This window comes from Pelobates fuscus, chromosome 2 (assembly GCF_036172605.1).
Source record: "Pelobates fuscus isolate aPelFus1 chromosome 2, aPelFus1.pri, whole genome shotgun sequence".
NCBI lineage: Eukaryota > Metazoa > Chordata > Amphibia > Anura > Pelobatidae > Pelobates > Pelobates fuscus.
Genome location: NC_086318.1, coordinates 154,413,719 through 154,485,807, shown reverse-complemented (window position 1 = coordinate 154,485,807; position 72,089 = coordinate 154,413,719). Strand labels below are relative to the sequence as shown.

General features: G+C 43.1%; 1 protein-coding gene across 1 annotated transcript; it reads left to right on the top strand.

Annotated features, from left to right (window-relative positions):
- The first annotated feature begins 18,465 nt into the window (after window positions 1-18,465).
- On the top strand, window positions 18,466-46,914 carry B3GNT7 (UDP-GlcNAc:betaGal beta-1,3-N-acetylglucosaminyltransferase 7). The gene is made up of 2 exons (XM_063441101.1): window positions 18,466-18,763; window positions 44,405-46,914. Exons 1-2 carry the CDS (start codon window positions 18,753-18,755, stop codon window positions 45,591-45,593), a joined length of 1,200 nt encoding a protein of 399 aa, XP_063297171.1. The 5' UTR covers window positions 18,466-18,752; the 3' UTR covers window positions 45,594-46,914.
- Window positions 46,915-72,089: the final 25,175 nt, after the last annotated feature.

The window sequence follows — 72,089 nt, the reverse complement described above, 5'->3', positions numbered from 1 at the left end:
ACACACACACATACAGACAGACACACATACAGACAGACAGACATACACACAGACAGGCAGACAGGCACACACACACACACACACAGACACACATACAGACAGACACATACATACATACATACAGGCACACACACACACATACATACAGGCAGACACACAGACAGACACACACACATACATACACAGACAGACAGACACACATACATACAAACAGGCACACATGCATACAGGCAGACACACACACATACATACAGACAGGCACACAGACAGACACATACACACATACATGCATACAAACAAACACACACACAATATTTAAGTCACCCTCCTGTTTTCTACCTTTTAGGTGCAGGAGGGTGGCTCAGGTGGATGGGAGTCAGAGTTCCCACTCTGACTCCCTGGTCTTCCTTCCGCGCGGGCTTTTTGTATGCTGGGCGGAGTGACGTGCGGTCACTTCCTCCCAGCTTGTGATGTCATCACAGGGGGCCCGGTCGCACTGTTAAAGCGCCCAGCCCTGACCGGGCCCCCTTACAATCCATATCCATGGGGTGGCCCTGACAGCATGGTCCACCCTATGGACCCCTTGGACGGCGGCCCCGGTGGTTTGCCGGTGATGGCGGGTACCCGGTTGCAGGGGTCCGCTGGGTGGCCGGGCCCCCTGGAGTGACGGGCCCGGTCGCAGCTGCGACCCCTGCGACCGCAGTATGTACGCCAGTGCACACATGGTTGCCTAAAAACACTTTATAAATGTTTTTTTTTTACAAGGACTAGTGATTATACGAAGAAGGCACGACTATGATACCTACCACATTATCTAATATATCTGGGGAAAGATTAGAGACTAATGAAATCTAATGGTAAAATATCAATATACCCCCAAATGTAGAGATGACTAAAGTACAAGGCATATTATTGACCCTAACTAAGGTAGAAACTGGGGGATAGGAAGAAAATAGCATAACGCCATTGTAGAAACCATTAAGTGTTAGTTATTAATAATATTGGCACAGACTGTCTCCCGGAGCATTAAATGAACACTATAATGTCAGGAATACAAACATGTATTCTAGACACTATAATGTTTAACCAGTCCGATCCCATGGGAAACAGACACACACAAACTAACACACAACTAACACACTCAGTAACAGACACACACACACACATACTGACACACAAAAACAAACACATACACTAACACTAACACACATACACACACACACTCACTTTTTTTTTGTTGTATTTTATCCCTCAGCCTCCTTACTTGCAGGCGGTGAGGGAGCACTGATCCTCATGTTCAGCTCCCTCACGTGCCACCTACTGATGCCGGAGCCGGAGTGACGTCATATTCCGGTTCGGGCATCACTGCGGTGCGCGCGAGGGAGCTGGGCAAAGAGCGCTCAGGGGAGAATGCTCACTCGTGCGCCTGCCCGGTGACACCACTGCCAGCCTCGAGGCCCCCCAGGAGAAGAGGCTGGCAAACTGGCGTACATACCCGGGTTGCAGGGCGGCCGGGCCCCCTGGTGGGCCGGGCCCAGTCACAGCTGCGACCCCTGCGACCGCCGTATGTACGCCAGTGCTGCGCATGTGCGGAAAAAAACAAACAAGGAGGGAGCCAACAGCGCTACCAGCTCTCTCCTTGTAATAAATATTAATTCAAACCCCCCCACCTCTGCATTAAAACCTATGGGGGTCACAATGACCCCCATGTTAATAAAAGGAAGGTTAAATCCTCCTGTACGCCCCTACTTGTGGTATGCCGCGAGTAGGGGCATGTCGCCTAAACAAATGTAAAAGTACTAGTGTTTTTAACACTAAATATATGTTCACTATGGAGGTCACTATGACCCCCATATTGATAAAAGGGAGGTTAAATCCTCCTGCATGCCCCAACTCGCGGCATGCCGCGAGTAGGGGCATGTCACCTACACAAATTTAAAAGTACAGGTCACCCCGTTCCTCCATGGTGGGGAACACAAATAACTAAAATGGGGGGACATAGTGTGGACCTTAAATAAATAAATAATGTCCCCCCCGGTCCCCACCAATGAGCGGCGGGTGGGGACCCTAATAAATTAAAGGGGGGACCTAATATCCCCACTGGTCCCCACCAATGAGCGGTGGGTGGGGATCCTAATTAAATAAATAATGGGGGGGACCTAATGTCCCACCCAGGTCCCCATCCATGAGCTGCGGGTGGGGACCCTAATTAATTAAATAAATAATGGGGGGGACCTAATGCTCCCCCCCCAGGTTCCCACCCATGAGCAGCAGATGGGGAACCTAATAAATTAAGGGGGGACCATGAGTGGCGGGTGGGGACCCTAATTAAATAAATAATTAAATAAATAAATAAATAATTGGGGGACCTAATGCCCCCCCCCCCCCCAGGTACCCACCCATGAGCGGTGGGGACCCTAATAAATTAAAGGGGGGAGCTAATGTCCTCCCTGCTCCCCACCCATGAGCGGCGGGTAGGAACCCTAATAAATTAAAGGAGGGAACTTTTTTGAAAGCAACCAATCAGAGAGTTATGAGTTATGAGTCAAATTACAGCATGGGAAAATTCCAAAGAACATTCCCACACTGTATAAAATGACACAGATCACTCTTATTGGTTGGATTTCAAGCCAACCAATCAGAGTGCTGTGACAGGTAAATGTAGAGACTTACCTGTCAGTCTCTTCATTTACCTGTCAGAGCACTCTGATTGGTTGGCTTGGAATTAACCAATCAGAGTGTTCTAAGCCGAATTGCAGGGCGTGGGAAGGCTATATATGGGTGAGACATTCAGTCCCCCTTTAATTCATTAGGGTCCCCACCCTCCGCTCATTGGTGGGGACCTGGGGGGACATTAGGTCCCCCCCCATTTATTTATTTAGGGTCACCACCCGCCGCTCATGGGTGGGGACCAGGGGGGGCATTAGGTCCCCCCTTTAATTTATCAGGGTCCCCACCTGCCGCTCATGGGTGGGGACTTGGGGTGGACGTTAGGTCCCCCCATTATTTATTTATTTAGGGTCCCCACACGCCGCTCGTGGGTGGGGACCAGGGGGGACATTAGGTCCCCTCCTTTATATTAATAGCCCCCAGATGCGGGCCACGAGTGGTGGTGCAGGGGAGCACCATGTCCCCCCCCAATTAAGTTTTTGTGTTCCCCACCATGGGGGAAGGGGGCCCCCCTTATTGCACTAGTGATTGGGCATCAATAGCTGTCCAGTCACTAGTAGTTTTAAATGATAGCGAGCAGTGTAGGCATTCGCTGTCATTTAAAACTGGATATAAATGTATCTTATATAGAAGTGTTAGAACTACGGTCGGTAAGAGTACGTGTAAAACGTAGCTATTTACATCTAAATATCTACTTTTTCATATTGCAACATTGTTATAGTTTTTACTATAACTTTTGGTTGCATGTACTCTTACCGTAGCCCTCTATTACTTCTATGTAAGATACTGATTTTTGTATCCAGTTTTAAATGACTAAATGTTTAGGTGACATACCCCTACTACACGGGGGTCCTGCCACAGGTAGGGGCATGCGGGAGGATTTAACCTGTGCCAGTCCCCCCCTTATTGCACTAATGACTGCCCAGGCCCTAGTACCTTTAAATTTGTTTAGACGACATGCCCCTAATCGCACCATCCCATACAAACGCACACATTTTGATGTTAAACACCAATAATATATAAACACACCCCTTTATTCAAAAACCAACACTACACATAAATACATGCTTGCATTCAAACGGCACATACAAACACACCCCTACCCATTCACACAATACATACTCCATACAAAAATATGGTTAACTTCAAACACACCAATACGGCTCAGTGCTAAATACAACCTTGTAAATATGGGAAATTAGTAGAGCCCTAGCTGTCAAAGCATTGTTGGAGTTGCACCACAGATAGGGATCTACGTTCTTGCCACCCTTGCCATTGGGATGGGCAACAAAATTCTTGCACCAGGGCTATTTCTGCTGTTGTCTGTCACTGCACTAGAGTGGAGGTGATTGATTGAATGCCAGGGAGTGGGATGGGGGACCATGCTGCAATCCCTAGTGGTCTTAGTGGTGAGTTAACTCTAGCCTGCGGGGCTAGAGTTCACTCTCACGAGACTGGAGGGTTGCCATGGCTCCTCTGGGTTCTCTCCTTTCTTCCTCCCTCCCCAGCCGGTGGCAGCATTACACTGCATGTGGGCCGGTGAGGGAGATCTTTGATCTCACCACCAGCCTGTCATGGAATACAGCAGGGCCGGTGCTCGGATAGCGCGGGCCCTGCATTGTCACCTCCCCTGCCAGCCTCGGCCGTTGGCCATTTGCCAGGTGTTGCCCGATGGCCAGTCCGGGCCTGGTTACACCTCCTTGACTGTCAATCAGATAACTAGTCCTGTTACTTCCTGGTTTGTTGAGCTAAGTGGAGTTAAAGAGGCACCCAGACCAGTTAGCTCATTGAAGTGGTCTGGGATCAAACTCCCATCACCCTTAACCCTGACTATGCAATTATTGCAGTTTTTATAAACTGTAATAATTACCTGCTAGTATTATCTCCTCATCTAGTGTCTGTCTACCAGACAACCACTAGAGCAGGGGTTCTCAAGGACCCCCTACCAGTCCAGGATTTAGGGATTACGTGGGTGTGTCTAAGGTGTTTATTTTCTTTTTCTAAACACCTAAATCCTGGATTGGTAGGGGGCCCTTGAGGACTGGGTTGAGAACCCCTGCACTAGAGGGACTTTTGGGTGGATAGGCACCTAAACGATTTGTTGCCTAAAGGATACTTGACATCCTCACGCAAAGTCACTGGAATCCCCATAGGAAAGTAATATGGGGAAATCCTAATGCGAGCGCGGCCATTGCCGCACCTGCGCTTTAGGTCTCTCCTGCTGGCTGATGTCGGTGAGGGAGGAACGTGGGCGGAGCTGATAGAAGGGGATATTAACCCCTTCTGCACCACGGGGAGGGGGGGAGAGGAAGGATATTAACCTCTTCTGCACCATGGAAGGAGATATTAACACATTCTGCAGAGGGGGAAGCTATAGTGCTAGGAAAACAAGTTTATTTTCCCAGAACTATAGTTTCCTTTTAAACTCAAGAGACAGCAATTGCTCAGAGTACCTGTCTTGCAAAGACTTCTCATTGACATGCATTTGGAAGTCTGCAGTTGGACAACCGTAGGAAGTCTGCAGTTGGACAACCGTAGAAAGTCTGTGTTGGGGAAAAAGGTGAGGGCTTGCAAAGGCGTCAGACAAGACATTTGCTGCTTTTAATTAAAAGCATGCATGTGTTCATTGGGGTATATCTACTAAACAGTGATTTATTTATTTTTGGCAGTGTAGTACACTTTAACCCCGGAATTATAACATTGCCCTATCTACTAAACACCAATGTTATTCATTGCAGGGTTACAAATAAAGGGATACTGCACCATACATTCTCATTATTCATCAAAGTGGTATAGTTTCAGCTCTGATTTCTTTACAATTGCCAAGAAGATACAAATATATACAGTGTAGCAACAATTGTTTTTCTTCATGATGAACCTGCAGCGTGTGTAGTAGAATAACATTAATTCTTTCTGGCATATTATGTCTGACAACTGGAAGCAGCAATATTATGCAATATATTCAGATTAAAATGATTTATTGTAACATATAAATATTGTAATATCATTGATTTTAGCACCTAAAGTCTCCCTAGCTATGCATATGGAGTTAGGTTTTAGTGAGAGTAAAAATAAGGGTTAATAAGGGTTTCATAAGAAAAGCCATTTATGTTATTGCCTTTGAGCTGAAAGCAGCAAGGTGAACTGAAAGTGTAGGACTCACCCAAGAGGTTTGCCTCAATGGGGAATGTAAGCTGGCACTTGATAGTTTAGCCTCGACTACAGGCTGTGCCTACCATAAATCAAACAACATGGCACAGGTGTAGTGAGTCGATGAGTGTGAACTCAGGTTCAGGAACGAGGAGGTAAGACGACCGCTGTTTTAGACGGTGGGCCCACTAGGGGTATTGGATACCGATTGTGCGGTAGGCCCATAAGGGGTTATTTGGAATCTGCCCCCTCCAGTGGAGGGAAGGAGCGAAGGCGCACCGCTCAATTAAACGCCCTGTAGTCAGCCCGTTTAATTTTGGTTTGGAGTCAGGCGGGGATCTGGTGTAAATAGCCCTAGCCGGACACCGGTGTCTTGTCTAGACTAGCGTTCTAGGGTGTATATTACGTTCGCTAGGTCGAAGGGACCGGGAGACTAAGCGGCGTCTGTGTAAATTCGGTCCGCTAGATCTCAACCTATCTTGGCTAAATGGGAAGGCGTGTAAATTTGGAACCCACTAGATTTTTGATAGAGTATATAGACTAAAAGGGTGCTGTTGTAAATTCCGCCCTCTAGTTCGCTATATGTGGTGTTTGGACAGTGTGGCTAACCAAAACGTATGTAGATAGTTTTAGGTAGTCCATCAAGGTACTGGCCAATAGATTAGTTGGGAATTGTAAATGTGTTAAAGATTGTTGTAGTAGCGTGTATATCTTGCTAGATAGCGTGAGCTCTGCCGTCTAGCGAGAGTGTGAATAGTGTGTAACTGTATTATAGCGCACGGTACCATAATCATGTATAATAACTACTAATAACTGTCGTCTATGTTGTATGTTTAACACCATAACCACTACTAATTGAACTGTGACTTTAAATTGTACTCTAACCAATGCTAACCGTACTATAACTACTGTTTGTAAAGACGATGTTACTGGGGTATGTTATAGACGGGTAATTCAGATATAGGGAATTATAGCGTGGGTGACTGTATAGTTTCGCCAAAGGGCACAGTATTTGTTATTTAGTGACTGGTGTAACAGCTGTGTGTGTACGGGAATTCCCTGAGTGTTTTGTTGTGTGCGTTTCGCTTAGTAACTGTACCACGTGGTGCTGTTGCCGAGGGAACGGGTGTGACCGTTGGAAGTGTGTTTGTTTAGTTTCTGTTGGAGACGACGCTTCATTGTTAGTATGGGTGCGTCAGATTCAACGGTTTTGGATCCCTTAGGATGTATGTTGAAAAACTTTAAAAAGGGATACACTGTATATGATTTTGGGGTAAAGATGTCTCCAACACGCCTGACTACTTTATGTAGTAGGGAATGGCCTACTTTGGTTGCCGCATGGCCACCACGTGGCAGTTTGGATCCTAATCTGGTACAGCGTGTACACGTGGCTGTATCAGGTAGGCCTGAACTTTACACCCAGTTTCCGTATATTGATTGTTGGAAGCAGGCCGTAAATGACTCGCCAAAATGAATCCGGATATGCCACGAGGAACAATGTCACCTCATGGTGGCCAGGACTCGCCTGTCCACTAAGGCCGTAATCACGCCCATTTTGGACACGCCTCCTGAGTCTGAGATCCCCATGCCGCCCCCTTACTCCTCCTCCACCGGAGCTGTTGGTAACGCTCCTCCCCTTGCCCCGTTGTCCCCACCTACCCCCTCCTCTAGCTCAGAGACCAGCCCTCTTGTTTTAAACCCTCCCCTTCCGATACCTACCTCCGTTAACTCCACCTACCCAGATTTGGCGCCATTTCTAGTTTCTGGTCAGGCTCCTCCTAGCCCGGCCCGGAATATTTTACTCACCAACCTCCCCCTTAGTAAAGCGTCCCCATCCCCTTGTCTTACCACCCCTCGACGGAACCCCTAACTGACGTATCTAAACGAAGCCCCATACTAACCCGACAAATGACTGGTACCCTACAACCCCGACATTATAAGATGCCTCTTCGACTGACTCCTGGCCCGACACACATTAACGTGACGGCCAGATACAATATGCTGATCCAGTCTTCGTCTATGTTCCTTTTACAACTACTGATCTATTTAATTGGAAGACCCATAACTCCTCTTACACCGAAAAGCCTCAAGCCATGACGGATTTGTTTACCTCCATAGTCCAGACACATAATCCCACTTGGGCTGATTGCCAGCAACTGCTTATGACATTGTTTAATAATGAGGAAAGGACAAGGATAAATCAAGCGGCAATTAAAGCGCTGGAAGAAGTGGCCCGTACACAAAATCAGGCCAACCCGGCAGCTTGGGCCGCAGCCCATTATCCAAAAACTGATCCGAATTGGAATGTAAATGGCGCAGACATGGTCCATTTAAAAGCTTACAGGGATGCTATTATTGCTGGCATGAAAGCCGGAGGGAAGAAGGCGATTAATATGTCTAAGACGGCTGACGTACTACAGAAATGTGATGAATCGCCCAGTGTCTTTTATGACCGATTATTGGAGGCATACCGTTTGTATACCCCCTTTAATCCAGAGGCTCCTGAGAATTCCCGAATAGTTAACTCTGCCTTTGTCAGCCAAGCCTACGGAGATATAAAGCGCAAGCTACAAAAGTTAGAAGGGTTTGTAGGGATGTCTATAACCCAACTAATGTAAATAGCAAATAAGGTATACATGAATAGGGAAACAGAGACAAAGAAGGAGGAAGAGCGTAAGATGCGTAGGAAAGCAGATATGCTAGCGGTAGCTATCGCAGGCGTAGATAGAAAGGAAAAGGAAGTGTACCGGGGAACGGATAAAGGCGAGAGTAAATGGAATGGGGAACCTTTGAGTAGGAATCAATGCGCGTACTGTAGGGAAGAAGGGCATTGGAGAAGTGAGTGTCCGCGAAGGGAACAGTATGAGAGAGACAGACCTAGGGCAGGATATAGTAATTATAGAGGCAGAGCGAGAGGTAGAGGAGGTCCTGGAGGAAATAGTGGGGATAATAGAGGAAGTGTTAGTGGAGATAGGTACTATCCAGCAGCGCAGAGACCCCGCGATACAGAGGATAGGGACTTTGTGGGGTTGGCTGACACAGTCATGGAGGACTATTGATACCGACCGGGCTCCATCCCCCTTGGCCGAGCGGAGCCTATGGTCGATGTAGCAATAGGGGGAAAAAGGAGTGCTTTCATGATTGACACTGGTGCTGAACATTCAGTGGTGACTGACCTAGTCGCTCCTCCATCTGGAAGAACTATCACCGTAATAGGAGCAACTGGAAGGAGTGCTGCTAAACCGGTTCTTAAAAGTCAACTCTGTACATTGGGAGGCCACGTAGTAAAACATCAGTTCCTTTATATGCCTGAATGTCCAGTCCAACTGCTAGGACGTGATTTGTTGTCAAAATTACAAGCACAGATAACGTTTCTACCTAATGGAACAACATCTTTAAAGTTCAATGGACCTTCAGGTATAATGACAATATCTGTACCAAAGGAAGAAGAGTGGCGACTTTATACAGTGTTGACCAGCCAAAACCTTAAGAGTGATGAATCCTTGTTCAATATACCAGGAGTGTGGGCCGAGAACAACCCACCAGAACTTGCTCGCAATATTCCACCAATTCGAATCGAACTAAAACTTGGGGTTTATCCAGTGAGCTTAAGACAATATCACATCCCACAAAAGGCCAAGAAGAATATACAATCCTATTTGGATAAGTTCATAAGGTATGGTATCCTAAAATTCTGTACTTCCCCCTGGAACACCCCATTGTTGCCTGTTCAAAAGCCCGGTACGGATGAGTATCGCCCTGTGCAGGACTTGAGAGCAGTCAATGATGCGGTCATAGGCGTGCGCAGCCTGTTGCATTAGGGTGTGCACCCTAAAGCACAAACACACACGCCGCGTGTATATGTATTTTTATATACACATACACATACATATACATACATACACACACACACACACACATATATATATACATATATATACATATATATATATATACAAATACAAATATACGTAGGTGCAGTGTGTGTGATTGTGAGCGGTGTAGTGTGTGTGTGATTGTGAGCGGTGCAGCGTGTAAGGGGTGCAGTGTGTGTGATTGCGAGGGGTACAGTGTATGTAATTGTAAGGGGTACAGTTTGTGTAATTGTGAGGGATTCAGTGTGTGTGGGGTACAATGTGTATGATTGTGAGGGGTGCACTGTGTGGGCGACAGGGGTTAGGAGGGTGGAGGGGCAGCGACAGGGGTTGGGGGGTAGAGGGACAGGAGGTAGGGGGGTGAAGGGGCAGTGACAGGAGGTAGCGGGGGTAGACGGTTAGTGACAGGGGTTAGGGGGGTAGAGGGGTAGTGACAGGGGTTAGCGGGTAGTGACAGGGGTTAGGGGGGTAGAGGGGTAGTGACAGGGGTTAGGGGGTAGAGAGGTAGTGACAGGGGTTAGAGGGGTAGTGACAGGGGTTAGGGGGGTAGTGACAGGAGTTAGGGGGGTAGAGGGGCAGTGACAGGGGTGGGGGGGAGTGGAGAGGCAGTGACAGGGGTTGGGGGGTGGAGAGGCAGTGACATGGGTTAGAGGGGGTAGAGGGGCAGTGACAGGGGTTAGGGGGTAGTGACAGGGGTTAGGGGGTAGTGACAGGGTTTAGAGGGGTAGTGACAGGGGTTAGGAAGGTAGAGGGGTAGTGACAGGGGTTGGGGTAGAGGGGCAGTGACAGGGGGTGGGTGAGTGGAGGGGCAGTAACAGGGGTTAAGGGGGGGTGGAGAGGCAGTGACAGGGGTTAGGGGGGTAGTGACAGGGGTTAGGGGGTTAGAGGGGTAATGACAGGGGTTAGGGGGGTAGTGACAGGGGTTAGGGGGTTAGAGGGGTAGTGACAGGGGTTAGGGGGGTAGTGACAGGGGTTAGGGGGTAGTGACAGGGGTTAGAGGGGTAGTGACAGGGGTTAGAGGGGTAGTGGCAGGGGTTAGAGGGGTAGTGACAGGGGTTAGAGGGGTAGTGGCAGGGGTTAGAGGGGTAGTGACAGGGGTTAGAGGGGTAGTGACAGGGGTTAGGGAGGTAGTGACAGGGGTTAGGGGGGTAGTGACAGGGGTTAGGGGGGTAGTGACAGGGGTTAGGGGGGTAGTGACAGGGGTTAGAGGGGTAGTGACAGGGGTTATGGGGGGTAGTGACAGGGGTTAGAGGGCTAGGGACAGGGGTTAGGGGGGATATGGGGGCAGAGGCAGGGTGGGGGGGCAGTGAGTGACAGGGGACAGAGGGGGTTTAAATACCTGCCCTGGTGGTCCAGTGGGCGCCCTCTCTCTTCAGTCTGCAGCTCCGCCGGGAGTGAGCTGCAGACCACACGGTGAGTCTCACGATCTCCAGGCAGAGCGTTGCCGCGGCAACGCTCTGACAGGCTGGAGATCGCGAGACACCTCAGTCTGCAGCTCACTCCCGGCGGAGCTGCAGACTGAGGATCAGGGCAGACGGACAGGAGGGGCCTCGCACCCGGCGGCATTGTGGGCAAGCCGCCGGGCCCCCTCCTGTGTCGGGTCCTCGGTCATAGACCGAGGACCCGACATGTTAGTCTGCCCAGAGGCAGTGCAGCACGGGGGTGTGATTAGGGTGTGCCCAGGCACACCCGGCACACCCCGTGCGCACGCCTATGGATGCGGTCGTAAGTATACACCCAGTTGTGCCCAATCCATATAACCTGCTTGCTTTAATTCCGGGCGGGGCTACCTATTTTACTGTCTTGGATCTCAAAGATGCCTTCTTTTGCCTTCGAATTGCTGCGGAAAGCCAGTGTATCTTTGCATTCCAATGGGAAAATGCTGTAACGGGCTCGAAACGCCAGATGACTTGGACAAGACTGCCCCAAGGGTTTAAAAATTCACCTACCCTATTTGGATCAGCCTTAAGTCAGGACTTACTGGATTTCAAGTCCATCCCAGGAGAGTGTGTACTACTACAATACGTAGATGATTTGTTGATAGCGGCAGTTACAAGAGAAATATGTCAGCAAGCAACACATGATTTACTACACATTCTCTGGAAGGCAGGATACAAGGTGTCCAGGAAGAAAGCTCAATTGTGTCAGCCAACTGTCAAGTATCTGGGATTCCAGATTTCTGAAGGTCAAAGGATAATGGGGCCAGAGAGAAAAGAAGCTGTATGCCAAATACCAATACCCAAGAATAGAAGACAAGTGCGGGAATTTTGGGGGGCAGTAGGCTTCTGTAGGATATGGATTCCCAGTTATGCGATATTGGCGAAACCTCTTTATGCAGCTATAAAAGGTACAGAACACGATCCCTTCCTGTGGACCCCTGAACAGCAAAAGGCATTTGAAGATGTGAAGAAGGCTTTGATGAGTGCCCCAGCATTAGGTCTACCTGATCATACACGCCCATTCTACTTATATGTACACGAGCAAAGAAGAATGGCTGTGGGAGTATTGACACAGTACTTAGGATCATGGCAACGACCTGTTGCATATATGTCCAAACAACTGGATGCAGTGGCCAGTGGTCTTCCACCTTGTCTAAGAGCCGTAGCTGCCGCCGCCCTGCTGGTAGCTGAAGCTGATAAACTCACTCTGGGTCAGGAACTCTATGTGCGAGTCCCGCACGCAGTACAAAGGTTGCTAGACTATAAAGGCAATCATTGGTTTAGTAATAGCCGCATGACTAAGTATCAAGCTATGTTATGTGAAAACCCAAAAGTGCATCTAGAGACTGTTAATACCTTGAATCCAGCTACCCTTTTGCCACAACCTACTGAGAGTCAACATGATTGCCTGGAGGTGATGGATGAAGTGTTCTCAAGTAGACCAGATCTTCGTGACTTTCCCATCCAGAACACTGATGTCCAGTACTATACGGACGGCAGTAGTTATGTGAAAGAAGGGATTCGCTATGCAGGATATGCAGTAACAACCATAGACAAGATGATAGAAGCTCGGCCATTGTCAAAAGGAACATCGGCACAGAAGACAGAACTAATCGCACTCACACGAGCGTTACAATTGGCTGAAGGTTTAAGGGTGAACATCTACACGGACTCCAAGTATGCGTTTTTAACCACTCATGCCCACGGAGCTTTGTATAAAGAAAGAGGACTACTGAACTCAGAGGGTAAAGAAATCAAGTACGCAGCTGAGATATTACAACTACTGGAAGCCGTGTGGGAACCGAAAGAAGTTGGTATCATACATTGTCGGGCGCATCTGAAAGGTGATGGTGATGTAACCAAAGGAAATCGGATGGCAGATAATGCAGCTAAGCGTGCCGCTGAATCAGGAAAACAGGAGTATGTGGAACATATAGCTGCTCTTATACCGACCCCACTGTCTCAATGGACTCCAGTTTATACAGCTCAAGAAGAAGAGTGGTTAAAGACTGAAGCTGGGAAGTACCTGGAGAATAATTGGTATCAGTTAGAAAATGGAAGAATAGTCATTCCAGCATCACTAGCTGTAGAAATTGTCCAGAATTATCATAATGGGACACATTCTGGAAGAGATAGTATGGAAGAATCTCTCAGGAAACATTTCTACATACCAAGATTGTCCAACTTGACTCAAGCCATTGTACGAAGATGTGTGATATGTGCCAAGAATAACGCAAGGCAAGGACCAGTGAAACCACCGGGAGTCCAGTATATGGGGGGACTCCCTATGTCCGATCTTCAAATAGACTATACGGTAATGCCTAAATCCGGCGGACATTGCTACCTACTAGTAGTTGTGTGTACCTACTCAGGTTGGTTAGAAGCATGTCCCACTCGTACAGAGAAAGCAGGAGAAGTTGTGCGATTCCTGTTGCGAGAAATAATACCCCGATATGGACTACCATGCTCTATAGGATCGGATAATGGTCCAGCCTTTGTTCACCAGTGCCTACAACAACTGACTCATATGCTTGGTATTAAGTGGAAGCTTCATACGGTATATAGACCTCAGAGCTCTGGGAAAGTAGAAAGGATGAACAGAACTATTAAGAACCAATTGACAAAGATGTGTCAAAAGACTCAGCTTAAGTGGAATGTTCTTTTGCCCATAGCTCTGTTGCGTATTCGTAGTACACCTACCAGAAGGATGGGTCTCTCACCTTTTGAAATCATGTATGGGCGTCCACCTCCCGTACTTGGTAACTTAAGGGGGGATTTGAGTCAGTTGGGAGAAGGAATTACTTGGCAGCAGGTTGTAGAGTTGGGTAAAACTATGGAGGAGGTACAGAAATGGGTACAAGATAGATTACCTGTGAATATTTATCCACCTGTTCATAGTTATCATCCAGGAGATCAAGTATGGATAAAAGAGTGGAACAGTGTACCGTTGGGGCCTAAGTGGAGGGGTCCTTATGTTGTTCTTTTGTCTACCCCTACAGCTATAAAGGTGGCTGAAGTGACTCTGTGGATTCTTCATTCCAGGGTTAAACCAGCAGCAGTAGATTCTTGGCAAGCTACACCAGATCCAGAGAATCCCTGCAAGATCCGGTTAAAGCGCAAAACTCAGTCGCAGTTACGAGGAGATATTGGGGTTTCAAGTGTAATTGAAGAGATCAGCAAGTGTTTTGACGGCCATAATAAAGCCTGACCACTTACCCACGTGACATAGCCAGAGTGTCTTGAAGGGACCTCTGTGAAGGGAAGAGAGGACCTGAAGAACTCCTTGCAGCCCTTACACCCTGGAAGCTGAGGTGCCATCGCACGGACGAAGAATGAGGATGAAGACGTCAAGAGAAATGCATTTGATAATGTATATATTTGTGTTTTTAATTATTCAGGAAGGTAGAGGTACCGACACACCTGGCTGTGAGGTTTGCATTAAGACTACTAAAACTGGTAATCATATTTCCCAGACCCTTATTTGGCACTCACAATATGAGTGTAAAGGATATGTATCTAGGTGTAGATACTTAGGTATAGATTATAGTGTATGCCATTTAGGAGTAGGAGAACCTAAGTGCTTCAATCCAGAGTATCAACCCCGTACAATTTGGTTGACCCTCCGGAATGGAGATTCACAGGGGACCCTAATAAATAAGACAGTATTAGAAACCGTACATTCTTCGGGTGTTCTGCTATTTGATGCATGTAAGGCGATATCAAGTGGTAGAAAACCGTGGAATGTATGCGGGGATCTTAAATGGGAAAGAGTGCTTGGCTTCCGTCAGTTTCTCCTGTATCACATCCACAGGAGCAAACTACCACCAAGGCTACAACAACTAACGCCTCTCAGTCACTGCCGTCCATGTGACCTACCCCCTCTGAAAGACAAAAAAAAAAAAAAAGGCAGAAAGTGGATGTAGCACCCCAACATTCAAAGACCCATAAATCCCATAGGGAGGGACAACATACAGGAAGGGACAGTTGCAAAACTAAAATGGCTGGAGTGTAACTGTTACCCCAGGCTATACATGCCCCCTGCCCCAAACTCCCCTTACCGTACTCTATCCACCAATTTATACAGCCTTGCTCCCTGCAAACTGTCAAGACCCTCCACCTATTTGTCTCCATGGAAACTGCATTAATGACCATTGGAGTGATACTGAAAACCTCCTGTTATTTACATTTGAATAGAGATAAGTTAGATAAACTATACATGTTGTGGCCAGCTACTAATTAAGATGAGAACCATGCCCAGTATTCAGGAGTGATATTATCTTATATTGTAAGGAATGCTCCAATGTGGCTATACAATGGCTCCATTTCCCTATAAGTGTCTTGTCCAGCTCTTCCTTATTTTTAAGGGTTTAATCCAAATAATCCTTTAATCCATGTTAAAAAGAAACCCAAGCTTGTTAAAAATGTAAAAAATGTGCAGTCTCTCATGCCACTGTTTAACCCCTTAAGGACGGAGGACGGTTCAGGACCGTCATCGGCATTTTTGCGTTGCCGACCGGTGACGGTCCTGAACCGTCCTAACCGTCCAATGTACTTACCCGATCGCCGTCGTTCCCCCGGCGGCGATCGACGGTGCTCCCGGTATGGGGAGACTGCCTGCAGCCCAGACAGTCTCCCCATGGTGGTTTAGGACCCCTGTGGCCATGTGATCGCCCAACAGGGCGACCACATGGTCACAATAGGTGTCCTAGTCTCTGCCTGCAGGGGGACTGCCTGTGCTGACAGGCAGTCTCCCTGCTAGTGTAAAATCAGTGTAAAATAAAAAAAAAATTTAAAGTTATAGTTAATAAAAAAAAAATATTATTATATATGTGTATATATATGATATATAGACATATATTATACCTATATAATATATGTCTATATATCATATATATAATGTCATGCTAAGTGTATTTTTATATTAATATGTACATATATTAATATAAAAATACACTTATAATTAATTTACACACGTATATATATAATATATATAATAACTATATATATTGTATATATATATATTATTATAAAATACGAATAATAAATAATTTAAATTAAATTAAAAAAATTAAAAATAATAATAAAAATTAAAAAAAATTATATATCTATACAAAATTTTATTCTAACTGTATTTTGATATTAATATATATATATTTATATCAAAATACACTTAGAATGAAATTGTATATATATCTATGTATATATAAATAAATAAAAAGAATGCGAACTATTCATATGTCCATATACAAAATTACATAAATAATTATATAAATATACACGTAGACTTCAAATATATAAATATGCATATATATTTAAATTCTACGTGCGTATTTATGTAATATTTTTACATAATTAAGTTATTTTATTGATTGCAATTTAAGGGACCTGCCTGCCAACCCAGGCCGAAAGTACAGAGAATTTAATTTGCTATCACTGTATTTTACCCTGTAACGTTCTAAGACACCCTAAAACCTGTACATGGGGGGTACTGTTTTACTCGGGAGACTTCGCTGAACACAAATATTAGTGATTCAAAACAGTAAAACATATCACAGCGATGATATTGTCAGTGAAAGTGACTTTTTTTGCATTTTTCACACACAAACAGCACTTTTACTGATGATATAATTGTTGTGATACATTTTCCAGTTTTTAAACACTAATATTTGTGTTCAGCAAAGTCTCCTGAGTAGAACAGGACCCCCCATGTACAGGTTTTATAGCGTTTTTGAAAGTTACAGGGTCAAATATATGGGTCAAATATTTTTACTTTGAAAATGGCCAGGTTGGTTACGTTGCCTTTGAGAGCGTATGGTAGCCCAGGAATGAGAATTACCCCCATGATGGCATACCATTTGCAAAAGAAGACAACCCAAGGTATTGCAAATGGGGTATGTCCAGTCTTTTTTAGTAACCACTTAGTCACAAACACTGGCCAAATTTAGCGTTCAATTTAGTTTTTTACTTTTTTCACACACAAACAAATATGAACGCTAACTTTGGCCAGTGTTTGCGACTAAGTGGCTACTAAAAAAGTCTGGACATACCCCATATTGAATACCCTGGGTTGTCTACTTTTAAAAAAATATGTACATGTGGGGTGTTATTTAGCAATTTATGACAGATAATAGTGTTACAATGTCACTATTGATACATTTTAAAAATTTATGTTTTGAAACCGCAATATCCTACTTGTACTTATAGCCCTATAACATGCAAAAAAATAGCAAAAAGCATGTAAACACTGGGTATTTTTGAACTCAGGACAACATTTTGAATCTATTTAGCAGTTTTTTTCATTCGCTTTTGTAGATGAGTAAAAGATTTAAAAACGTGTATTTTTTTCAATTTTTCATCAATTTTTCATTTTTTTAAAAATTAAATTACATGAGATTATATAAATAATGGTATGTAAAGAAAGCCCCTTTTGTCCTGAAAAAAACAATATATAATTTGTATGGGAACAGTAAATGAGAGAGCGGAAAATTACAGCTAAACACAAACACCACAAAAGTGTCAAAAAGATGCCTGGTCGCAAATGTACAACATCGCAAAAAAAGTCCGGTCCTTAAGGGGTTAACCAATGTCTTTCTTGCAATACGCTGTTGTGGCGTCTATTGATTCCTTGTACCCACCTGCACAACAAAAATAAAGAATTAAAAAAAAAAAAAAGAAACTTCAGTTTCGTGTGGAAAAGCGGTTTGGTAACTTTTTTTCTGCTTACATTTTGTACACGTCTGGCACCTAGGGGGAGCACGTGCTCTGATGCAACCCCCCTTCTTGGTCCGCCAGTGTGGTGAATGGTGATGGTAGGTTTGGGTCCCTGGGTTTTTCTTGTCCAACACTCCGCAAATAATAATGACGAGCAGTGTGACAGCGGTTCGACACCTAGAACACACCTAAGACACCCATCCACAGTTCTATTTTTAAAAAAATGTACCCGGTTATATAAAGAGGGTTAAAAGTAAACGACAATAAAAAAAAAAAAAAAAAACCTTTGCAAACAAAATAATTATACCAATGGTAGACATGCAATTGATTCTAACAGAGCAGTTATTATTGCTAAAATGATCATTTATAAAGCGCCAACCATTTGGGGGAATACTGACATACAATGCACAGTTATTGCCTGGGTACGGTGTTTGAACAGCAAGTAAAACAAATGCCGTACGAGGTGTGGAGAATGAAAGGTGAAACGATGAACAGTGTGATAAATTGCCCATTCTTTTTATTTGTGGCTCCTGTAATCCTATCTGGAGACCGTGTGTGCTTTATTTAGAACTCTCTATGCAGTGAGACACGTGAATCCATTTCTATGGGACAATCTCTCATATGTAACAAGCTGGATCATTCTTCCTCTCGGAACTATTAACGAGGCGTGACCACACGGGGATTGATTTGATATCACTGGTAACTAAGAGGTTAAAATACCTGAGCAAAGTTAGCCATCGTTGTGTGGACTACACCTTGGCAACTGCTAAAGGAAAAGTAGGCAGGATCTTCCCCTTTCTGCAACCCCTCCTTCCATCATCCCCTCTGTAATCTCAGTCCCCCTCTCTCACTCCCAGTGGCTGCTCCTTGCCCTGCGACTACACAACAGTACCTCCAGGACATCAGGATGTTTCAGTGGTAAGTGCCTCCACTTCCCCGGGCTGTGGATAAAACTGAGAAACGATCTATTAATGCTTTTCATTTTGATTCTTGCTTTTTTTAATTATTATTTCGTTGTCTGTGTTAATGAATTGGGTTTTGTTTAAAGTACCCAGAAAATGTTTAACTTTTAGTGAAAATCCCAAACTAGTTTAGTCGCCCATCCCTCTGTGCTGCTCACAGGTCGCTCTGTATTCACAGAGAGTGCGTGGCGTGACCGCTGACTGTGCCACCCATTTTGGAGTGGGGTGGGGTGGCAATTAACACTCAGAGCCAGGGGCAGTGGTTGTGATGCCACCCTGATCTGTGTCCCGTTCCCTGCCATGTGCCAGCATGTCCATAGTGTGGCACCATCCTATAGAGATCACTGGGCTGACCCCTAGAGCCCCCTCTCAGGGCAGTGTATGGGACGGGAATGGCACACACTGATAGTTTTCATCCTAGCTCGAGGTCTCCTTAGTTTGAATGACCAATCTCGCAGGGAGAAGCCCCAGTGGATGTAAGATCTTCTGAGATTTACCAGCTGAGAAAAATAGTAGGGGAACTGAAATCACGAGAAAAGTATCAATAACCAGCTAGAGTTCTTGGAACTAACAGAACGTTCTATCCGCGCCATAGAGGTTCTAAAAAAAGCAGCGTACTCTATAAGGGAGTGAGAAAATGTATTTTTGCCCCTTTTACAAGCAGAGCTGGCTGCTGGATAGAGTACGTCACTTTCTCTCCAGAAACTAACCTGGCTACAAGGGTACGTATTACGTAATAGTAGGTGGATTACGTGAACTTAGGTCAGGAGCAGGTGATGGAGCAGTTACGGGTTATCTGTAGAATGTGACATGCCTGATATGAAGACACGGAAATGCCTTAACCCCTTAAGGACCAAACTTCTGGAATAAAAGGGAATCATGACATGTCACACATGTCATGTGTCCTTAAGGGGTTAAGGAGATTATTAATTTGCATTGCTAATTAGTTTATGAAGGGACTCATTTTGCTGGCACCTTGTTACGTTTGAGTATAGTCGACTCTTGTCTCACAGAACTGTATTTACTAAACTGTTAATTTTGGTAAGTTGAATAGCTAATGCGTAAAATTAATTAATTCTCTAATAAACTGAAGGCAAAAAGTCTGAGCTAGAAAAACGGCTGAGTGGTTATGGTGGTTGCTGTAACCTTTTATCGATCTTTTCCTTTTTGAAATTAATATTTTCATGTCCGTGTTTCTAAATCAAATCCAACTAAACAGCAGCTATAACTTGGCTATATTAGCCTCAGTTTTAAAGGTACAGTTTTTGATTCACCATAATCGATTGCCCAGTAAAGAAATGTAATATGATTAACTTTCTTTCAGACAAGGAAGAAACATTCTACCAAATCTGTTAATATTAAACATGACAAGATTGGCGTGCTTCCATTATATTTATCTGCACTCTGACCATTTGACACTTGACTCTTGGGATCTTGGGAGTAGTGTGTGCTTCTATTATTTTTTTTGATCAACATGGAGTATCTTTATATACTCTAAGATTGCCTTAATTGCAAATATCTACCTAATTATTAAATATAATCCATACAGTACTCTCCTGTCTATTCAATACACTACCCACACCAGGGGTAGGCAACCTTCGGCACTCCAGATGTTGTGGACTACATCTCCCATAATGCTCCTACAGCCATAATGATGGCAAATTATCATGTGAGATGTAGTCAACAACATCTGGATTGCCGAAGGTTGCCTACTTCTGACCTACACGATGTAAGCATGTGTTATTTTGTACTCGGAGCCTACCATTTTTAACCTATTAAGGACCAGCTATATCTTATGCCTTCATAAAACAATGTATTCCAAGGATTCTACGCCAAAATGGAGCGACCCACTGAATTAACACAGGCAGGGCTGTATGAAAATACAAAATATAACAAAGGTGGCCATTTTACGCAGCCATGAAGTAATTAGGGACCATGAATATAATATGGTATTTCGTTCTTATTAGCATAAAATAGGACTAGATTATGACCTAGGCTGCTGGTTGTGTTGGACATGCAGTATGTGGCGTGCATGGCATCAGAATAGCTGAATTAAAATGGAAAATCACATAAAAAATGTAACTATCATTATGCAATGGATTAGAAACATTTATCACTCCAGCTCCTTTTATCGGTAGGGAATGTCTGGAGCTCCACAGGATATATCTGTTAGTAAAATAGTTTCATTTTTATGCTAGATGATTTCATCCCACCTAGAGTCATATTTTGCTTTAAGCATATACTAACTTTCAGCAGTCATAGTTTACTACTGCTAATCTAACTCAATAACATTTTAATGATGAGATTCTGGACCGGATTAGTTTATTTCCATGACTATACCTTACAGAAGTAGCATCAAGGGGAAAGTCTACCTGTACCTTCCCTGAATGTTAGACCCCTCTCTACTCTTCTAGCACGCTGTCAGGGTGTGAAGGCCACTCATAACACAGAACAAAAAAAAAACGAATAAAAAAACAGCAACCTTAATGGAGTACGTGACAATGAGGAAATTGTTATTAAATTCCTTATTACCAAGAACACAAAACACCCACATTATTAAAAAAAATAAATAAACCTACACAAATAATCCTGTGGTTTTCAAAGGGAAGTAGTTACATTGTATGTACATTGCTATTCTTTCAACTGCAACATAGCAAAATATACAGTACTACTACCAAGATTTATTTGTAACAATTTCTCAATGTATTATTTGTCTTACAAGTTGAAAGTTATCTGAGAATGTGCAAACTGAATCAATCTACTGCTCCCTCAGTCAAACTGCTATGACTAAATCAGCATTTTGATTAATAAAATGGTGTAAAACTGCAGTCAATTTAAAACTTTCACTGCCAGCACATATATCTGTGAAAGGCAAGAAGCTATCTGAAAGGCTTCAGTTAGATTTTTACCTGTGCTGCCACTAAAACAGTGACAGATATTCTATATAGACTAGAAAATGAACTATACTACAATCCTAAAGGATCTCTATATTATTGAAAAATTAGAACCAAAGAAACCTGTAATAAACCCCCCATGAATAAACTACCAAGGTGCCATAAAAGCAAAAAACCTTGATGTGTGTTGTGGGGCATGACCCACACCATTGTTTGGGATACCACTGCGCGCAGAGCTTGAATCTACAACTATCTCATTGAGGGAGAATAACAGGATAGGTGCATATTACCATTACTTATAGTGGCCGGGCCCAATGCTTCACCTAATGATAGGCGAAATTGCAATGGAATAGTCAGCAAACGAGCCAAAGACACGGATCAGGAATCAGGAAGTGATTTTACAATACAAACCAGCAGGAGCAGCCGTTAATAGAGATTGGCATGGCAGTTTTATATGCTGAAATTGGACTTTGTTTCGGGTTCCAAGGGTTGGTGAGCTGGCCAAGGATTGTATATACCTTCCTTGTTTTTACTATGTTTCTATAATAAAGAATACTTACCTGATATCCTGGCCGCAGGTTTATCCTATGTATCCCACGTACTCTAGGGGCTGATCCTCCCTGAACGCTATAGCCACGAATGGTGCTTTTACCACTCCTATCTTTTTTTTTTTATTTAAATTTTTATTTCTGTTACAGAGAGTCTAGTACAGGCATCAAGCAGTGTAACATTAACATTTGTTAACTTCGGTATGGTAAAGAAATAATAACATTGTGACAATTATAGTACAGTGTTTATACAATGATCTTAAAAGGAGATGAGATTTTGACATTATGCGAAGACATCTGTAAACGCTTGCTTTAACAATGTGCGTGAGTGTTTTTAGTTGTGTCTTACAGTTATAGCAGTTATATCATTCGCCCTCCCTGTTGTTACAGAGGTTTGTTAGTAGCAGGTGTGAGCTTGATCATTGCCCTTCTCTCTATGTCTAGCGTTGTCTGTGGTGGCGGGTCTTTCCTCCTCGGGTTTCTAATTTATGGCTTTTTTAGTGTCAGGTAAGTTCTAGTCTGTGCGAGGCAGGTTTGGTGTCATGGAGGCTGGGTTATTTCTGTTACTCGGCGGTTATGTTGGGTGGTTGTATGGCTCTGCATAAATGTGAGCCATGGCGACCAGCACTCTGTGTATAGGGAATATGAGTGTGATAGTGATAGGTGTATCTCTTCCATTAGTCTGATTGTTTCTACTTTTTGAATCCATTCTCTTATTGACGGGTGGGTTTGCTTTTTCCAATAGAGTGGGATTAGCATGCTGTCACGAGGTGGTTGATTAGTATTCTTTGAGGTTTGGCTAGTGGAAGTGGGTATAAGAGAAAAAGGGAGACTTTTGGTGATAGGGGGAGGTGAACGTCTGTCATCCTTGGATGAGGGTCATGATCCTCTGCCAGTAAATTTGGATGATGGGGCAAAGCCACCATATATGACCAGGGTTGCCTCTGGGCTAGAGGCATCTCCAGCAGGTATCTGGGAGGTTTGGGAATAGGCGGTGTAGGTGTGCTGGCGTGTAATGCAATCTTGCAACAATTTTGTAATTGTGTTCATGAGTGTAGTTGCTAATTGAGGAGTGCAATATGTTGGAGAATATACGTTTGCATTCTGAGTCTGTAGGGAGATGTGTAGTTATTTTTCCCATAAGGAAAGGAAGGAGGGTTTGGGAGTTTGTGTGTCATTTTGGAGTAGAGTATATAGTGTTGATATGTGTTTCGTCTTTAGACCCCTGTTATCACAATGGCTCTCGAATTTGAATAGGTCTCTAGTTGCGTTGCGGAGGGGTGGTGTGACAGATATGAAGTGTGTAAACTGTCTAATATTGAAGAACAGTAGAGGCGAGCCTGCATATCACATCCCTTGGTGCTGCAAGGGGGGCTCCCCTCAGTTTTAGGGCTCTATGAGCTCAGTCTAGGAGTATCTGAGTTTCTGGAGGCCTGTTTAGGAGGAGGTTGAAGAGCTCTGTTAGGGATACCACAAGATCTTCCTGATCTCTTTCGGGTAGGATCTTGCTGACCCTTCAGGGCTCGAGGGCGCTGAGCCTTCTTGAGAGGATTCAGGTGCCATGTTTAGGCCAGAGCGTCTTGCTGGAGGTCCACGTGATTGCAGAAAAATTTGGTTAGAGCGCCATGTTTGCTTGCAGGAGGTTTTCCTGCTTGGTGTTGAGGGGTTTGGGATTGTTTAGGGTGTCCCATCTTGAGTTTTTAGCCCGATGTGGACGGATTTACTGATGGCTTTTTCGGAGAGCTAGCAATGAACGTCCATTCAGCTTGGCCGTTGGCTCCGCCCCTTACCACTCCTATCTTGTGAGTGAGATACTTTGAGAGCTAAATTATTTCACAATATATATTTTAAATTGTGCTGCACTAGGAGTTCTCTCTCTTTTTTGTCTCCCTTTCAGATCCCAGAACTGCTATTTATGCAAGTATGTGCACATATCACTTTGTTGGTCACATATACCACTTTTTGCACTAATAAGTAATATTATTAATAAACCTAGTATGCACCTAGGCTTGTAACACGGATGCTGATTGCTGATTGTATTATATATTGAATAGAGGTTTTGTCGTTTAAAGACACCCATAGTGAGTTTTATATTCATTATTGCGCACCATAACCTCTTTTGTATTATTGTATCCAAGTTTCATTACCAGGATTTGTTTGTTGGTTGCTGCATTTATTAGATCTACTGAATTCTGCGCCACCCTATTTATATATTTTTATACACACATAGACAAATTACATGCAGGTAGCACACATGACACACACATTACATACAGGCAGCTCACACACATACACAAACACAAACATCCAACATTACATACTGTCAACACACAAACAACACACATTACATAAACATTACTAGCACACCACACACATTACATACAGGAAGTTCACACCACACACGCACACATACACAGACACCCAACATTAAATACTGCCAACACATACACACACACACACACACACACACATACAAACACATTACACAGAGCAAGCACACACTACACACAGTGCATACAATTAGCACACTCCACACACATTACACAGCCAGTGTACACCTCAGACATACATTACATACTCACGGCAAACACACACAATACACCCAGTAAACACAAACCACACATACACAAACACAGCCAACACACACACCAGACACTAGCCACTAAATTCTCACTATAGAGGGGACAGAGGACAAGAAACAAAACAAAAATTCACAAATTAAACTCAAATGGCAATATTGCAGCAAAATTAGCCTTTTGTGACTATACATAATTTGGAGAACTTTTGCATATCAGCTACTTTTGCCTCAGTTTTCCTATTCAGATTTAATTTATGAAAACTCAGAGTTTAGTGAATAACACCAGTGTCCAGGTCTAATCAGGGTACAAAAAACCTGATTGGGATTTTTTTGTGTCAGGTCAAGTAGATTGGGCTACCAGTTTAGTCCCTTGCACAAGTAGATTTTTATTAAATGTCCACACCCCTGTAGAAGATTAAATACAATACCCACAAAGTTTAACCAAATGTCAACATTGCATAATTATAATATGATTATTTTAGAAGGATGGTAGTTTCCTAAATTTTAAGACCATTATAGTTCCTATATACATTAATACTTGATCAAAAGAATAATCAGTCATACATGCTTATAATTTTATATATTTTGTTGGTTGATCACTAAAACCAAAATAGTCTAAAAACACTATTTCACAGTTATGCACATACAAGTATATATCTTAAGGAGGAACGTGTGGGTTTTTTCTCAACGCAACTATTACCTAAAACTTAGTGATTAATTGTGCTATGTGTATTAACCCCTTAAAGATAGAGGCAATTGTCCAAGTTCTAAACCAAAATAAAACCAAGAATTTGAGCTCTATGCTTGTTCAACCATAATCTTCCTCTTTCAGATTAAGAAACAGAAAGGAACACATGTGCAAACCCGTATTCATGTATACATAACCCTCCTCCCACACTTTTCTGCGTAAATGATAAAATAAAGATTTTACTAACAGTTTTCCAGCAAAAAATATGACTTTTTGTCCCTTAAACAAACTCTATGCTAAACCATTGATGCTTTAATTTAGGCATATATCTGAACATGCAAATGTTTGAAAATAGATAATTTTAAATTGGAAGCTCAATGGACATAATTAACAGTGCTGCACAGTTTATTTTTTTGTTTGAGTACAGTAGTAGTTTTCATAACATACAGAGGTTTATTCACAAAGAGCCAAGCTGGGAGATGTACTCTTTAACAAAATTAAAGTTCTGAGTTGCACTTTCTCAGAATGCCTCTGGGTCCCTCACTAGTGGACCATGGAGAGTTCAAAGATAAATATGTTAAGGCCTTCTGTTTGTTGCTCTGTTTGGTATCAGCTCAAGAACTTAAATTCAACTCAAATTAGCCTTCTAAGTAAATAATTACTACAGGTAAAAATATAAAAGGTGATATAGCACTTCCTAAAATTTAGGAAAATAGTGATAAAACCTTATACAATATGCAGCACTTTAAAACCCCAAATTCAAGAGTATAAAGTGTGCAAAGTACAATAAAGAAGTTCAGAAATAGATTGTTATGTATTAAATAGAGTGATTAAATTATGACAAAAAAATGTGCTTTCCCTTCAAATTCTTAGATGTATTCTTTATAAGATCAATAAATGATGAGCTCCATAATAGCTACAATTGGATAAAAAACAACAACATTCATAGCGTAACATATTTAATGAATATCACTTAAAAAGCTTCCCGGAAACATTCTCATTATTCATAGAGGTTGCTGCTGCATGAGCTGACAAAAATATCTCCTCAGGCCCTCAGTCATGGACTAACGGTGAGCAACTCTTGGAGGCCTGCTCGCTGTTTTCACAGTCGGGCTGAGAAGTTAAAATAACTCCTCATCCAGCATGCTGCTCTGTTTTTTCCCTCTTCACCCCCATACTATGTAATGTGACTGAGTTGCAGCAGCTTTCCTCTGCACAGCCTCAGGCACCAGTTCCAAATGAAGGCTGTGTACAGGGGGCAGGGACATAATACACATCATATCCCTGCTCTCTGCATCCCACATGGCGCGGCTCTAGTGTTGAGGCTGGGCTTAGCCTCTGCTTATTTAAAACAATCCCACCATTTGGGAAGAGCAGTCAGTTCGCCATTAAGGGTGTACGAGGTTAGCCAACTGGAAGGAAACAGTTGTAAGTCTCATGAAGATGATTGATTGAACATAAAAAAAAAAAAAGAGAACAGAAAAAAATAAGAAACAAAAAAATATGCTTGAGAACGTGTGCAATAAAATAAGCTTAAAACCTATACACAAAACTCTATAGTAGTGACAAGAATTGAATGCATGCTGTATTATTCTACATGATCATAAAAGCACCCAATCTGAAGACGTGACAAGTTTTGACTACACATATTCCATACCTGGGGCCTTTCTTACACCTGAATATACTAGTAACCATATCAGAGTACAAATGAAAAAAAAATGACCAAGGCATTCCGGGCATCAACAATGAACAGGTTATAATGCACAGATCACCTTCTTGCAGACTGGCCTAAGATGAAGATAACCATGTCTTGATCTACCTGCGCTTAGTGAGAATTACACTCCTGAATAGTACCTGTGGTCTTTATTTACTTACCTTATCCCAGCGCCGATGTCCCTCGGCGCTGGGTCAAAGCACCGCCCCGTCCTCTGTCCCGCGACGAACCGCGCATGCATTAGACCTCCCCATAGGAAAGCACTGAATCAATGCTTTCCTATGGGGAAAATATGTTGCTGGAGGTCCTAATGCAGAGCGTGAGGATGTCCAGCGTCAGATAACGGACCAAAAGTCCGTTTGGATTCCGGAAGCCCTCCAGTGGCTGTCTGCTTGGCAGCCACTGAGGGCAGACTTAGTGCTGCAATGTAAATATTGCAGTTCTCTAGAACTGCAGTGTTTTACATTGCAGCACTAGGTGCAAAAGGGACACAGCACCCAGACCACTTCAATGAGCTGTGTCCCTTTAAATGTCTCCAGTACCCCAAGATTGTATCATTCTACATGATATTTATTTCCTAGTTCTGCCTGAGATTAGGGCCTGCAAACTGTGCAGAGCCGATCTGTGCATTATTAACCTTCATTACAGGAAATAATTGCCCAGATGACATCACCATCTGTGCCGTACGGAATTTGAAAAGGTGATCTACCCATTGAAATTATATAGCTATAATTGGGCATTGTTTGCAAGCAGCCTACCTTGGAGCGTTTCAAAGAAAGTGATAATTATGGTTATTTGTAAGCCCTGATTAATAGCTCCTGGACTTAATGTATTACTTCATTTCTGAACGTTGTAGCTAGAAGAAACAGCACTGTAGTGTATCCTGTGCAGTTAATGGATCAAGCTATATGACTTACTGTTCCAATCATAGTTCTGGGTTTCACGCTCCATCTGTTACAATATCTACTGGCCTCTCCCATCATTCTCAGCCATGAAGATGGTGACAATTGTCCAGCTACTGCATAATCTTCCTGTTGTTGTGTTTAACTGGCAATAAATGAAACTGAAAATCAGAACTGTAACAATTCTGGTGATTTAATTTGTTCCTCTTTACAAACTGTTTGCTCATTTTATCCCTATGTCCTTTCAGTGTAAGTCTACTAAAGGCCTTTATATACTACATTATTATTGTTGGACATAATTGTTATTTTGACATCTGCACAAATAACTGGTCTCCAAAGTCTTACCATTTTTTTCTTCTTCAAGCATCGCAGTAATACTTTGCACGTACTTGTTTTCAGAAACCTTATTTCCTTAAAGGAACACTATAGTAACCTAAATTACTTAAAATAGATAGATTAGGCGCTCACCATATGATAAATGATGGTAAATAGGCAGCAGTAACCAATAAAAGGAACCCCAACCTTGTAAAAAAGTAGCGTGAATCGAAAAAAAAGGAGGAAACCGCGCCCTAAATATGAAGAGATATACAAATATACAAATAGTATACGTACACACTGGTAGTAGTAGTGGTCTCTATACAATTTGACCTCAAAAGATAAAACATACAGAATAATAGTGCAGTAAATCAAATACAGTAGGGATGTGAATGAATACTTGAAATAATTTTCACTCACATTTCCCAGAGCTAACAAGGAGCTCAGCCGTTAGTACGCGTGGATGGAACAATCCCCGTCTAAGGATATATGTGAAGCAGTAGATATCTTAGCCGTCTCAGATGAATAATATGTAAAGAGACAGAGAAATCCAGATAGTGCAGTATATACTGATAAAATGAGTAAAATAAAATAATAAAATTCCGTACTCACATTTACTAGAGCAGAACTTGCTCTAGTTTCTATAGCATAGGTGGTATAGTCCCCACCAAGGAGCAAGATGGTAACCAGGAAGTAAAAATTAGAATTTTACTTTTTACTTCCTGGTTACCATCTTGCTCCTTGGTGGGGACTATATCACATATTATCTACTTTTTTGTTTATTCAGACCAAAGCACACCTCCCTGCATGTGACTTATACAGCCTTCCTAAACATGCCTGCAAAGAGTAATCTAATGTTTATACTTCCTTTATTACAAATGCTGTTTAATTTAGAATTTCGTATCTCCTGTTCTGTGAATAGCTTACTAGACCATGCAGAAGCCTTCTGTGTGTGATTAAAGTTCAATTTAGAGGACAGGAGATTAAAAAAAAAAAAAAAAAAAAAAAAACTTTTAAAGTAAATTAGATCTGATTGAAAATGAAACCATTGTATTTCATGCAGTCTGTCTGTCATAGCCAGGGGAGGTGTGGCTAGGGCTGCATAAACAGAAACAAAGGTGATGTAACTCATAAATGGCAGCAAATTGAGCAGTGAGACTTCAGGGGTAACACAAAAATAGCTTCATTAAGCTAAAATGGTTTTGGTGACTTTAGAGTCCCTTTAACTATTAATTGAGCCTTTATCCAAAAAATGGGGGATTATTCACTAAACACCTAATTGTGACTTGAACACCAAAATTCAGAATATTATAGTCAAGCTGTGACTGTGTTGTAGAATTAAAAAGGCAGAAAAGTGAAGAAAATCCCTCAATTACAAAATATATGCGGCCACAACTCCAAAATTAAAAAAGCGGAAACTGGTTTTACTGGTATACGTATGTCAGTTAACAGGTGTAAAAACAGGGTTACCTTCTTGGTGCTGGAATCTCCCCAGTAATCAAATGGTACTTCACACAGGACAAGTTTGTTGATCCGCACACATAGGGAATCCCCAAAAATACATCAGAAAAAAATGCACATTTATTGAAGTCAAAAATGAAAATACATATTGCAAGATACTAGAACAGCAGTCCTCACGTATGCTGTATTGATCCAAGCATGTGAAATTGAAAAAAATGGTTATGAGTGAACAAAGTATAAAAAGTCCAAAACCTGAACATAGGACCACCCGCAGCTGCTGTACAGGGGGGAAAGCACCAAAGAAGCAGACCCTAAAGAAAGATTAGAGAAGCCCTGGCCGCGTTTCGCACCACTCCTGTTGCTTTCTCAACAGGTTTGGAGCTTTGATGTACTTTTGGGGATTCCCTATGAGTGCGGAGCAACAAACTTGTCCTGTATGTGTTGTAGAATTACTCAGAATCAACACTTTATGCCTTTTGTTTTTTTTCTAACTTGTTTTTTAGTAAATAAATAAAGTGTGGTAGTCAACCAATTTGAAATCGTAAGCCAAAAAAATGCAGGTTTAGAATTTGCCCAGCATTGTTATAGTATATTAAAACTTGGTTGTCATGTGAATTCTTTGTTCTCAGCTGCTGTGTTATTAGCATCTAGTAATGCACAATTATTTCAATTATATATTTTCAAAGTAATGTACCTGGTGATTAGACAAAACATTATTTGCCTTGTCTGTGCATTATTGTGATGCCAATTGCCAAATCTTTGGTATACATTTTAAAAGAAAATGGAGCAGAAGGCTAACACAAGTTATAGGTGATTTTCAATATTTAATTAATGATCGTGACAGTAATAATAAAGCTGTTAACAGGGTAAATCACAACTACAAAATCTTAAAGAGACACTCCAAACCTCTAAAGTAGTTTAGCTTTCTGAAATGTGTAAAAGACAGGGTTCTTTGGATTTTCATTTTGCAAAAAGTGCAGCACAGTGAAGCTAAACTCTAGATGGAGACAACTGAGCACCTGCCTTGCAAAGAATTCTAATTGAACAGCATTGGATGTCTGTGATTGGACAGCCACAGAAAGACTGGGCTGGGGAAGGATGGGAAGGCTTGCAAAAGCTGCAGTCAAGAGATCTGTGTCTTTTGTAACGTGTTTTAGGTATAATCCCAATAAAGATTGGGGTATCTATTAAACAGTGATTTTAAAAAAAATATATGTATTTGGCAGTGGAGTGTCCTTTTAAGCAGCAAAATCCAACAAATATATGCTGTAACAGATCAGTTTTAGAACAACACTTGTGTAGAATATCAAACAATACCACCCAAAGGTGCTTGTAAATATGACACTCCAAAAAAAGGCTAAAGAAAAATGTAACATATCATATTAACCCTTTAGAAACAAGCAAGTATGGGTGCATAAGTAACCCGTGTTAGTGAAATTCTTTGTCACTTTGCAGGTGTATGAAGGGTGTGGCCATACCAACCATGTATAGAATTCCATAATCAATGTAACACGTTAGCTGCTACTGTGCTTAGTCACTAAACATTAGTTATAATCCTAATGGAATGCTGCAAAGTATATTGCCTCTCTTCCACTTGTCACAAATATTTTTACTAGCTTTCGACTGCTAGTAAAAGCAGACAAACTGGTTTTATTTTGCAAAGTAGATATTGATATAACTGGATTCCGAATTTATTTCACTGTATCCTGAAGGAAATCAGGCCGTCGAGGTCTCTGAACGCTTTATCTGTGGGGAATGTAACAGGAATGTGCTGGGGGAACAGAGGAAATGAGCACAGATGTACAGGGTATTGTGACGATGGAAAATTAGGGAAATCTTCCTGTCCTCGTGTGCTCCAACTTAATCTGGATCAAGACTACTGACTTTTAACTTTTCGTGTCTGTGGATGCAGTTTGATGTAAAGAGCATGTAATATAATTTACATGTAATGGCATGTAAATTAACAGTCTGTATATATCCCTACTTTTTAAAAGTATACTTTGCAGTTAATAATGTCTCTTGGACAATTGCATTTAGGAAAGGCTCCAAATAGATCACGAAAAACCTTAGAAATGGATTATAAATATTCATAAATAAATAATTCATAATACTAGGTAATTTCTAAAAACAGATATTTTAATTGAAGTGCATTATAACTATACTACAATACTTTTCCAAAATGCAAGGTCCTAATGAATGAATGTTAATTTATGTTAATTTTCAATTTTGGCTGTTATGAGCTATCTATCCTGTTATTGCTATATCCTGGAAATGCACCTTATACCCTTTTCCTTCCACATTTTCCATTCTTTCTTTTTTTTTTTTTATTCTTTTTTTTTTTTTTTCAGTGCATAAAGTTAAGTCATAACATATCCGTAATGCCATTCAACATAGTAACATATAATCAAATAGTCAAACGGGTGCAATACATGCATGGCTTAGAGAAAGTGTGCACTTGTTGTGGTCTAGGCAGTCATTGGGATCTGTCTGGCTCCATGTGCTTTTAATTTTCAAATGGGCTCAGCCTGGTTGGGCGGGGGCGTTAATGGTATAGACAAGTCGCGGGTAAGGTACCGCCTGTGAGGGCGACCATTGATAGTTTAGGACGTCTTATATCCAGAGGACTATTGGTTAGTCCTCTCGACTTTCAGGCACTATGTTAAGCCATGTCTATGGGTCGATTAGGGAATTCGATAGTCTTGGCTAGGTCGAGTGTAATGGTAGTGGTCTGTTCTGTACTGGCTAGGGTTGTAGGAGAGCGAGAGCAGTGATCCATTTCAGGTAATGACTATAGGGTACCTGTCAGCACGGGGTACATTTGTAGTGTTGCATGGTCGCTCCTGTGCTGACTTTCCTTAATTCCTAAAGGGCGTTGGAGGGTGGGGGAAGGGGTGTTGCACAACCCAGAGCTAACTTGTTTTACCCAGCCAGTGTAGGCTTGAGTGAGACTACCGTTGGGTGGGCAGTGCTTCGGCATCAGTGGGGGGAGTACTGTGCGTACTGAGATATTTTAAATGTAGATTATAAGTGTAAGGAGAAAAGAAAAACATGAACAGCAATAACAATAACCATAACAGAAGAGTACTTGTGTGGTCAGCGTAGGCTTCAGGTCATGGTCCCAGGTTGCGTAGTAGGTAGCCCTGTGGTACTGTAGGGCAGTCCCAGCATAGCAAGTAAGGCAGGACCCTCTCCCGGGTCAGATACTTTGAAGGATTTATTGTCCTTGGTTACCCAGAGCGATCTAGGGGTTGCCCACCTGTATGTGACTCTGTTTGTAGGGTGGGGGTTATGGGCTTGTGCCATGCAAGTGTGCCTCTGCTCGGGTCTTGGAAGAAGGCTATTTGGTGGGTCTCAAAGTTGTAGGGCACTTTTCCTGTAATAGCAGCCATCAGGGCTATTTTATTTGTAAGAGTTTGGCATCGTAAGATAAGGTTGCGGGGTGCCACCTTTGGCGCTTGCAGTGATTTGGCAATGCGATACACGCCATCAAATGCGAAGTGTTTCGCTTGCCTGGTGGGTAGGAGCCAGACCACTAAGCACCTTATAAAATGGGGAACTCCTCCAGCGGTACCCCTGATCTTAACATGCTTCCTCCTTCCCCTGTCATCACTTGCCTGGTGATAGTGGTCTGCGTGGCTTGCATCTGGGTAACTATATCTTTCAATGCATTTAGGTCTTGTCGCAGGACTCTCACCTCCCCTTCTGCGGCTTGAGTGCGGGCTGTCACCACCTGTACCTCTGCTGCTAGCCCCTTCAGGTCTGCCTGCCACATTTGCTGTAAGTTGCGTTGGAGTCCAGCCAGCATGTTTTGAATATCCTGCTGATTCTCCTGTGATCTGTGGATTTTCTCCATCTGTGTTGGCTGTGGCCATGCTGTGCACTGAGTTCTCATATTCAGACCTCTTAGGTGAGGCTTCCATGGCGACTTGGGTCCGTGTGGGTGCAGGGGATTGTAGCATGATGCCTATGTCCCGTTGTGGCTTTGGTGCACATTGGGTCGGTTTTTGGGACCTTCTTCCCATTTCTTCTGGAGTGTAGAAATCCTACTCTGAACGCTGTGAGCCCATCTCGAGCCAAGCTGCTAACTCTCCAACCAGGTCCTGTGGACGGGTGCTTGGGCGGTAGGCCGCAGAGCCTTTGATGCAGCGTTTTCTGCCCAGGGTTTGGAAGAAAGGCATCTGCAGATTCAGCAGAGTACCTTGAGTTGATGTCTGTAGCCGGTTTCAGCAGATGGGCTTTGGTTTTGCCGATAGCGCTTGGATTCTGCCTTAGGATATCGGAGCTGTTGGAAATGGTGGCTGCTCCATTGCGCTGCAGGCTCCATCCCTCCCTCCCCCCCATTTACCATTCTTAATCTGTTCTTTCTCTTTGTCTCCTTTACCCCTTTAATACAATCCTGGAGTATAAAGATGTTTACTTTATTTTATTTTGCAGAATGAAATATTGTCCATAAAGCCTCACTCACCCTCATTTACACTCTAGTAATGACTACCAGCCTGTAGATTAACGAATATCTCTGCGGGAAGCTACCAGTCCCTGATATAATAATTGGAAAGTTCATAAATGTTAACTTACCCATTACTGTCAAATAGTGCAGAAAGTTTCACTGGGTGATAGCATTCTTACAGTCAGAGAGGGGGGTAGTGAATGGACTCTAGCATTTCACTGTCAGCATTACATTAGCACCACAGAGACTAAAAAAGTGCTATAGCCATTTTAAGTACCTTTATTTTAGAAATGTGTGATTTAACATTATGCATTATGTTCAAATTCAGACATTCTTTGTATAATATTTTTATAGTAAAGTGCACTACTAGTAATGGCTGCAGGGTCCTTACAAATACACATAGGCAAAGCTTTTGACTATTTTTTATTTATATATTTTGTCACACCTGAGAAAAATTGCATTTTTGCTTTTATATTAATATTTCAGACTCTGTGTGAAATACTGCAAGAAAAAGGGCACTGTATATAGTCTAAAGCTTTGAATTCCCAAAATATGTTTATAAAGGATAAACAAATAAGTAAAAAATGTAAAATGTGTAAAGTTATATGTTTTTTAGTTTGTCTGCACAACAATCTACAGACATGGGAAAAAAAGAACACACTCTTTGAATTCAATGGCTTTACATTTCAGGGCATAATAACAAACTCTTCCTTAGCAGGTCTTACAATTATGTAAATACAACCTCAGATGAACAACACATTACATAAAACACATTTATTTAACAAAGATAAAGCCAAAATGGAGAAGCCATGTGTGAAAAACTAAGTACTCCCTTGCTTCTTCTTCTATAGGAATTAAGAGGCTAAATAGCAGACAGGTCATGCTAATAAAATACCTTTGATTAATTGATCATCAGCAAGTGTGGCCACCTCTATAAAAGTTTACTGATCTGGAGAATTCAGGTGTGTGTTAAAACAATGCTAATGAGGAAAGACACCAGCAATGATCTTAAAGAAGCAACTGTTGCTGCCCATCAAACTGGGGAGGGTTATAAGGCTATTTCCAAGTAATGTAAAGTCCATCATTGTACAGTGAGAAAGATTATTCAAAAATGGAAAGCATTCGGGGGGGGCGTGGCCGACTGCCGAGAGAAACAGACGTGAATGTGTGGAGCTCCGTACCGGCATAAACTAAAGTAAGCACTTACCCGACAACCGGCTCCCGAAATCGGCCACACACACACGCCACCCGCACAGAGACACAAATGGGGCGAAAAAATAAAAAAAGTCGCCAGCCAGAGACACCCAAAATGTCCGATATTAGGCTATCATTTTCAAGGCCTACTCCACAGGCAGCCGCCAAGATGGCGGCCGCAGTCAGCAGCGAGGAGGAGGATTCCCAAGATGAAAGGGAAAGCCTTACTTCACCCACAGCAGAGTCTGAACCCCCATGCCCTGACACAGAATCAGAGGCAGAATCATCCCCTGTCACAAAAAGAGACATTAGGGACCTCTTACAAGAAATGAGAGAGGTGTGGAAGGCTGATATACTAAGCACACAGAAAGAGGTGGGGGACATCCAGCAAAGGCTCACAGCACTGGAAACTAGAGAAAGAGCAAGGGACCAGCAGACACAAAACTCCCAAGACACAATGCTGACCCTCTCCTCACAGGTCCAGAAACTCACTCGGACTATCACCACAATGGAAGCTCGACACAGAAGGCGGAATATACGCCTCAGGGGGATACCGGACAATATAGAAGGAGAGCAATTACTACCCTACATCCACCGCCTATTGACTACAATGGGCCTTAAAGGAGGCACTGATCCCACAGCCATAGTATCAGCATTTCGTATCCGGAAGGCTGCAACGGCTCCCGAAAACGCAACCAGAGACACTATAGTGGTCACAAAGGACATGGTGACCCGCTCCGCAATTATGTCCCGTTCAAGAGACCTGGGCACTGTGCAAATGGAAGGCAGCACGGTGGCCCTCTATGGGGACTTACCATTCGCAGTACTCGCGGAACGGAGGCAGCTAGCACCAGCGGCCAAACAACTACGAGACGCAGGAGTAAGATACAGGTGGGGAGCAGATGGATCCCTGGAGGTAACACGGGGAAACCAGACGCTCACCCTGACATCTAAAGACGACCAAAAGGAATTCCTTTGCCAGCTGCACCTCCCAGATCCTGACGGGCCAGACTCCGAAGAAAGAGACACAGTGTCGCAGCGTACTCCCAATAGTAATCTGGGTCCGGTGAAACATATGTACATATCGAAACTGACCAAGAGACGTTCTCAAACCTCACCACACAGTAGCTGCACGCATGCCCTCGGACCCCGCATGGATGACCAGCTGGGGCGTAAATAGCGCAAGAGCCGACACCGCCTGAACACTCACCTAATCTCCACTTAAACTTTTTCAAATGCATCCCCAACAGATGTTTGTTATTATTATTATAATCTGACGTAAAATGTAGACTTAGTCATGTCGACACCCGTCATTCTATAGCACAGAAAATTTTAAGTTGTTGTTGTAATTTTACTGATGCTTAAATCGTACTATCACCTGTATATTATGGCAAAGCTATACCATGAATATCCAAACACTAATAAAAACATAAATTGAAAAAAAAAAAATGGAAAGCATTCCAGACAGTTGCCAATCTTTCCAGGAGTGGACATCCCAGCAAATTCACCCCAAGGTCAGAACGTGCAATCTTAGACTATACAGGCCTCGGTTAGCATGTTAAATGTTAAGATTCCTAACAGTACAATAAAAAAAAGACAGAACTAGCATGGTTTGTTTGGAAGGTTTGCCAGGAGAAAGCCTCTTCTCTCTAAAAAGAACATGGCAGCATGGTTTAGGTTTGCAAAGTTGCATCTGAACAAAGCACAAGACTTCTGGAACATTGTCCATTGGACACACAAGACTAAAGTGGATATGTTTGGCCATAATACACAGCGCCACGTTTGGCAATAACCAAGCAGAGAATATCCGCACAAACACTTCATACCAACTGTCAAGCACGTTGGTGGAGGGGTGATGTTTTGGGCTTGTTTTGCAGCCACAAGACCTGGGAACCTTGCAGTCATTGAGTGAACCATGAACTCCTCTGTATACCAAAGTATGCTAGAGTCAAATGTGAGGCCATCTCTCCGACAACTAAAGCTTGGCTGAAATTGGGTTATGTAACAGGACAATGATCCAAAGGACATCAGCAAATCTACAGCAGAATGGCTGAAAAAGAAAGGAATCAAGGTGTTGCAATGGCCCAGTCAAAGTCCAGACCTCAACCTGACTGAAATGCTGTGACAGGACCTTATGAGAGCCATGCATGAACAAATGCCAGCAAACCTTAAAGAACTGAGGCAACGTTGTAAACATCATAAGCAGGGCCGGACTGGGAATTAAAAGCAGCCCTGGAAAAAAAATATTTACCAGCCCCATAATGCGTTGCGCCAGCATAGTGTGCAGATACAGAGTTAGAAAAGATAACTTAAAATTAAAAATTATTACTCCAACGTGGAAAAAAGCACACATAAGCTTAAAAAAAAAACAAGAGTGCAGATTTATTTTAAGCAGACGTGCCTTTGCATGTAATCAATGTTTCAGTCCAACTACCTTGACATATTAAGGGAACCTTGGTAATGGGACTGAAATGGTGAATGTATGTAGGGCACAACTGTGAAACATTTACGTTCTCTTGTTTATTTTGAAGTCCTGTGGGTGCGCTCTTCACTTTAAATATGTTATTGTGCTGGAGTATGCACCTAGCAACAAGACTCGGCCAATATCTGCTCATTACATATAGTACATATCAATGACATTTCTCTGTGTATTATGCATATATAAATGTACATTAATATATGTGTAAATATTAAAGGCATAATTATTTATATATATATCTCTCTCTCTTTCTCTCTCTCTTGTGTCTCTTTCTCTCTCTCTCTTGTATCTCTTTCTCTCTCGTGTCTCTCTCTCTCTCTCTCTCTCTCTCTTGTGTCTCTTTCTCTCTCTCTCGTGTCTCTTTCTCTCTCTCTCGTGTCTCTTTCTCTCTCGTGTCTCTTTCTCTCTCTCGTGTCTCTTTCTCTCTCTCGTGTCTCTTTCTTTCTCTCTTTGTGTCTCTTTCTCTCTCTTGTGTCTCTCTCTCTTGTGTCTCTCTCTCTTGTGTCTCTCTCTCTTTCTGTGTCTCTTTCTCTCTTTCTGTGTCTCTTTATCTCTCTCTTTCTGTGTCTCTTTCTCACCTTTCTGCGTCTTTTTCTCTCTCTCTTTCTGTGTCTCTTTCTCTCTTTCTGTGTCTCTCTCACCTTTCTGTGTCTCTTTCTGTCTCTTTCTCACCTTTCTGTGTCTCTTTCTCACCTTTCTGTGTCTCTTTCTCTCTCTTTCTGTGTCTCTTTCTCACCTTTCTGTGTCTCTTTCTCTCTCTTTCTCTCTCTTTCTGTGTCTCTTTCTCTCTCTTTCTGACCTTTCTCCTACCTCCCCCCATCCCCCCCATTTACCTGAGAGGAGTCAGGGGGGCCGGCCGTGCTCCACGCTGGAGCTCCTGGGCTGCAGCCTCGCCGGTCCGGCGGCACTCTTAATGCTGAGGACTGAAGGAGGAGGGAGCATGTCTCTCTACCATGCTCCCTCGCGGTTCCCACAATTCACAGCAGCTGCTGCTGTGAATTGTGGGAACCGCGAGGGAGCATGGTAGAGAGACATGCTCCCTCCTCCTTCAGTCTTCAGCATTAAGAGTGCTGGCGAGGCTGCAGCCCGGCTGCTCCAGCGTGGAGCATGGCCGGCCCCCTCTAAGTGTGCCACCGGACCGGCCACCCGGTGGCACATGTAAAAACAGGGGGGGTGTACTAGCGCTAATTTTAGTCAATGTGACAAAAAGTGAACAAGCTGCTTCAACTTCAAATTCTTATCTTTATACAATAGTAGAAAAGTGAGACGTGAAGTGAAGCGCTGATATTTTAAACAATGTGAGGTATAAAAATACAAGGATAATACCTTAAATTCATACATACAGGTCCATAAGTGCCATATAGTACCTTAAAATAAAACACAAATAAAACAAAATAGTGTATCCTGTGATATAAAAAAGGTATATAAAATGAAATAGATTTCCCACTCACACTTTCGAGAGCTAATAGATATAGCTCAATAAAATTGCCTGTAGGATCCGTAAAGGCGATCCTAATCCCTTCTTTTGGTGGGAATTCTTCCTCTTCCTTGGTCTCTAGAATCAGGAGAGGTATATGGTGCAGTACCTTAGATAAAAACTTTCCAAAAGAATAAAATAAAATGGGTACTTACAAACCCAGAGCCTTCCAAATCGGCTCTGATCAGGAGCATATGTGGTTGAGGACCACAAACCTTCTTTGTGCAAATATAAGTAGCAGGAACAATGCCAGTAGTGTTTAAAAAATATATATATAAACACTTTATTACATAAAACTATATTACATTTAAAAACACTTTACTAGGCATTAAAAAAGTCAAATTTCCATGAAGACAAGTAATCTCCAACTTTCCAGGACGCGTTTCGCTGTAGCAGCTTCCTCAACTGGATATTCAAAAATGGAAAAGTCTTCATTTTCCTCCTTGGACCTGTTCCTGCTTTTATACAACTTCATAAATCCGTATTATCAGTCGGGCTTGTAAATTCGCGGGCTATCTCCATGGAAACGGTGACGCCCTGCGTTTCAAGCCTCACTTTCAGTTCTTTCTCGTGGTTCCGCCATCACTTCCGGTCACGTGGGGGTATGCCGATACGTCATGCGTTCCAAATTTGCGGTTCATTGGGATCGTATTTCCGTGTGTGTCTGCACAGTATAAACTATAAATCATTTGGAAAGCTTTTTCTAAGAGTATTGAATAATTTGGAAAGCTTATTAAATCGACACCCTATTAGTCAGAGGATATCTGGGAGCCTATGTGAAATATGTGATGCGGTATCTGTAATGTAATTATTCAATAAACAGAGATTTATGGAAAACTGACAAATGGAATTGGCAATTATAGTAGAATTTGCCCAATTCAGCCAAATTCAGCCATTGTTTCAGCTTGATTATTTTGGCTTAAGATTTCCGATCCCCTTGTAAAAATTTCCACATTTCCCAATTTAGTGAATAAATCCCCTAGAAATTCTTGTGTATAGAGAAATTCTTTGTAAAACATTTATACATTAACACATAATACATTAATAATAGCCAAATAATCCTACACAAGGGATTACAAGTAAATATGCATGTTTTGGACAACACTTTCATTGTTATTCACTAAATTTAGATTCAAAATCAAAGTGAATTCCAAAATGAATGTGGAAATAGCCAGACTAGGGAAATTGTTCTCCAAGTCACTGATGCTTCCAGTTTGGCTACTCTAACCTTAAATCTGAAATTCACTTGGAAATCTCACTTTAGTAAATTACTGTGAATGTATGAAAATACTTCTTTTTTTCTTTTAATTTATTTGCCAAAAAGGAAAGGTTTAGAATTGAAAACCGTGTAGATATATAGATGTGTGTATATTTTTTTTATTTGATTTTGTAGTAAGTAAAATTAACTCCAATATTTGTGTACTGGAATTCAGATTGCAAGATGAAAAGTTACATTTTTGTGTATAAATGACAGTGGTGTCTTTGCATAAGCATGTAGTTCTTGCTTACACATTTATGTATATCTATGTACCCATGGTCCTGTTCCACATGGATCCACAGTGCCAGGCAGTCCTCACAAAGCTGAGTTTGATTCCTATGTACCTTCCCTCCCAGTAAGCCAGCATTTTACTGCTTACTCAGGAGAAAGACACCATTCATTCCAAAGCCCCATTTAATTACCTCGAAACTGAAGAGGCTTCTCTGAAATGTAAACTTGTGGAGTAGAATGTGTGAGGGGCACCAAAAAAGCTGTTTGGAATGAGAAACGTTAACCTCTCTGATCATCTGTAGAGGTACAAGAGATTGCCATGTGAGGAAAAATATAGGATCTGCTCAGATACACCTAAATATACTGTGCTTCTATTCCATTAAGAAATCAATGCATTAATAATAAAAAACAATAAACATACATCTCATATACAGGATCATTCATTAAGGTGTGCATTGTCAGGAATTGAAAGTGAATTTAAAAAGTTAAACCAAAATAATCAAACATATCTGACTTAGATAATTTAGAAATGTGACTATTTTGGCCTAAATTTGATATTTACTTCCTGACAAATCATATTTTAGGAAATGTTAAATTCTTATGATGCTCTCCACAAGCCTTAAAGGAACACTCTGGGCACCATAACAACTGTGCCAGGAGGTTCGTGGTCTCTGTCTTACAAGAAGGGGTTAAAATGTCCTCAAACGTAAAACCCCAAAGGTTCCCTCCAGCGGTAAATCTCCAATTCCTCCAGCGGCATCTGTCTTCTGAAATCATGAAACATGGAGTGACACCAGGCAGAGGCGCCACTGATTGAGAAGAGTGGTCAGCTGATGCTCTAAGCAAATTAGTAGCTCCCCATTTCTAATATGCTAGCCAATTTTAGAAGCATACAAAGGCTTCCGGGCTACATAACAGTTTTAATAAAGTTGTGAAGGTGCACAGGTGTTCCTTTCATGGCTAAGGATCACGGGAACTATAGATCCTTATTTAGTCCTTAAAGGATCACTATAGTGTCAGGAAAACAAACTCGTTTTCCTGACACTATGTCATCCTTGGGGGACCCTCACCCTCAGGGTCCCCCTCCCGCTGGGCTGAAGGGGTTAAAACCCCTTCAGCCAGTTACCTTAATCCAGCGCTGGGTTTCCTCGGCGCTGGTGACCTCTCCTCTCCCGCCGACGTCAGCTCCCGAGTGGAGCGAAATGCGCATGTGCGGGAAGTGCTGCGCTTGCATTCAAACATTTCTCAATGCTTTCCTATGGCCTTTCTGCACGCTGGATGCGAATTTCGCATCTAGCGTCGCAGAAGTGCCTCTTGCGGCTGTCAGGTAGACAGCCACTAGAGGCTGGATTAACCCTGCTATGTAAACATAGCAGTTTCTCTGAAACTGCTATGTTTACATGTGAAGGGTTAAAACCTGAGGGACCTGGCACCCAGACCACTTTATTGAGCTGAAGTGGTCTGGGTGACTATAGTGTCCCTTTAAATAGAAACTGTAGGCATTGTAACTGCTTCATCTCAATGAACTGGTTATAGTGTCTGGAGTTCCGTGGTGCCATTGTAGTGCCTGATGTTGCCTGAACATCACAGTAATTAAGTTTCATCTGACATTACATTCCGTGCACATACACAGCTAGCTACCCTTTTCAGCACTGCTCTCATACTGTTACACACTTGGAGGCTCATGTGGACATTGTCCACAGCCCAATCCACAAAACTCTGAATGGAGTTGTGAATGAGTTTAAAGTAAGTATCTTTTTTAAGTAGTTTAATATATAACCTATACAATGCCTTCTAAAATGGTTTCAGTGTCCTGAAAACTGCAGTGTCCCTTTAAGGGCATAGCGTTACAGTTTTCATGAATATACAGATTAGTTATCTATGTACACTAGATTGTGAGCTCATTTGATTCTTCACCTCCTATGTCTTCCAACGTTATTTATTTTTGTCAGTTCCTTGTTGATAAATTTTATTGTATAACTGTAAATTTACACAGAAAATGTTGACACTAAAAATGAAAATAATATTAACCATTTACACTTCTCAATATCTTGCTTAGAAAAACAGAAGGGAGTGTGGTAACTGCAGTAGTAAAACAAACACAAAGAGTCATACTAGTGCAACACTAATGAAAAAAACTCTTTAATAGTAGGACTTATAAACTTATGGACCCCCATAACTTCAAACAATAACAAAATGTTTCAGGATCCCTATCGTCTTTTTTTTTTTTTTAATGCTTATTTATTCAAGAATGTCATATATAGTCAGATGCAATACTTAGATTTGGTTTGAAAAAGTATTTTTTTTAACAATTGAATTTTTTTTACATCCTCTTTTCATTTTATACTACAAAAGAAAATAGAATCAACCCAAACCTAAGCGAACTAAACAGTAACTGTCCTCTTCCCCACGCCCCAGCCACCCAATTAACCCCTTAAGGACCAAACTTCTGGAATAAAAGGGAATCATGACAACCAGTTACTAAGTCATGTGCGGATTTTGGACACGTCTGGTATGTAGAGTTCGATAATGCAAAGTTTGGAGGTGGAGTAGAGAGTCAAGGTGGTGGCTCTCTGAAGACAATCAAGAGGGTTATTCTAGTCCTCAAGGATAAAGTGTCATGTTAAGGATTGGCAGTAATGTCTTATCTGGAAGTTTGTATAGGTTGGCCCTGCCAATATAGGATATGGGTAACGTTCTCAAGTGGTCTTTTTTGATGAAGATTGGAGAAAGGATAGGAGGAATATTTAGGTTATAAGTTTGAGGTAGGGTTTTCTGAATCAATATCCCTACATATTTGAGAGCCTCTGGCTGGCAGGTAGAGAAAATATATTTGGAAGGGAAAAGAGCCCCTCCCCAGGTGGAGTTTTATTTTATTTGTGCCAATTTATTGTCAGTCCCGCAAAGGCTTGCATATTAATAAAACAGTGGCATGGGGAGTGGGGGATTGGAAGGGGATAGGGTGATACATAATGGGGCAAAGTACAGTTTAGTTAGGAGTAGAATCTGACCTTTGTTATAGTAAAGATACTTATAATGCATTTTTGTTTGCTGTATTTCTAGGTGAAAATAGTTTATTTTTTAGCTGTTTGTTTAGTTTTTACTATAAGAATGAAGCTCAAATGATTGAAGAGAGATGAGTACTTTGACAAACCTTTTCACTAAAAAGGATTTTTTTTAAAAAAATTGTATATTTGGATTTTGACATACAGAATAAATATAGACATAAAACAAGTAATTATGAAAATGGTATGAACGATATGGACACTAGGTGGTATTGAAGGAAGTATGTTCCTGTAATATGACTGAAACATTTACTTGTTTCTTTTGTTCTTTTTTTAATGTTTATTGTAAAATAAATTAAAAAAAAAAATACAACTCCTGAGCTAACATTGTTGTTTCTGCCACCAGGAAGAAGAAATTATACAAAGGCGTGTGCTTGACTTTCTTTTTAGCCATCACAGTGACTGTCTTGCAGAGGGGTTCTCCTCCTGGTCTTTTCACTCAAGATGAACAGAAGCGTTTGGAATCCTCAGAGCTTTTGAGTGCACACAAAAGAGACACTCACCTCAGCAATGATGGCTTCTGGGCACCCAAGGCAGACAGACTCTTCACGGAGACACCTTATAACACTGACCAGCCGTCAGAGTGGGATATAATCTCCATTAATTGCACTGCCAACTCGAACCTCACCAAATTAAGTTGGTTCACAACGTTGGAGCCTAACTTCCAGCAATTCCTACTGTACAGGCACTGCCGCTATTTCCCTATGATTATAAATAACCCACAAAAATGTAGTGGGAGCATTACACTTTTAATAGTGGTTAAATCAATAATTACTCAGCATGATCGCAGGGAAGTAATTCGCAAAACGTGGGGCAAGGAGAAGGAGGTGGATGGTAAAAAAATAAAGACACTCTTTCTCTTGGGGACAGCAATGAAAGAAGATGAGCGAGCCAATTACCAAAAACTTTTGGAGTATGAGAATAAGATATATGGAGATATACTACAATGGGACTTTCTAGATTCCTTCTTTAATCTGACTTTAAAAGAGGTCCACTTTCTAAAGTGGATGAACATTTACTGCCACAGTGTGCACTATATATTTAAAGGGGACGATGATGTGTATGTTAGTCCCAATAACATACTTGAATACGTGGAAGGAAATAGTTCCCCTGATCTCTTCGCGGGCGATGTCCTACAGAAAGCTCGACCCATTCGTAAGAAAGAAAACAAGTACTACATACCCACCTCTCTTTATAACAAGAGTCACTATCCTCCATATGCAGGAGGTGGAGGATTTGTCATGGCAGGTCCCTTGGTTCACAAATTGTTCAAAGCATCAGAGACTTTGGAGCTGTACCCAATTGATGATGTTTTCTTAGGAATGTGTTTGGAAGTGATCCATGTAAGTCCTATCATGCATGAAGGATTTAAAACCTTTGGGATAGTCAAGAACAAAAATAGCAAGATGAACAAGGAGCCATGCTTCTTCAAAAACATGCTAGTGGTGCACAAACTCCTACCAGATGATCTTATGAATATGTGGAAACTTGTCCATAGTAATTTGACCTGCTCACAGAAAGTTAACATACTTTAGTTTTTTGTGACAATGGACCTGGAGGGGTCTTGCCAAATACACGTGGACTATTCTTTTGTACTTTATTTAAAAATTTCTCCCTGGCAGGTTTAGGGAGTATCTTTCAATGATTCCAAATAAGTTAATATGGGGTGGACTATGGTTTTAAGGAATTTATGTACATCAAAGGACTTTAAAGACTCCTGACAAGACAAGGGTACGAGAAGGTACAATACAAATTGTTACTATTAAAGAGCACCTGTTCTCAGTGCTGTGTTTCAACAGTTTTGTATCTGGTTTTGCTCCAATTTAAAAAACATTTTTTTTAATGACAATGAAGAATGGAGCCTTATATGAATCAAGCAGATGCCTAAAAATTAAGCAGATTCCTTAATGTTTCATGAGCCAGTGCTGAGCCTTTGCACTTTTCCTGTGATCTGCTTACACACAATGTTAGTGGATTCCATGAGTGTGTTACTTTAAGATGTAAACAACCTGGAAAAAATGTTTTTTTATTATTTGATAGAGAACCTCTGACAGGTGGACTTGTACACCACCTAACTGCATTGAATCTTTCACTCAGACTTTAACCTTTTGGTGATTTATTTTGAAGCTGTTTTCTTGAAAATTGTACCAATTGCATTAATTTATTAAAGTTCATTTTAAATTAATATAATAAGTGAAATAAATCTTTGAATTTGTGTGAATGGGGATTACAATATTTTAATATTTGATCAACGTGTAATCACTAAAATTAACTTCACATATTCATGTTACAGTCAAACCTTTATATTGTGTATATAAATGTATATATGTACTTTTATACATATGAGTGAGCTGCTCATGTCCGCTTACAACACAGTTGGAGGTTGATTTCTGAGCTGGCTAATGTCGATTCTGTACATATTCCCATGCACAGAATTGCATTCATTGGCTAAGAGGGGTCAGCTGGCACCAGTGGATGGACAGTGGGTTCAACTTCTGACCACTGTGGACCCAGGTAACTAGGTGGTCCCCACCGTGATATGGCTTGCCCCATTAATAAAATATGGGACCAGGGTACGACTGGCATCATAACCTCTACAGCAGGATTTAACTTTTCTGATTACTCCTTATAATCTAATTGGTTGACTACCCTTAAAAAAACATGTAAGGGGAACAGTTATGCTTGTGTGATTATAAAGATGCAAAAATTAACCAAGCAGGAATTTTTGGACAATATGAGAGGATGTTTATTTCAGAATCTTCAGCAGTCAGGGCAAACAAACTGACCCTAGTCCACGATATACTATTTTTATCCTGAATGGTCGAGATCAGGAGTGTCCTTCCTCAGAATTCATTGATGCATGCAAGTTTTCAATTATGCAAAGTCTATAAAAATTTGACTGTTACATATCAAACATTGTTTCCAATTGAGATTGGAAAATGCATAAAGGGTAAATACCCTTTGTGTAAAGCAAGATGTTTGTGATTTTCATGAACATAACATTTTTCCGTTCGCGAACGCGAACTTCCGCAAATGTTCGCAAACGGGCGAACCGCCATAGACTTCAATAGGCAGGCGAATTTTAAAACCCACAGGGACTCTTACTTGCCACAATAGTGATGGAAAAGTTGTTTCAAGGGGACTAACACCTGGACTGTGGCATGCCGGAGGGGGATCCATGGCAAAACTCCCATGGAAAATTACATAGTTGATTCAGAGTCTGCTTTTAATCCATAAAGGGCATAAATCACCTAACATTTCTAAATTGTTTGGAATAACGTGCTTTAAAACATCAGGTATGATGTTGTATCGATCAGGTAGTGTAAGGGTTACGCCCGCTTCACAGTGACAGAACAAACTCCCCGTTTAATGCACCGCAAACAACCGCAAACAGTCCATTTGCACAACCACAAACTCCCCATTTGCACAAGGTTGGATACCAAGCTAGCCATGTCCCGTTCCTTGTCCTCACTGAAGTCATTGAAGGTCTCTTCCTCCACCCAGCCACGTACAACACCAAGGGTCCCCGAAAGGTGACAACAAGCTCCCTGTATTTTTTTTTAAATGTACACTACTGTTACACCAGATATGAGTTGCACTGGTGTGACACTGTGCCCTGGCAGGCCCTGAAACGCACACGTGTGAAGGAAACTGACTGCTATTATTTCACAGTCAAATTTCCAGTTTTTATTTTAATGTACACTACTGTTACACCAGATATGAGTTGCACTGGTGTGACACTGTGCCCTGGCAGGCCCTGAAACGCACACGTGTGAAGGAAACTGACTGCTATTATATTACAGTCAAAAAAGTTTTAGTTTTTTTTAAATGCAAGCTATTGTGCCTCCAAAACGTTCGTGTGTGGGGGTGCTGGAATGACGTGGGCCAATGGGAGCCTGAATCAACTTTTGGCTCCCACTGCCCCTTTAAGAGCGAGCTTGTGACTCGAGCCGTGCTCCTAGTGCCAGGCGGGCCACGTGACCGATCACTGCGGTCAGTGCACGCGGCTAAGTCAGAAGAGGAGATCAAGCCGCATGCGGCTCGTGTGGAGGCAGGAGTGATCCAGCCACGCGCGGCTCAAGCTTAGGAGCCAGGTCGGTCCCAGGATAAGGTAAATACAGCTACAACCACTTATCCCAATCACACACCTTTCCTAACGTCCTATCCCATTAAAAGCATATTACCGCGTATTTAATAAAACAGATAGACCCCCTACTTTATCCAGGTTACCGATCGATGGTTCGATATTCTGAGCCCTCTCTGATTTACTGTACACAACTATTCGATAGTCCCACAAATTTTATATATCATTTTATGTTTGTTTGAGACCACCTTAAAAATATTGGATATCGCTAAAAATCATGATCACTATATACTTTCTCTACAAACCTCTAAAACGAACCAAACTACTCATCCATCCGCTATACCACTTTATCCCACCTAGAACTAGTGCCCAGTTAAAATACTTGACTCTTACTTACCCACACTCAGTCATGCCACACACATTTCACCACTACTCTCACTGAATCCCTCTGACTACGGCTAAATTCATCTTCTACATCAGAACACTACTCCTAAGATTGGGTTGTATCCATGTCTCGGGTCTTTCATTTAGAATAGGGGCAGCTTCGGTCTCCTTCAACACTGACACTCCAGTGCATATTATTGGGCAGATGGAAATCCTCAGTCTACAACCGATATATTGCTCATCCCGAGAAAGAAATGAGGAAAACTTTTAAAAGTTTGGCTTTGTAAATTTGATGCAATAAGTGTGTTTTTCTTTAATACCTTTTCACCCTCTTTGCATGAACCCGATTTACATATATTACTAATATGTTTCTGAACATATATATTATATTATTCACTCACTCACTCTCTGGGCCGGCCTAAGACATAATGCTGCATAGGTCTAACGATAAATGACTATGGGGATAATGTATAATAAACACAGGTTACTGGCTATGGGGGGGGGGGGGGAATGTATAATAAACACAGGTTACTGGCTATGGGAGGGATAATGTATAATAAACACAGATTACTGGCTATGGGAGGATAATGTATAATAAACACAGGTTACTGGCTATGGGAGGGATAATGTATAATAAACACATGTTACTGGCTATGGCGGGGATAATGTATAATAAACACAGGTTACTGGCTATGGGGGGGATAATGTATAATAAACACAAAAAAAAAATTATGAAAAAAAAAGAATGCAGCTTCAGAATTAATCTAAATTGTATGCTGTCTAGGAGGTGGGACGGTCTGGGAGGGAGGATCTGCTGCTGATTGGCTGGAATGTGTCTGCTGACTGTGAGGTACAGGGTCAAAGTTTACTCAATGATGACGAATAGGGGGCGGACCGAACATCGCATATGTTCGCCGTCCGTGGTGAACGCGAACACGCGATGTTTGCCAGGAACTATTCACCAGCGAACCGTTCGGGACATCACTAATTATAAACATGCATAAAGTAGAAATAAAAAGATAAATGTACGTACATTTATTTTTTTTAAAACACCCTCCTTTCTAAAAAATATTCTGCACTGGTGGTCGGTAAAGTAATTTTTCCATCAAGAAAGATACTGACTCTTACTGAACACCTTTCTAACCTCCCAGTACTGCAAAGGAATTTCGGAAGTCTGAGGTGTAGAAGTAGGCAAAGTAACGATGCCCACTCTCTTTGTAATGGGTAACATGCATCTTTCAATATAGTCTTTACCCCAATTCCAGTATTTCCCCCTTAGCTCAGTCAATATGAGGGTTGTGCTTGATGAGCCATGAAAATCCTGGGAGAAGAAGGGTAAGCAATTATATGAAATGTCATTTCTTTCTTGTGTAAAGCTCCTATAGTAATGCTTATAGGCATGGTTTTGTGGGTAATCAGAGGTTGAGAGAGAGGTCTTCCGACAATAGCCAGAGGTATGATAGGTAGGAAGTGTTTTTTAACAAAATGCCTGTCGATAAAGTTTCCTGCCGCACCTGAGTCTATCAGGGCTTTGCATGAAAAGCTTTTCTTGTTGAAAAGGGCAGTGATATCAAGGAGAAATCTACTTTGGGTATTAACAGAGGACATATCCATCACACCTAAGACCTGTCCCCTTAAGGTTCTTAGGTGCAGAAGTTTTCTGGAGGTATGGTACAAGCAATTCTCATATGTCCTTTCTTGCCACAGTATAAACAAAGGCCCTCTTTACTCCTGTACTGTTTCTCTGTCTCTGACAGTCTCTTAACCCCTAACTGCAAAGGTTCAGACTGTACAGAGAGGCCAGGGACAATAAGTTTGGAGAAACGAGGTGCCAGTTGACATAGTCATACGTCTGGTTCTATTTCTAGTAATTTCAATGTTCCTAAGTCGGTTATCAATTTGCATCACATTTGTGATAAATTCATTTAACCTCATAGGTAGATCTTTGGCAGCAATTTCATCAAGGATAGCTTTGGATAATCCTTCTTTAAATGCAGAGATTATTCCACTATTAGTCCAGTCTACTACAGAAGCCAAGGTGCAGAAATCTATGGCATAATCCGAGACAGACCGGTTCCCTTGTTTGATACGCATTAGGGCAGTGGAAGCGTCTTCCCTGCCTAATGGTTCAAATTCCGTCTTCCCTGCCTAATTCCTGGTGATTATAAGCAATGCTCCTATTACTCTTCCATAATGGATTGGCCCAAGCTAAGGCTTTACCTTTAAGTTGGTTCATCAAGCACCCAATTTTAGGTCTATCTGTGGGAAAAGACCCCGGTGAGGACTCAAATTGGTACTCAATCTTATTGAGAAATCCTTGACATTCTTGAACATTACCATCATAATGTGGGGGAGGAGATAGGGAGATAGTGTCGGTTTCGGTGATACTTCAATTTTGATAGTTATGGCTCGCTTCAGGTATGATGTGGACCTTTACCGACAAAAGGTCACTCCGGGTCATTCTAAGCTTAGCGTGTCTTTATGCAATCTATAGCTATATACGGAGTAGACCCTTCCGTTCCCAAATTACTTATAAATACTGTTTTCTTTAACCATTCTAGATGATAATTACCACTAGAATAATTCAGTGTCGGAAAACCCAAACGGCACTGTAATAATATTGTAATAAATGAAACAATGACTCAAATAAATATAAGATAAAAGTGTATTGGATGAATGTAACAGAATGCAAAAATAGTCAGTAAATAATTAATCTTACCAAAATTTAGTGGCTTACAGCATGTATGATGTCCGTGTGCAAGTGAGAATTTGAATGTATGCCTGAGTGAATGAATGTTAAAGAATGACAACGTCCTATCCTTTCTCCTTCAGTTAAATAGGCATTTTGTCCTCTATAAAGCAGCCCCCACCTGTGTGATTTTCCCAAAAAGGTTTTCTAACTTGTTACATGATGTAATGTATTGCATATCTAAGTTTGGGATATTCCCTAAATGGCTCGAGCTTGTAATTAGCTTACGAAGTGTTTTTGTATACATTTAACTGACAGTACATGTGTTTGTTCTAATTTAATTTTAACCTTGTGGAAATGTCATTGAAAGTGTAACGTTTTTCAAATCTAAGCTAAGTTAAGAAGCCTATTTCAGTCAATAGTCATTCAGTCAGTATTTCATACAACCAAATGTACATTAGTATTAAATATATATATATACATATATATATATATTTATATATATATATGTATGCGCCACACCATATAATACACATATATATTGCAAACTGCACATTAAATAATGATCCATACTCCACAGATAGTAGGTGCCTTATGTACTATAGGTGGAGGTACATTAGGCAGAGGTGAAATAGTCGGAGGAACATCAGGCTGTAAATGAGCCGTCCGATTAAGAAGCTGAAAGCCGGGGGGCGGAGCTAGCGCCCGACGGCAACGGTCGCACTCTCCTTGAGCTCCGACAAACGGGCATGAAAAACACCCAAAACCTGCTGAAAACAAGCACCGGACAGCTCTACTTACGATGGGGAGAAAATCTAAAAAACCCCGTCCGGATCGACCAAGATTCTGTGCCGATATCGGCGACCTCCTGAGGGGGCCGCATGGTGCGGGGAGAGCTGACATGGCGGCGGACCTGGGAGGCTTCTCCGACGATTCGGCTGACTATTCCCTCCACAATACAGAAGAACAGGGAACCAACCCTCCAACACCTGCCCAGCCAGCAGCCAAAGGGTCAGAACCGCTCACCACAGGGATACTTACCGGCCTCCTGGCGGACCTCCGTCAAAGCCTCTCCTCAGAAATCTCCCAGGTGAGAGAAGACCTCAAGGGGTTTAATGGGCGCCTAAACGCAATCGAGCAGACAACCACAACACATGCAGCCCACATTCTAGAGCTACAGAACCAGATTGATACCCTCACTACAGCTCACACCACTCTGAGCCACCAATTAGCAGCAATGGAGGACAAGAGAAAACACCTGAAGATCAGGGGCCTCATGGACAACATCACACAGGCAGCCATCATGAAAGCAGTGAGAGGGAAACCCCCATTCCGCTTTGAGGAAATGGACATTACCTTCTACTCAGATCTCTCCTGCCCGACACTACAGTGGCGGAAGACGCTACGACCCCTCACATCCATATTATCAACGAAAGGAATCAAGTATCGATGGGGCCCAACACACACGCTAATTATCCAGCACCAAAACACGGAGATCAAGGGAGCGGAGGCATCGGAGATAGAGGCAACCCTGACCACCCTGGGCCTGAACCACGCCGCAACGCCGGCACCGACAGCATGGGACCCGGCCAACTCTGCCCCGTTTAACCTGGCAAATCGGAACATACCCAGCCGTGCAACTACTTGACTCTGGAAATGATATAGTTTATTTTATATATTTTTACTTAAACCCTTGTTTTTTCGTGTTGTGAGGCACAGGCACCTCACAGGGCCAGCCTCACGCTAAGGAACTGTAGACGCAGTATAAGTTATAACATTCGTATTGTATACCCCTTTGTTTGTGTTTTATACACCACTTAGACACCGCGCAACATACCACGCCACGCTCCAACAGCGGGCCATACCCATTGTGGCGAAACCAACCTCGCCACTGGGCATTGGAGAAGCCTGCTTGCCCGCCTCCTGTCTGCTGACTATGGCACATGGGAGATTTGGCCCTTTAACCCCTTAAGGACCAGACTTCTGGAATAAAAGGGAATCATGACATGTCAGACATGTCATGTGTCCTTAAGGGGTTAAATACAGTATTTGGGCATATTGTATTTTATTATGCTGCTGCTGGCCCTTTAAGAACCATCTGGGGACATACTGTGACTTTCGGGAACAATGCCCCTTTAAGACTATGGCCCCTGGAAGATATTGCCTGTTAGAGACTATTTTAGCAGATTGGATTTTAAAAGTCTTGCTGCCCCTTTAAATTGTATTGGAGCAGTTCTGCAGCTTTAAATTGGCATTTCGGATGCAGCCGAAGTGCCGAAGTAGACAAAGTGGCTGCCATTTGACAAACGAACACGTGGTGGCGGCCATCTTTGTTCATTCGAACGAGGTCAGCGGTATGTGTAGCCACATCCATGGAACTGAAATCGGCTACACATTTCAACGAACACCGCTGACCCTTACCTTCTCCTACACTGAGTTTTCAGCTGCAGAGACTAAGTCCCGTTCGGCAGTTTGAACACACTGCTATACTAAGCTAAATGCACAAACGGCCCCGTTCGTGCATTCGAATGGGACTTAGTCGTTTTTCTGTGTAAAATAGACCGACCGCACAGCCCAAATCTATGGAACTCTTTTGGGCAGGAAAATGTGCTTGTGGTCGTCATAAAGGACTCCCAGCTAACTTTTTATCTACTGGGGGGATTTGTATGATTTTTGAGAGTGTTTATGTTTAAAGTGTGCTGATTCTGAATATGTAATTTTTATGAAGATGTATACTGGATGTATATTTTTAAAGTTATTGTACATGTATAAAAACGGTATTTTTCCTGCTTGTGATAATTATGTTAACCCATTGTGTACCACAATTATATCACAGGCAGAGGGGAGGATTATGTGTGTGTGTGTGTATTGTACGGATTGATTGGTTGTATTTCAAAACCCTGTGGGCAGTACTATGTTTGTAGATTGGGAATAAAAGAGGCTGTATGTGCCAGTACAGTCAGTTCTACTTGACCTCAAAAGTAAGTGTCGTCTCGTTATTGGGGGAATTGGATTGTATGCTGATTGCCAGGAGTGTAAGCTGATTGTATGCTTTTCCTGTTCAGCTGTTTACAGCATTCCTATGCTTGAGAGCATTCGTATACTTCTCCGGTTCGGTGGTGGTGGTGTCTGCTGGAAGTCTTGGAGTCCTCAGGAAGCGCTAGGAGCATCCTTCAACGGAGGTACCCAGTCGGGTGCTCGTAGATTCGTTACACCCATCTCTACCACCTCCCAGGCATAAACAGTCGGAAACCGGGATTACCCGGAAACACTAGCTCCTTAACGAACACCTTGTTATGCTTCATTGAATGTATTATACGCAATGTCTATATCTTGTTGACTGCGAGAAATAAAGATTTTAAAAAAGAAAGAAGCTGAAAGCCTGGGCAAATTGATCCATACGGTGAGCATTCTCCTCTAGTTTTCTCTCGCAAGCTGCTATGTGATGACACAATTCTGCAGGATCTATGGCCATGTCGTAATGTCAGGATTACTGTTGATCCAGCACGCAGAAATAGTATTACATCTAGGACTAAGGATAACGTGTAACCGGACCTTAGAATGGGCGGACTTAATGTATCCTAGAATAGACAAAATACTTGCCGAGGTCAGGGACACAGAATGAGACACAACGATGAGATAAAGTCAGAAGTCAAGGATACCAGAAAATCAGGGAAGTCATAACAAAGCCAAAGTCAAAATACCAGAAAAACACAATCACACACTCAGATAACTAGCTAGTGGAAACCACGACAGGGAACTGACCAAATGCTATTTTGAGTTTAAATAACCCTCCTTAGGCTGTAATTGGCTGTTTCTGACCTCTGACCCCAAAACATGCGTGCACGTCTATGACGTGACACCGCACACACGTTGGCACCATCTTTGACGTGGGCTAAGGTAGGATTCTTATAAAAGCCCGGTCCACAGCGGTCGGTGCTCCTAGAGGACTGGAATGGAGGGAGACCGGACAGCTGCCCGCTGAGCCCAAGGTAAGTTTAAAGTATCTCTGACGGCATCACTGCTCTGTTTGAGTGCAGCCAGATATCAGATATGCTGTCAGATATGCTGAGAGCCGTGACAAAATGAGAGCATCCCACAGGTAAATGAATAGGTCACCAATCTAACTAGTTCACTTATTCAACAATCTAATCTAGGCACTGAAAGACACAACCGCACAGACGTTTAGGAGTCGTACATGATAAGCAAAGAAGCAACACAAAAGCAAAAACATAAAATCACACAAACAGGATGCTTTGAGGGTGGCTTGATTATTGCTTATTTAATTAATTAAAGAGACACTATAAGCACCCAGACCACTTACTCTCATTGAATTGGTCTGGGTGCACTGTCCCAGCACTCTTAACCCGGCAAAGGTAATTGTTGAACTTGCGGGTTGTTAGGCGACTTTTGGACGCTATCACACTATGCATGAGGATGTCTAGCGTCACCTAAAACCCCATAGGAAAGCATTATGCGCATTAGGTCTCCATCATCAGCTGACATCAGCCGTGGAGGAGCGGAGGCAGACCCAAACCAGCACAGAGGGACATCAGCTCAGGACTGAGTTAAGTGACAGAAGGGTTTTTCAACTGTTTCTGCACTGCGGGGGGGGGGGGGGGGGCACTATAATTTCCTGGCACTATAATTTCCCTTTAAGTTAATCAGGCAATCTAATAATAACAATAAAATATATTTAGTCTGGAATTCCAGTCTGGAATGCTAGGAGCCTTGTGATCGGTAATAAACAACTTTACTAATAATTAACTAGTATTAAGAGCACGTTTATCACAACAGGTTATAATTATGCAATGATAGCTAAATAAGTAACAATTAAGAAATACTTTCCTAGGTACATTTCCTTCTTGATGTATATAGATCTGTGGTTCCTGCAAGGAGTCCTCTGGGTAGGGGCACGTACAATTCTGAACAGTTCTATTCAGGCTTCTTGTCCTTGTTTAAGTCCAGCACATCTCTCTCTTTCATGGCCTGCACAGTTATTGTTTAAAAGATCCAGACTTTACTTTCATCAACCTGAAGTCCTATAACCTTGTATTTCTTCTTGCAGCCTTGGACAGCCTTCCCCAGTCTTGCACAGACTAAAACGGATCTTACAGTAGAAAAACAAAGAAAAAGTTACCTGCGCTCTCTCCTAAATCCCTATGTATATTTAAACAAATGGAGGTCATTTAGTTTCTCCGCCCAGGAGTGATGGGAGTGAGCACAGGATTTATCTTTTTGTATTTGCATTTACTTTTTGTATCACACAGCTAGATTAGAATGCAGCCGCCCATCCCATGTGTTCCCTATTAAGGGTTAATAAATATATAGGGGTGTATATAAAAAATACCCCTCTCTGTCTCATTAGAGATATATTTGCCAGAAGCTCAAGGAAGCAAGGTGAAGGGTCAGTGTAGGACCCGTCTACGGGGGTATGCCTTGACGTTAGCAGGCGGGCATTCCCTCCAATGGCCATTGGAGTAACTAAATTATCCATTTGTTTAAATATACATAGGGATATAGGATAGAGGGCAGGTAACTTTTTCTTTGGTCTTTACTGTATGTATTGGGGCTGATGTGTACTGTGGTCGTTGCTGCCGCCTAGGAGTCATGGGATTGAGCGCAGGACTTATCTTTTTGTATTTGTAAAACTGATCTTAGCCCAATGTCCTTTACAGCCTTGCATAGGATCTCTAATACATATAAATCACAAACAGAGAATTTATCATTAAAGTCCCCTTTTCTAATGAAAACAATGATAAATGTAACTGTTTGTAACTTTTTGAGATATGGTAATCTTAGTTGGGACAGTACAGTAAGAAATAATGAGGAGTGTTCCCTTATTATGTTAAAGACATTATAAGGGAACCTGTCTAGTCGTTTTGCCAGTTTTCCAGATGAGCAGTGACTTTCTGGAGGACAGGAAATGTAGAGATTCAGCCCACTGACAGTGCATTTACCACACTTATCTTTCCTGTAAAAGTAGCAGATGGCTCTATTCAAATGGTGGGTGATCACTGCATGATGGATAAAGTTGTGGCTTCACTGAGCGCTACAGTCCCAGGAATAGTCATTACAAATGGTATGCATCAGAGTTCAAAGCCTGATAACCTTGGTGTGGTGTAAGAGACACTGATAACTACAGTCTGTGGGAGAGACATGCTTTGTTATATTGGGCTATGCTCAGTGGAGTATCCTGGTTTTGTGCTGCCCTAGGCAGGACAAAACTCAGGCGCTCCCCTCCGGCCCGCGCCACCCCCACCCAACCCTTCCCCCCGCCCGCGCCACCTCCATTCAACCCTTCCCCCACCCCGCCTTCTAAATACACACACACACACACACACATTCACTGACAGATACGCATACACTAGCTAACAGAAACACACACACTCACTAACAGACACACTCACTAGCAGATACACACACACACTCACACTAACAGACACACTCACACACACACTAACAGACATACACACACACACACACACACTAACAGACACTCACATATTTGACACATTTTTTTTTTATTTAACCCCCCCAGCCTCCTTACCTTTGGAAATGCTGGGGAGGGGGTTATCTTCCTCCCTGGTGGTCCAGTGGCTGCTGGGCTGGTTGCTGGGTGGGCGGCTGGCGAGGGAGCACTTCCCCTGAGCTGTCTGCTCAGCTCCCTCGCGCGCCGCAGAGTGAGGCTGGGAGCCGGAATATGACGTCATCTTCCGGTTCCCAGCCTCACTCTGCGGCGCGCGAGGGAGCTGAGCAGAGTGCTCAGAGGAAGTGCTCCCTCGCTAGCCGCCTGCCCGCCCGGCATGTCAGTTAGCCACAAGGCTAACAAGGCATTTGCCCTGGGCATTTGGGGGCGGCGTTTTTTGCAGCCCCCTTGAAAATGCCGCCCAAGGCAAATGCCTTGTTTGCCTCGCGGCTAAAACGTCCCTGGCTATGCTAATACCTATTAGTAACAGACTGTGGATGAAAATTTGATCAAGAAGGACAGTGAACTAGCCAGAGAACATCCTAATTTTGTACTCCTTGGGCTAGCAAGACAGACCTGTGACAATACTGGTTGCATGCATGAGCAGGCAGACTGTTCCATCTGTAGTAGAAAAAGAATGTGGCCATTGATCAATCCAACCCAACAAGATGGCAACAAGCAAATAACTGGGCACAGGTGGCATAGGAGCTTTGTACCAAGAGCTCATGAGATGAACTGCTGCATTATTGGGGAGACTTGTCTTGAAGATCCAGAAGCAGTGATTTGTAAAGAAGAAACCTTAAAGCAAATTTACTGCGTGACCTCGGAAAAGAAACAAAGCCAAGACCTGAGTCTCATGTGGACATTTAGTATTGTTTTCACTGGATCTCATAGCCAACAGTGAAGCCAAGTCTATCAACCTAAAAGCCATTGGGTTGTAAAAATTGTGCAAAAACTTTTAAAAGAGCAATTTCGCGTACAGTCCCCAGTAGTGAGATGGTGGGGCAGGGACAGAATTAAAAAACGTAATCTTTTAAGACATTACTGCCCACGTAAATCTGTCAGAGATGATAACGTGATAATGTGATGTGTTGTGTTTTTTGGGTTACAGTGATGCTCATTCAAAGTGTGAAAAAGCTTTTCACACTTTGAGGGGGTGAGTGTATGGCTGAGATTGATGCCACACTCACCCTGACTGATGACTTAAGAAATACTGTATTGATTATATGCAGGAATGTAAACTCAACCTCTGATCTTGGGATGTCCATGGACATATAACCTTGATAGCATTAGATAGGGGTAACTTCATTCATGCAGGATATCAAGTGTGGATATAACACGATTACAGCTGAGGATACAAGCATTCGGAGTAAATGTTACATTGTACGTGTGTTGTGTAGTGGCTGGTCATGATTTTGTGAAAGTAAAAAGCAGGGAGATTGTTGCTGAAAACGTATAACTGCAATGATAACAGAAGATGCTCACCCTGTTTTTTTGTTTTTGTTTTTTAAGAAACTGACTTAAAAGATAACCTGGATTTCCATTTCTGATAGTGAATTAATAAAGGCACCTCATAAAGAGGGAGAATGGATGTCTATTTAGATACTTGTTAGACCTCAGGAGGAAAGATCTCACGTATAGGAGAAGTCACATCAAACATTTTTGGGAGGGAAATCTATGTTTGGAATTTGTTTTGGAATCCTACTAAACGGGAACTATTTCTTCAAACTGTTGTACATTAGCATTAGGCTGTTTTTGCGATAATTATAAGCATGCATACTGTTTTATCTGTAATGTTGGCCAAGAGATGGTTTGTATCAAATATGGATTTATTTAGGCCCTGTGGAATTTCCCTGTGTCATAACTACCCAAGTTTCCTCCCTCTTGTATTACTTACCTAACACTCCATTGTTTTTTGTTTCCTGCGCTTTCCAATACTTTAAATGAAGTGGACTTTGGTCTCTGGTGTGAAAACGTATAACTGCAATGATAACAGAAGATGCTCACCCTGTTTTTTTGTTTTTGTTTTTTAAGAAACTGACTTAAAAGATAACCTGGATTTCCATTTCTGATAGTGAATTAATAAAGGCACCTCATAAAGAGGGAGAATGGATGTCTATTTAGATACTTGTTAGACCTCAGGAGGAAAGATCTCACGTATAGGAGAAGTCACATCAAACATTTTTGGGAGGGAAATCTATGTTTGGAATTTGTTTTGAAATCCTACTAAACGGGAACTATTTCTTCAAACTGTTGTACATTAGCATTAGGCTGTTTTTGCGATAATTATAAGCATGCATACTGTTTTATCTGTAATGTTGGCCAAGAGATGGTTTGTATCAAATATGGATTTATTTAGGCCCTGTGGAATTTCCCTGTGTCATAACTACCCAAGTTTCCTCCCTCTTGTATTACTTACCTAACACTCCATTGTTTTTTGTTTCCTGCGCTCTCCAATACTTTAAATGAAGTGGACTTTGGTCTCTGGTGTGAAATTTGGACAACCATCTATTTCCTCTCTAGGTACACCTGCTCTCAATAAATTAAGCCACAATTGCCTTCTAGAAATCCCTTCACTACAACTCTTATCTTGTACTTCCTTCCCAGCTAATTTGCATTACATGTTTTTTTGCACAGGTGGCACCCCATGTTTTAATTCTTCTATATAAGTCAGCAATGAGGTTTCCTGGAGTATCTTACCAGTATTTCCCAGTCCATTGATGATAGAAATAAGAGAAGCTTTCAATGCCAGTGGAGCGTTTTTTTAGAATTCTAGAGTGCATACTGCCAGTGAAATTCTCCATATCTGATTCCTCCCAAACTCCCAAAATAAAGAATATTAAAATAAATCTTTCCAAACATTCCATGGCATCACAATGTGTGTTGGCATAGAATCTTAACTATGTAACTTGTTCTGCTTTGTATTGTCAGCTTTATGGCATCAGTGCAAAACTCACTGGCTTGCATTAGGGTTCCAGCCAACATCTGCTCATAGGTTTTTGTGCCACTCTACTGGTGACAACACTATGGATAGAGATTTCTTACAAAAGTTTATCCTAAAAAGTTAGAAGACACCAAGGGAAAGCAATGCAGTCAGGATGGAAAAACCCAATGCAGGTCTGTGGTTGAATTGATTGGGATTAAATAATCCAAACCTATACATTGAGGGCCCTGTTTCCAGTTTAACATGAATTTCTTTTGGGAAGTGCTGGATGGGACAGAGGTGAACTGGAGTAAGAATTGGGTTCTGGGCTTTGTCACTACCGAAAAATGAATGATTCTTTCACTATACACCTAAATAAACCACTCTTGAAGCCAAGAGTAAGAAAAGATCTGAGAGAGACAATTCTCCATGAAATGATCCATGCATGTTTATATCTTACACATCAACAAGGTCATGGGTCTCATTCCAGGAGTACATGAGAAGAAAAAACAGTCTGGAAAGACTTGTCTTTACCCGTATGTCTCACTTCAATTCCAACTCTTTCCTTGACCTTCTTCAATCTGGCTTCCGCTTCTTCAATCTACAGAGACTGCTCTTATCAATGTTACTAACAACCTAATTTCAGTAAAATCCAAATTTCAGTAAAATCCATACTAATTCTTCTTGCTCTCTCTGCTGCTTTTGACACCGTTGATCATGCTCTCCTTCTTCAAACTCTTCAATCACTCGGTCTCTGTGACTCTGTCCTCTCGTGGTTTTCCTCTTATCTCTCCCAACCCTCATTCAGTGTCTCCTTTTCTAATGATACCTCCTCCCCTCGTCCTGTCTCGGTTGGAGTCCCCCAAGGCTCTGTCCTTGCCCCCCTTCTATTTTCTCTTTATACTGCTTCTCTTGGCAAACTTATTACCTCCTTTGGATTCCACTACCTTGTATTTTCTCTTTATACTGCCTCTCTTGGCAAACGTATTACCTCCTTTGGATTCCACTACCACCTGTACGCTGATGACACCCAGATATATCTCTCCTCACCGGACCTCTCCCCTGCCGTCCTGCAACGTGTCACTACTTGCCTATTTCTATCTCTGACTGGATGTCCTCCCGCTTTCTGAAACTCAATCTCTCTAAAACTGAGCTCCTTGTCTTTCCTCCTCCTAATATTGATCCTCCTCTTTCATTCTCCCTTCAAGTTACTGGTCTCCACATAAGTCCATCCTTGCAAGTGCTCTATCTTGGCATCATACTTGATTCTGGCCTGACCTTTGAGCCTCACATCCAGTATGTTGCCAAATCCTGTAGATTCCATCTTAAAAACATAGCCCGCATCCGCCCCTTTCTTATGCAGGATGCTACCAAGAAGCTTGTCCATGCTCTAGTAATTTCCTGCATGGATTATTGTAACCCTCTCCTAATAGGTCTTCCCAAAAGCTGTATTGCCCCGCTACAGTCTGTAATGAATGCTGCCACCAGACTGATTTTCCTCTCTAGTCGGTTCTCTCACACCTCAACCCTCTGCAGTGGCATACATACCGCGGTCGCAGGGGTCACAGCTGCAACCGGGCCCATCACTTCAGGGGGTCCGGCCGCCCTGCAGACCCCTGCGACCGGGTGCCCACCGCCATGTGGTGTGGCGCTGGCCCGCACCAGAAACCGCCAGGGCCACACGTTCAAGGGGCCCATCGGGTGGCCGATGCTGTAAGGGCCACCCAATGGCTATAAACCCCAGGGTCCACAGCTGGGAGGAAGTGATTGCCCGTCACTCCTCCCAGCTATCAGCGAGAACCCACGCTTGAGGAAGAAAGGAGGGAGTCAGAGTGGGAACTCTGACTTCCAGCCACCACTGGACCCCAGGGAAAGTCACCCTCCTGCACCTAAAAGATTTTGTATATGTGTGTTTTTGTTTGTATATATGTGTGTATGTGCTTGTGTGTCTGTCTGTGTGTTTGTATGTGTCTGTATGTGTGTGTGTTTTTGTGTGTATATGTGTGTCTCTGTATGTCTGTGTGTACGCGTGTCTGTATGTGTGTATGTGTCTGGATGTATGTGTGTGTCTGTCTGGATGTGTCTTTGTATGTATGTGTGTCATGTGTGTGTATGTGTCTCTGTATGTATGTGTCTCTATGTATGTGTCTGTGTGTGTCTGTATGTATGTATCTGTGTGTCTGTCTGTCTGTGTATGTCTGTGTAACGGACCGTTTCAGCATAAAAGGGGAAAAATCCGTTTAGGCGATAATCCCCTTTGCTAGAGACAGGCACAGCTACTGCAGAACACCAAACTCCCGATCTGGATACGAAATAACACTCCGAACTGGAACAGCTGAACAAGAAAAGCATACAATCCGCTTACACTCTTGGCAGTCAGCTTACAATCCAATTCCCCCCAAGAACGAGACGACACTTCATTTTGAGGGTTAAACAGGAACTCTGGACTGGCTCCTCCAGCCTGGCTTTTATTACAATAATCCACATACAGGCCACACCCAGGGGGAGGCATAAAATAACCAATCCGAGATATGGTACAACCCACACATCCCCTCCCCTTAGCCTGAGAGATAATCCACTTATTATACAGTTTAAAACATAACTTTTACACAATATCTGTAACATATTCACAATCAATCCATTCGGGGGAACAACATACTCAAAAATTGCATGAATCAGACCAGGGGTTCAAAAGTTACTAAAAGTATCTTTTGGGCCCTGGCTTGCAGCATGGCACAATCTGGCTCAAACAGAAGTAAAACATCCCCCACAATGCATCCCGGCTTCCTCCCTTCTGCCCTGGAGATAATTGGAGAAGTAATCCAATTATCTAGGACTAGAGTCAGACTCCATTAACCACATGGTTGCAAAAAGACAGTAAAAGACATAAAATTACATACTGATACATTTAACACATAAAACACACATTTCTACATATCCCCAGTTTAACTGAACACATAAATACCTACATAATATTTAAGACAGTATTACTGTGATATGTTACAAAGTCTTAAAGGGACATTAGTCCCAAAAGTCCCAATATGTCCATCGCTGATTTTAAAGGGCCAGTAGCAGCAATATAAATTATTACATGCCCAAATATAGTTTTTAAAGTGCAATATGTCCAGGGGCCATAGTCAGCGGGCAGGAGGCTAGCAACCAGGCCTCTCCAGTTCACAGTGGCGAAGTTGGTTTCGCCACAATTCTCCCCTTTACCAATTAGACTAACAGGGTAACTGACCTCCTGCCGGTCAGTGCCCTGGTTAGTCCAGCAACCCACCCACAAAACAGAAATAGTAGAGCAGCCCACCCACAATAAATAGTTACTACCCCTGGGTGAGGGAGGATCTTGTCCGGGTTCAGGTGCCTCACCACGGCTGTGTGGGGGGCTGGTAGGCTGCCTTGGTGGGTTGCTGAGGGGGCAGAGACCAGCGGTACTCTGTCCTGTTGCCAGCACTACCACGGGAGTAGTCTGGTTGGAGCCTGGTTGCTGGAGACCGACTGTCTCCCCTTTGGATATATCGCTCTGTGGCTGGGGGACAGGACCGACCGTCCCTACCCCTGGTGCTGTAAGTGCAGAGACTACGGTCCCATCTGCACAGATGTGGGGCTTAACATCTCCCCTTGGTGGGTTAGGCTGCCGCTGGAGAGAGGGTGTAACAAGCTCCTCTCTCTGGATGGTAAACTGCCGCTGGGGAGAGGGGTTAGCAGGCTCCTCTCCCTGGCACTCTCTCTGCTGGTGGAAAGGGGAACCAGCTGTCTCCCCTTTCATTCTCTTGTCCGGCTGCTGGGGTGCGAGACTGACTGTCGCTGCTCCCTGCAGGACACACTGCCGCTGGGGAGGATGTACGACACCATCAGCTCCCTGGGGTACACACTGCCGCTGGGGAGGGAGGACGCTGCTCTCCTCTCCCTTCACTTCACACTGCCTTCTTGGCATATCACTTTGCTGCTGGGGGGCAGGAACAACTACCTCTGCCCCCTGTGACTCAGCCTGCCGCTGGGGAGGAAGGACTGCACCTTTGGCTCCCTGGGACACACACGGCCGCTGGGGAGGATGGACGACACCATCAGCTCCCTGGGGTACACACTGCCGCTGGGGAGGGAGGACGCTGCTCTCCTCTCCCTTCACTTCACACTGCCTTCTTGGCATATCACTTTGCTGCTGGGGGGCAGGAACAACTACCTCTGCCCCCTGTAACTCAGCCTGCCGCTGGGGAGGAAGGACTGCACCTTCGGCTCCCTGGGACACACACGGCCGCTGGTGAGGATGGACGACACCATCAGCTCCCTGGGGTACACACTGCCGCTGGGGAGGAAGGACGGCACCTTCTGCTCCCTGGGACACACACTGCCGCTGGGGAGGATGGACGACACCATCAGCTCCCTGGGGTACACACTGCCGCTGGGGAGGAAGGACTGCACCTTCTGCTCCCTGGGACACACACTGCCGTTGGGGATCTGGGCCGGAATTTAATAGTTCTACATAGTCCATCTCCAGCCCTTGTTCCATGGCAGCGAAACGGCGGAGGTCTCGTCCCAGTCTAATAGATCTCGGGCCCTGTAACATCTCACTCCGGTAATGCACGATAGCCCAGTACCGTGACTCTGCTGGACTGCCGAAGTCGGCGTCTTCTGTTAGGGCCTTCCACAACAGGCCAGGGCTAGTGTAGTGATCCCCCTCCGGCTGGATGCCCTCTGCCCTCCACGTCTCTGGCTGGACAGTGCACCACCACAGTGCCCGGTATGAGACGTCCAGGCTCAGTTCCCTTTCCACGAGGTACTCAAGTTGTCTTACCCGCTCCCCTCCGGGTTGGTCCCCCAGAAGCGGCATCCGTCAGGCCATTTGTTCCTCCAACAGGTATGCGGCACCAGGAAAGCGCTGCTGCCGTTGATACTGGACTTCTTCCCGGGCATCATACCATAATCTTATCCGGGCATTATCTCTCCATTCTAATTCACTCTCTTCCTCAGGTGTGTGTGTTGCCCAGGTGTGCGTGTTGCCCATTTTCCCAAAATCCTTCGTAGATAGGGGCGCTGTACGGGTACTGGCGTTGCCCTCACTTTGTAATCCAGGAATAGTGTTGTCTGTAGCTGTCCCTCTGGTTGTAGGAACGATCCCACCGCTGCCACCAATTGTAACGGACCGTTTCAGCATAAAAGGGGAAAAATCCGTTTAGGCGATAATCCCCTTTGCTAGAGACAGGCACAGCTACTGCAGAACACCAAACTCCCGATCTGGATACGAAATAACACTCCGAACTGGAACAGCTGAACAAGAAAAGCATACAATCCGCTTACACTCTTGGCAGTCAGCTTACAATCCAATTCCCCCCAAGAACGAGACGACACTTCATTTTGAGGGTTAAACAGGAACTCTGGACTGGCTCCTCCAGCCTGGCTTTTATTAGAATAATCCACATACAGGCCACACCCAGGGGGAGGCATAAAATAACCAATCCGAGATATGGTACAACCCACACATCCCCTACCCTTAGCCTGAGAGATAATCCACTTATTATACAGTTTAAAACATAACTTTTACACAATATCTGTAACTTCAAAACCATACATCATATTCGCATAAAAATACATATTCACAATCAATCCATTCGGGGGAACAACATACTCAAAAATTGCATGAATCAGACCAGGGGTTCAAAAGTTACTAAAAGTATCTTTTGGGCCCTGGCTTGCAGCATGGCACAATCTGGCTCAAACAGAAGTAAAACATCCCCCACAATGCATCCCGGCTTCCTCCGTTCTGCCCTGGAGATAATTGGAGAAGTAATCCAATTATCTAGGACTAGAGTCAGACTCCATTAACCACATGGTTGCAAAAAGACAGTAAAAGACATAAAATTACATACTGATACATTTAACACATAAAACACACATTTCTACATATCCCCAGTTTAACTGAACACATAAATACCTACATAATATTTAAGACAGTATTACTGTGATATGTTACAAAGTCTTAAAGGGACATTAGTCCCAAAAGTCCCAATATGTCCATCGCTGATTTTAAAGGGCCAGTAGCAGCAATATAAATTATTACATGCCCAAATATAGTTTTTAAAGTGCAATATGTCCAGGGGCCATAGTCAGCGGGCAGGAGGCTAGCAACCAGGCCTCTCCAGTTCACAGTGGCGAAGTTGGTTTCGCCACAGTCTGTCTGTGTCTGTCTGTCTCTATATGTATATGTGTCTGTGTGTATGTATGTGTCTGTATGTGTGTATGTATATGTGTCTATATGTATGTGTGTCTTTATGTATGTGTCTGTGTGCGTTTCTGTCGGGGTGGGAGGGGAGAAGGGGGGGCCCATGGATCATTTTCGGATCAGAGTCCCATGGATTGTGTGTACGCCACTTGTGAGTGATGGGTCTTGCTTGACAGAGTGCTCTGAGTGGTTGGTTAACAATTCAAAGCATTTGAAATACTTTATAAAAAAAAAACTTCCCCCTTAAAGCTCAGTCTGCACAGAGCCCTCACTGGGTGAAGAAAGATAATTTTTGCCTTAACTTTATTTTAATGTCGTGTTTTATTCTGGTTCAGTTCTTATTTTTATTCTTATTAGTAGCTTTTTATTTAGAATTTTGCAGGGCTCAAGAAAAGAAAATTTAAAAAGGAAAAAGACTTCTGAAGGCAAATATGATGTTCTTTGCAGGTTTTACATTTATTGGGCTGCTTTATTAGGGTAGTGGGTGGGTAGAATATTTTTATTTTATTATGAGTGTGCTTTCGGGCTTGGGGATCCCTAGACATCTGGGTAGGGGCACAATTGGCTCTAACGTTTTTTGATGGTGTACAATTACAATGGCATCCCCCCCTCCCCCCCCCCTCACCATCACCATTAATAAGGCCCCAACAAATTCCATAGGTGAGGACACTGAAAATAACATATCCACCTAGTTCTTCATTTTTACTTTGCCCCGTGCTGCTGGCTGCTCCCTGTTTAATAGACATGTTTCCACCCACTGCATATTAGGTGAGAGAACACTAGTATAGGGATCATATTAATATTGAGTTCACTGGCTTTTTAAAATGTTTTTAACATTTGACTCTTAAAGGGAGTGCTCCTAATCTCAGCTCAATACCCATATAAAAGACACCTGTCCACAGAAGTAACCAATCAATCAGATTCCAAACTCTCCACTATGGCCAAGACCAAAGAGCTATCCAAGGATGTCAGGGACAAGATTGTAGACCTACACAAGGCCGGAATGGGCTACAAGACCATCGCCAAGCAGCTTGGTGAGAGGGTGACAACAGTTGGCACAAATGGAACACAAAATAACTGTCAGTCTCCCTCATGGAGTTTCAATGATCATGTTAATGGTGAGGAATCAGCCCAGAACTACACGGGAGGATCTTGTTAATGATCTCAAGACAGCTGGGACCATAGTCACCAAGAAAGCAATTGGTAAAACACTAAGCCGTGAACGACTGAAATCCTGCAGTGGTCGCAAGGTCCCCCTGCTCAAGAAAGCACATGTACAGGCCCGTCTGAAATTTGCCAGTGAACATTTGAATTATTCAGAGGAGAACTGGGTGAAAGTGTTGTGGTTAGATGAGACCAAAATCGAGCTCTTTGGCATTAACTCAACTCGCTGTGTTTGGAGAAGGAGGAATGCTGCCTATGACCCCAAGAACACCATCCCCACCGTCAAACATGGAAGTGGAAACATTATGCTATGGGGGTGTTTTTCTGCTTATGGCTCCTGACTGATTCCTCTTCTGCAACTGCCACTAGTCTAATACTATCCTTACCTTTTTGTGTCATTTCATCCCACTCCCTCTAGCATGTAAGCTCATTGAACAGGGCCCTCAACCCCTCTGTTCCTGTGTGTCCAACTTGTCTGGTTACAACTACATGTCTGTTCATCCACCCATTGTAAAGCGATGGGGAATTTGATGGCGCTATATAAATAACATAATAATAATAATAGGACAGGACAACTGCACCGCATCCAAGGGATGATAGACAGGGCCATGTACCATCAAATCTTGTTTGAGAACCTCCTTCCACACAGCCAAGGAAACAAAGGAGTGGCTCAAGAAGAAGCACATTAAGGTCCTGGAGTGGCCTAGCCAGTATCCAGACCTTATTCCAATAGAAAATCTGTGTACGGAGCTGAAGGTTTAAATTGTCAAACGTCTGCCTTGAAACCTTAATGACTTGGAGAGGATCTGCAAAGAGGAGTGGGACAAAATCCCTCCTGACATGTGTGCAAACCTGGTGGCCAACTACAAGAAATGTCTGACCTCTGTGATTGCCAACAAGGGTTTTGCCACCAAGTACTAAGTAGAAGGGGTCAAATACTTATTTCACTCACTCACATGCAAATCAATTTATAACTTTTGTGACGTAGGTTTTCTGGATTATTTTTTGTTGTTGTTGTTCTGTCTCTTACTGTTAACATACACCTACCATTAAAATTATAGACTGATCCTTTATTTGTCAGTGGGCAAAAGTTCAAAATCAGCAAGCGATCAAATACTTTTTTTCCCTCACTGTAGATCTGGCAGAACGCTTAAAGGCTCTGAAGGTCTTACCCACATATTTCAAGTCACCACATTTTTCAATTGCAACACCGCAGGTATTGTTTATTTACTTACCTGTGAGTGCGACTTTAAATATGTGGGTAAGACCTTCAGACCCTTTAAGGAAAGAATTAGGAACACGTTAGGTCTCCAAAGAATAGCATTGAGACCCCCATCTCCAGGCATTTGAAGGTATACCACTCAGGTGAAGCCAACGGACTTAGATTCTGTGGCTTGGAACTGGTCAAACATGACCAGAGAAGAGGCGACTATGACAGGTTTCTGAAACAAAGGGAATGTTTTTGGATTTACAGGCTGAAGACCCTTCATCTGAAGGGTCTAAACAATGGTTTTTGTTTGCACCATTCATCTAACTATTATTAACCATTATAGTACCCCCCCCCCACTATGTAAATAGGTTTTTGCAATACATAAACCGAGATGTGTCTTATCAGAATACCATTTTTGCTATGTAAATAAATATAATAATAATTTTTGCAATGGATTATTTCATACAATATGATCTTTTCTTCAATTTAACCATATCTGGATATTTGATACAAAGAAACATGGGAATGGCAATAGGGAATAACTAAAAGGGACCCTCTTTTATTTTATTATAAGGTGAATAGTGATGTCCCAAACTATTCCCGGCGAACATAGCATGTTCGCGTTCGCCACCGCGGGCGAACACATGCGATGTTCGATCCGCCCCGGGGACCTACTGTCCTCCCCCCGGGCCCCCACCCCTGTGCGGTGGGTGGGGGCCATAAATCACAATGGGGGGACCTACTGACCTACCCCCCGCCCCCACCCGTGAGCGTTGGGTGGGGGCCATAAAAATAATGAGGGGGGGACCTACTGTCCTCCCCCCCACCCCCACCCCTGCGCGGTGGGTGGGGGCCATAAACATAATGAGGGGGGACCTACTGTCCTCCCCCCCGGCCCCCACACCTGCGCGGTGGGTGGGGGCCATAAATCACAATGGGGGGGACCTACTGTCCTACCCCCCGCCCCCACCCGTGAGCGTTGGGTGGGGGCCATAAAAATAATGAGGGGGGGACCTACTGTCCTCCCCCCCACCCCCACCCCTGTGCGGTGGGTGGGGACCATAAAAATAATGAGGGGGGGACCTACTGTCCCCCCCCGGCCCCCACGCATGAGCGGTGGGTGGGGGCCATAAATCACAATGGGGGGGACCTACTGTCCCACCCCGGTCCCCACCCCTGCGTGGTGGGTGGGGGCCATAAATCACAATGGGGGGACCTACTGTCCCCCCCCCCGGCCCCCACGCCTGAGCGGTGGGTTGGGGCCTTAAAAAAAACAATAAGAGGGGGACCTACTGGCCCCCCAGCCCCCACCCCTGCGCGGTGGGTTGGGGCCATAAATCACAATGGGGGGACCTACTGTCCCCCCCGAGCCCCACCACTGAGCGGTGGGTGGGGGCCCTAAAAAAAACAATAAGGGGGGACCTACTGTCCTCCCCCCGGCCCCCACCCCTGAGCGGTGGGTGGGGCCCCTAAAAAAAACAATAAGGGGGGACCTACTGTCCCCCCCAGCCCCCACCCCTGAGCGGTGGGTGGGGGCCATAAATCACAATGGGGGGACCTACTTTCCCCCCTGGCTCCACCCCTGAGCAGTGGGTGGGGGCCCTAAAAAAAACAATAAGGGTGGGACCTACTGTCCCCCTCCGGCCCCCACCCCTGAGCGGTGGGTGGGGGCCCTAAATAAAAATGGGGGGTCCCTAGTCACCCCCTCCCCCACCCCCCCAAAAATTATCCCCCTACCTACCCCCCTCACCCTAAAAATAATGAGGGGGGGACCTTTAACTAAGAACCTGTCAAAAAAAAAACAAATAAAAAAACAAAAAAAAAACTTACCATTCGATGTTTTCTTTCTTCTAAAATCTTATTTTTTCAGCCCCAAAAAAGGCCAAACATAATAACCGACGTAATAAAAAAAAAAAACGAGCGCCCAAAAATAATAATCCATCTTCACCCATGGAGGGCTCCGCGCAGACTGAGCTCTGCAGGGCGGGGGAAGGCTTATAAAGCCTTGCCACGCTCTGCAATTAGGCTAAGAACACTCTGATTGGCTGGTTTAAGCCAATCAGAGTGCTCTGTCATTTTACACAGCGTGGGAAAATTCCAAAGAACTTTCCCACGCTGTGTAAAATGACAAGGGCACTGTGATTGGATGGCTTGAAATCCATCCAATCACAGTGCTCTTTTTCAGTTTAAACAGCGTGGGAAAGTTCCAAAGAACTTTCCCACGCTGTGTAAAATGACACAGAGCACTGTGATTGGATGGCTTGAAATCCATCCAATCACAGTGCTCTGTGTCATTTTACACAGCGTGGGAAAGTTCTTTGGAATTTTCCCACGCTGTGTAAAATGACAAAGAGCACTCTGATTGGTGGGCTTGAAATCCATCCAATCACAGTGCTCTGTGTCATTGAAAAAAAAATAGATATATGTTTCATTAATGAAATAAAAATTAAATTTAGAAATGGCAGGACCTAGATTTTAAGAACCTATGTACAAGCAAGATCTATCGTTAGATGAGCAGAATGACATGTCATTTCAAAGAGATGGTCAAAAAAACAAACAAACAAAAAACAGTAATATCTCCCACGCTGTGTAAAATGACAAAGAGCACTCTGATTGGCTTAAACTGACCAATCAGAGTGTTCTTAGCCTAATTGCAGAGCGTGGCAAGGCTTTATAAGCCTTCCCCTGCCCTGCAGAGCTCAGTCTGCGTGGAGCCCTCCATGGGTGAAGGGGCCAGGGGGGGAGGACATTAGGTCCCCCCCCTTATTAGTATTTAGGGCCCCCACCCACCACTCAGGGGTGGGGGCTGGGGGGGACAGTAGGTCCCCCCCCCTTATTGTTTTTTTTAGGGCCCCCACCCACCGCTCAGGGGTGGGGGCTGTGAG